We start from the raw sequence: 72089 nt of genomic DNA on the forward strand, positions 1-72089 counted from the left end.
TTGTAGCCAAGCACCAAATCGAGTAGTTAATGTATTAGGTAGAGGTCGGAAGTCACAAATGACAGCTTTGATACATTTATTTATAAAAGTGAAATCTCTAAATATTGTGTGTTCTTGATTATTGTTTATTCCTTTGAGACCTTGATTTATAGCTTGTTGATCTCTTGATTATCAAAATATTGTGCGTTCTTGAGGAAGCGCTCCCCCTACCAAAGCATCCAAAACGTCTCGAGGGCGGTGTTCCTTGCATTTTGGGTGAGAAAACACCCCATTACACATGGTCTTTTGTGTCCATTGAAGCGCCTTTTTATACTTTATTACTAGTTGTATTTTTTTTTGGATTGCAATTTTGTTAAATGCACACTGTCCTGTATTTTCCATTATAATGTATATTATAAATTAATAAAAATAGTGAGTTTCATAAGGAATACCATACCTCAACTATCACCAAAATGTTTCGGGCGCAATAACTATGGATGAGAGAAGAACTTAGCATTTGAGCTGCTTAGGCTGGGTAATTCCATAATAGGTGATATCGAGAAGTCTCCATTCAATCAACCAAAAACTTATAACTTGACAACTCTTTGGGGGTAAAACGAACAATTAAGGTTTACAAGTTACATGTATGTGCTAAAATCCCATATTATTGATTTGCAAAAAAATGGTTAGGAATAGGTTCATTAGTACAAATTTACACTTAAATATTTGTGAGACCGTGTTCAGCATAGCATGTATTGGCCGGAATGTAGAGAAGTGGATTTTCAATAGCATACAAATCACTACATGCTTGTTTATGTTCAAAGCGTGTACATTTCCGAATGAGTGCAAAATGTGTATAGCGAACTTGTGATCATACCGTTATAATACTAGTCTTTAGTCAGAAAATGATAATTGTACATTCCTTTTAGTTACTTTCATTATTTTCTCTAAGACTATGTGGTATGTATACCGCCAGAGGCGAAGTTTACTTAGGGCCCGGGGTGGCCCCGACCCCCACCTTTTTTCTTTGTGCATTAGTGTAAATTTTCCTGTTTTCAACTGAAAATTTTTATACGTAGTTTAAATTTATGCGTTTTCGACCAAAAATCTGATCACGTGCCCCCTCGTTTGTGTATACATTTTGTGTCCGGTCCCTGGTGTCTTAGCCTAAGCTTCGCCTCTATATACTACATTGCCACTTATGTAGCAGCGGTGTTGGCAAGAAATGTAGCAGCGGTGTTGGCAAGAAACACCACCCTCTCACTAATATTGTCGCTGATTTGATGCTGCTCATCGGTATTTCCACACAACGACGAGAGTATAATTTAAAAAAAAAAATTTATTTTCGAAAAATTATTAGCTTTGACTAACAGTTATTTGTAGAAAAAAATTATCTAATTAATAGACATTTTGGATCGAATTGGATAAATTTAACTCCACGAACATGCGTGGAAATTGAAAACCGAAAAAATATAATCGAGAGAAAAAGTGACCGAAGATATGGAGAAGCATGATGAAGAGACGACAAATTGAAAGGACTTTAAAATTAACAACTAGATTAGACGATCTTCAGAACGAAACAAACGAGTGACTAAGCCGTTGAAGGATCAAATCATTGAAATATATGAGTTCTGGGTTTACTCCTTTTTTTTTTTTTTCTGAGTAGTTTTGTTTTAGATTTTTTTTTGGAAAGACAGTATTTTATATAAATAAACAAAAAACAGTCATAGCAAGTAGCTGGATCAAAAAAATATAAAACATTACAAATACAATACAGGATTCTTATGTTTTAGATTTTTACTAATCTTAGTTTATAATTTGTATATAGTTATTATTTTCATTAATAGTTATAATGAAAACTATTATTTTAATTAAAGAAGTAGTGGAGTGGATAGTGTAGTGAGAGTGATATATTTCCTTGGTTAAATAAAAGAGATTGGAGTGTTAATTGTTATATGAAGTTAACGTGATACACAAGGAAATTTAGCACGCTACTTCCACCCCGAGTGGTATAAAATTTAAAGAGAAAGCGGCCGGGTTGAAGTTAGCCACCTTCGTAATCTTGTATCGGGGCCGGAAAGGCGGGGTATGTGAACGACGCTTTATTGTGCAACGTGTATATGAGTCATATAATACCTGACAAGCATAGGCCATAATGGTAGTTACCTTATCATATCACTCATGTCCTTTAAATATTTCCATAGACAAACCAACAAATACTGCACTTGAGTTTACATGATCTCATCAAATTAGTACCCACGATCAATTTTCTTGCACCTTCTAAATCACCCCTATTTTTTTTTTAATTTTCTTTTAAATCACCCCTACATCACGATGAGGTAACGAGCTTTATTCATGAAAAAGTCTTTTCTAAATACCGTACAAGTGAATGAACACACTTAATTGTACATCTGAAAGAGTGAACACGTAATAACCAAAAGATTATAAACGAGAGTTAAATCCGTAAAATTTGCAAGTCGAAATAACAAGTATACCAAAAGTGAGTTAATATATGTTATATTTTTTTAAGGTTATTTTAAAACAAAATTATATATTTTAGAACAAAAAACATATATGGAAATCTTAATGTGGCACAGTAATAAGCATTAGATTCCCTCTAGCAAGGTCTTACTTAGCTTTGAATATGATGTGCATGTTGAGATAACAAGTATACCAAAAGAGAGTTAATATATGCCATATTTTATTTTATTTAAAGGTACCTTTTTTTAAACAAAATCCTAAACGGATATCTTAAGACCGAGTGTCGTGGCGAAGAAGGGTGGCGTCCTCCTTCTCCACTTGGATCATTCGATGGGTTGGATTGGATTGGCACTGATTGCATGCTTTGGCGTCCCTCTTGGGAGGTGATGTCGCGCCTGGGTTGGTTGAGGTGGACCATGGATGACGCCCTCATTCACACCACAACACTCAAGTAAGCAAACAATTTCCTCTAGGCTAGCAAAGGTCTTTGATTTGAATGTTGCTTTTGTCTTTAATTCCGGGTGCATGCCAGTATTAACTGTGTTTTATCTGTTCTCGTTGGTTAAGTTCTCGTATAAGATTTTAGAATTTAATAAAGTAGTTTTGTCAAGTGTTTGCTTCTTTCTTTGACAAAAGTGCACTAAACATGGCCATGTGAAATAGACACAACACCAACATGGTGAACAAGTGGGAGGGCAGGTGCAAATGAAGCAGAGTAAACAAAGAGAAGAGATCAAACATATTAATCTAATCCATTTCTGACTCAAAATTTTCTCTTGTGTCACTAAATGTCAAAATCTTGTATCCTAGTTTCTGTTTACTTCCTAAAAAGAAATGTGACATAAATATATGCTAGATCACCAATAGGTCTAAATGTCTAATCAACGCGTGTGTGCTATGTTTGATACCAAAGAGAATAGTTACCTATTGGTTACATGATAATCCGATTTGTAGCCAAACAAGCACTTGTGTCGACGATGCGCGGTACTTGTTTTTGTTCTGATGATCTTATTTGGCCAAATATAATCATTACATATATGTGGACCATGCTTATTGTGACCATTAACTAAACCATTACATGCATGTAACAGCCAACACTAGTTCCCACTTGCTTTCGATAACATGAGTAGACACCCCTAAATCGCCATGAAGCAAATTTACTTAACAGGCCTATTTTTTTAAGGTTTTTACGCATAGTGAAAACACACATGTAAAAAAGTATAAAAAGTATACTTTTTAAACGAAAAGTTGATACATTTCGAATGAGAAAACCATTTTATTAAGCCTTGTTTAGTCGGTATTCCCAATATTGAAAAAATGAAAACAGACGACCCAAAAACTGATGAAATTCAAAATTAAATGTGGGTCTTTTTCTAGCTCACTTGATGACCGTAGCACACAAAGACCCTACGGTCATTTGTCACAATGCTTAAGCCCATTGCGTCGTTTTTGTCTGTATTTTACGGCTTGTAAAAGTTATTCCGTTTGACTTTTTCTAGTCCACTTGATGTATAGCGAAAGTCCGAAAATAAACAGAGAGAATTCTCAAAGAAAACTGACATATTAGTAAATATGAAATAATAACATTATATAAGTGTCCCTTTTATATGGAATTTTAAACTTGTCAAGTATTGCCAATTTTTTAAAATTACAAATTCTCAAATAAATACTGAAATTAAGGATACAAATATACGCGTAAGTTATGTTAGTTGATGAGTTACGCATTTTAATTTTAAAAAAGAAGATTATGAAATCACTAAAATTGGGGGGGCGGGGGGGGGGGATATTTATTATTATCCGAGCCTATGGTGTTTGCCAATGATCCGGCTCGTCAAGTCTTTCTGTACACTGCTTATGCGCCCTGTAATTCTCACTCGTTTTTTTTATGCCTGGGCCATTTTCTGCTTTGTTTTCTCTCTTTAGCCGGTCCAAGTAGAAGTATACTAACTCTTTATTATTAGAGATATAATAGTATATATTGTAAGTTTTATTATTATACTGTTACTATAGGAGATTGTATCTCATTATGTTTCTTTATATTTATCTCATTGTACTCATATATATAGTTGATCAATAATAATTACACCTCACTTGGGGGGGGGGTTCATTCTTTTACACTCTTAGATCGGCTTCATATCACCAATCGCTGGCATTCGTTTGATTCACATTATCACATATGCTAACTTCATTTCAATTTCTTAGTACAATAACACTACTTATCCAATTGTAAGGTTTATAAACTTAACACGTAAGCAGTTAAAATGAAGGCCAAAAGGAAATCATGTGTCACATCTCAAATCATATTTATCACCAGGTAAATAAGTATGAACATGAATAATAAACAGAAAAAATGAACTGAATGTTGTATGGTAAAGACTATGGCACATGGCAAATGTAAGCAAATATGAAACAGCTTGTTGGCCCAAAGATTACAAACCAAATACCAATGGGCCAATAATTTGATCTTTACACAAGTATACAACCAAATCTTTGTTATTTTCCTCATGTTTGTATTCACCAGCAACTAAATTGACCTTTAACTCATCTTATTAACATATGAAACCATATTTTTCTTCCTCATTCTTGTCAGAAGCTGAGTTACAACTAAAAAGATGAAGGTAAGTTCTAATGTTCTTGAATATCATCAATACAATATTACAATGTAACTGATCATGCTTGCATGTTAACATGACAGTTGCTAGATTGGATGCACCGTAAGTTTCGAAACGGAGAGCCGTTGAAAGAATTTACTACAGGTATATGTTTATATGTAGGTATATTGGTTTTTATTAGTCCCAGGTATCTCCTGTTGGTCGCTGCCGGCCCCAACTAATGTATTGGCTGCTGACGGTCCCAACTTGTAACGTATTTGTTCTCAACGGTCCTTGACTAACGAAATCCTAACACCGTTAGTTGCAGGTCGCTGGAAAAACGTTTTTTATCGGAAAAGTCTCATTTTTTTCCATAAAACACCACCCAAACACCGCCACCAACCAAGCACCACCAACCGTTTCCGACGATGGTTCCAGGGTTCCAACGACCTCAATAATTGGAGCTTTTACTAGAAAAAGATTCCTAAAGGTCTTATACAAAGTTATAAAGATGTTTGGGACAAAAAATGTTGAGTTTTCCGGAAAGAAATGCTAGTTTTCCGGTCAAAAACGTTTTTCCGGCGACCTGCAACTAACGACGTTAGGATTTTGTTAGCCGTGGACCGTTGGGAACAACTACGTTAAAAGTTGGGACCGTCAGGAACCAGTTCATTAGTTGGGACCGACAACGACCAAAAGACGATAATTGGGATTAATAAAAACCAATATACCTTATATCTAATATGTTACATCTTTCTTGATTTAGTGAAATTATTTAAAACTTTTTGTAATTGTTGATTTGCAGGGAACCCATGCACTTGTTTAATGGGACAACCATCACTTGATGACTTTGATTATTATCCAAAGTCAAACTACTACACCAAACACTCGAACAAATCACGCGAAAACCAGATTTGAAGGTCGTTTGCGTGCTTAGAAGCCGTGAGTGCAGATGATGGGGAGGAAGAATCCTCTGCAGCACTTTCTGAACTTTTTCATGGATTTCTAGCAATCGGGACACTTGGAAACGATCCGGTCACTAGTGATCCCGCAACGCCTACTTTTTCCACATCAGTTGAATACATAATGGAAAAAGAAACCGAAGCAACCGAAAATGAACTGCAGTTCATTAATGATGAGCTGGAAAAGGTGTTGATTGCTGAAGGGAAAGAAGAAGATTCATCTGGGAGAAATAGTTATGTTAGTAATGGAAGAAGCAGCCACGGAAGCACGATTACGCTTAGTGGGAAGCCTTTAGAAGCTGCTTCTGAAGGCGAGTATGTGTCGGGTGCTTGCCCGCTTCAGGGTTATCTGTTTGGGTCAACCGTTGGGCTGCCCGAAACAACTAGTGGGAAGAAAGAGCATAGGACATCACTAGGTGAGTTGTTTCAGAAAACTAAACTGGCTGAAGAGAGTAATGGGAATAATAAATGTAACCGCGTTGAAAAACTTAAGGAGAAAGACGGTGAGAAGTCTGCGGTTCAGTTGATGAAAAAGATACTTAAAGGAAGAAAAGGTTCTGGAGGAACCATTGACACTGCTTCAGCTGATAAGAAACTGAATAAGGTATGTTCGTGTAAGATTTGTTTTAACTCGTTGTAGTAGAGTTGGAAATGGTGTCGGGTTGGCGGGTGGAAATTGATGAACCCGAATATGACATGTATATTTATTTGTGTTAAAATACAGATACAGTAATCTAGACACACTTAAACCATGTAATCCCAATACGACCCATTAAACCACTTATCTAAACAGGTCAAACGGGTTGGCATTGAACTTGTAAAATATAGTTTTTTTATTTTTTTTAATTTAAATTTAAACGGGTTGACAAGTTGATCCGTTTAGTAAACGTACACTCTAAACATGACAACGCTAAACCTGATTATTTTTGTGTCAAGTTCTTGCCGTGTCATGAATTATGACCACTTATTGCACTACATCTGGTTAAGTGGTGGTGAACAATATAGTAAAATGAGTTGGAGTTGGTGTATTTGGTGGTGGTCAGTTAAGCAAGTATAACTTTTTTATCATTTCTTTCAAAAAAAACTTGTAATTACAAAAACTAGTCCCAAAAAAAAGTTACATGCACCAAAACGGACCACCACCAAGAGTAATGTTTCATGATTATGCAAGGAACTAATAGATAAATTGACAAAAAAAAGAACATTTTCAAGAAAAAAAGTTGAGGTTCTAGTTAGTGGCGAAGCTTGGACGAGTTCGTCGGGGGGGGGGGGGGGGGGGGCTCAAATTTTGGGCCAAAAATGGGTAAATTTACACTGTGTATACAAATTTTTGGGCGAAAAAGGGTCAATTTACACTCCTGCGCAAAAAACAGAGGGGCATGCCCTAAAGAAGCTTCGCCCATGGTTCTAGTGTAGTGTGCTTAAAAGGTATATCAAGTTATGTTAAATAAATGGCAAGTTCTATATAAGTATCATGCAACTAATTATTAGTTCTATAAGTAACTAAATAATAAGAAGCAGAATTTGTTAGGTGGAAAACTTTTAAACTTTCACTTGATGGTATGGGATAAGTTGCACTATATGACACGAAAGTCGAAACTGTTAAATTTTAGTGCTAATCTCGAATGTAAGACTTGCAGATCCTGCAGCTATTCCATCGAAAAGTCCATCCTGAAAGCACAACAAAATCTCAAGACCGTTCCAAGTTTATAATGAACAGCACCTCTGCGAACGACGAAGGATACAAAAAAAGAAACCAAATGCTGTATGGAGAAGACATGCCTATGTTTCCTGATAAAGATGTTTCTAAAAAGAATGCAAACAACATAAGAAGCAACATGACATGTGGTGCTAGTGATTCAAATGGGAATAGAGAATGCTGGATCAAATCTGATGCAGACTGTAAGTACTATAATATAGTCTAAATAAGGTTGTAATATATGGTGAGGCTGTTTGTTTACATCTGAATGGAACCATTCAGATGTTTACATCTGATTCATTCAAACTTCAGACTGTTTGGTTCCAAATAGAAAAACATCTGAATGGTTAAAATTAGGTCTGAATCATTCTGGGGCTGTTTGGTTCATTCAGATTTGAATGAGTCAGGTCTGATTGAGCCTCTGTCCCATTCAGCAGCAACAACAAGTCTAAATGATTCAGACCTAATTTTAACCATTCGGATGTTTTTCTGTTTGTAACCAAACAGTCTGAAGTCTGAATGAATCAGATGTTTATGGTTTCATTCAGATGTAAACAAACAACCTCATTGTTGTTGCTGAATGGGACAGAGGCTCATTCAGATCTGACTCATTCAGATATGAATGAACCAAACAGTTAAGTATATTATATCTGACCCATTGTTTGATGTTTTTTTATTAGACTTGGTGTTGGAACTTTAGAAGACAAACAAAGAATGGAATGATGCTGCAGTTGTTGAACTATGCCATATGAAATTATGAACTCTATTATCGTGTGATTAAAATGTTTTGGGTTGTGTATGATAGCAAGGTTGTGATAATAAGTTAATGTTCCCTTTTTTGTTTTCAAGTACTTTATAATGCTTGTATGCTTTCTGAGTTCTTGAACTAATTATCATATATACTTTAGTAATGCTTGATTATTGTGTAATGAAATTTGTGTTAAAGAGTTAAAACAACTTAAGGCCATTGACTTAGATGCAAGTTATGTGGTTATTTATGAGACCCCCATGGCTGTAAATTTTGAATTCATATTTACACATACACACTATATATAATATTTATACATACACACTATATATTTATCAAATGATATATAATCCAAATAAATAGATAACTAACATGCGCGCTTGAGAGATGAACTAACCTCGAGTTCAGAGTAATATGTGGCATTGTTGGCTGAAAGATTGGGAACTTTCCAAACACCTATTGATTTCATTTGCTTAAAAGATATGTAGTTGTTTATATAGATACACAAATTTGATATTTGAATGAATATGGCGGTTAGATTTTGGTTTTAAAAAGACTAGCAATTATCAAATGTGACATGGGGATCTGTCTACACCAACTCTTAATGAAAATTATTGGAGATGTTTATAGTTTATTTTAATTAAATAGAGTTATGAACAAATTTGTTGGTGATAACTTCGTTTTTAAAATAGTTTATACATAGAGAGAGTTAACTACACAAAGGGCCGATGTGGTTTAGTGTCCGTTACACTTGTAGGGGTCTAAGTTTGAAAAGTTGTTTGGTCGAGATATATGATTTTATGATACATTTAACGAGCTTACAACTTAATTATAGATACATATGAAAGTTAATTCTAGAAAAAAAATATTATTAATTTTCAAAGGATGAATTAAAAGTAACAAGCAAATATACCAAATTTAGACAATTTTGACCATTGAAGTTGATCTAGTGGTAAGAGTCATGCACTCCTTAATTGAAGACGAAGGTTCGATTCCCATTTGGGTTACTTCGAATGACATCTGGAGAAACGAATCAGGGTTTTAATCCTGGATTCGAACCCGACATGAAGCAAGGGCTTTAAATTGGACAGAATAATAAGTTTGGGCTTATGACGGGCTATGGGTATGGGCTTATGATTTATGTAATTATTTCTCAAAATAAATAAAATAAATATTATGTAGGGTTTGTTCTCCAATAAATTCGAGTCAGCATTTCTTGTTCTCCAAGCTATCATAATATATCTCCGGCGAAGATAAACACTTAATTATTTTCTTTTGCTTAATTAATCCATTTGACATTAATGGTTCTTAATCTGACGTTACTTATCGGAGCAGGTACATATATCAACTTCATGTTAACTTATAATTAATTATATAACATAATAATACTTTCATGTGACGTTAATTTTTAATGCATGATTACTTTTCTAGTTAATCTGCTGATTCATCAAAGTTCTAACTGTTAACCGGCAGTTAGTAGATTTAGACTTCGTCGGGTGATGGGGTCCCAGATTTGAATTTTATATGTAATTTTTCAAAATTGTATACATGTATAGTACATGTATCTATAATTTTGAAAAATTACATATAAATGTTCGCATAAATACTTCAAACATAAACAAATAAACGTAAACAGAACAAATCAACGTGAAAACCAAGGTCTGACTGTCTTTTAAAAAATTAAAACTAAAATAAAAAAACTTGAAAAAGGTCCATTTTTTTTACTACTTTTGACCAGTTAACAACTAATGTTAGTATGGGGATGTAAACGAACCGAGCCTGAGTTTGGATCGTTTTGACTTACGAAAGCTCGAGTTTAAGCTTGGCTAATTTCGAGGTCTTTTTTCTAAAGCCTAAACGACCCAAGCCCTAGCTTAAAAAACAACTCACCAGCCGAGCTTATGTTTTTAATAATTTTAATATATTTTCTGAAAAACATTTAACGAGCTTAAGCTCGGCTCGAGCTCGTGTGGCACCTTTCAACGAGCCAAAGGTCGGCTTGAGCTCGATTGTGCAGTGTGAAACTAATACATAGAAGTCTAGGAGAGGTAAAACTTAAAATACACAAGGCTCGAGCTCAGACTTGATAACTAAACGAGCTTTATTTGAGGTTCAGGCTCAAGCTCGTTTCAAGCTTATTGATCTGATCCTGAGTAGCTGGCGAGCGGCTTAGCTCGTTTGCACCCCCTAAATGCCACCCATTATCAAATAATTAATCAATAACCCACCATTGTGCGCCATTGGTAAGCCAAAAAGACAGTCTTGCTGAATGCATCACTCTATTTGTAGGCCTTGTGGGATCAGTTCTTGCAAAAATGGACTCATGTCAACTTTTTGTGATTTATATTCCGGTACTTCTAAGGTAAGTAGTTCTTTTTCTAGCTAATTTACTGTAAGTCCTTGGTTTAAAAAAGCGCGTTTGAGGCGAGTTGAGGCGAGACGCAACCTAAGGCGAGAGCTTCTTCGCTTTAGGCTAATAAAGGCGAGCAATGTTTAAAAGGTGAGACTGAGGCGAGATTTTTAGGCAAAAAGCGACCTAAAGCGAGGTTGAGGCGCTCGCCTTTCGCACGCAAGTGGTTTATAAGCATCTAAATGTTGTATGTGTAAGTAGTTTATTTATTAAATCATATATAATGCTTAAATATAGCTACATTATGGGTCGGGATGCTAAAAACCTATGATATATACATATATAAAAATTATATAAATATGTTCACCTTGCGCACAAAAACTTCCTCTTTTGCGCCTAGCGCTTCACGCTTTTGTTTTAAACCCCGTTGCTTTTCTTCCTCTCTCGCTTTTTAAAACTAGTCTGTATGTTCTATGTTTAAAATTATTATACTTCATAATTTATACACACAAGTGATGATAAGTCTGAGTTTTTCTTATCATTTGTTTAGGTACTTGAGCTTTTCAGACATGATGAGAAATCCACTGCAAATCCGAAACCACTCAACGAGTCACTGTTGGCACAGGTTTGACAACTCTCTGATATGGTAAATTTTTCGTGTATTATATGCTCATTTCTTTATACTTCTAACGTGCATTATGATGTGTGCCACATCATACTTCATGCCATGCAAGCATAAAGAGAACGTGGGAAAATGCATTGTTATTATTTCCTTTATTTCCTCCATGTTGCAGTAGGTTTATTGTTAGTGGTATAGTGGTAGTAGTTATTTTATTTTAGTTACATATCTTTTGTTTTGCTATTTAAACACTCGTAAGTGTTTAGTTATGGTTATGAATGAAAAAGATGAAAGTCTAATATTCTCTCTAAATTGCTACTCTGGCTTCTTTCTAATTATCTTTGAGATTGATCCGCTCAACGGGTTACCTATCCCATTCTTGACACTACCTAACCGTGGGTATTTAACACATTACCGGTCGCTTTTTTATTTTCTGTAAACAGATCAACATGCTAAGACAAGAGTTGCAACTAATAGCATCAAATAGATCTGTTACCGTCATCACTTCCACTGGAGGTTTTTTATTTTATTTCTTTATGCATGAAGTTGAAACAACCTTTCATTGCAGTTTTAATTTTCTAGCTTGATTGGCTTTTATCTATACTCTCTAACAAAAGGCTACAAGTTTTGTCATTTGTCACTCCTACATTAAACCTCACCCTTTTTAACAAATTTATAATAGTTACCATTCTTAAAATTTATGCTTCAAAATTTGTTAATTTAATATTTACTTCCTATTTTTTTTCAAACATTTGATATTTATAATTATCTTTTACTTTAAAATTGTTTTAAATACTATTGTACAACGACTGTATTAATAGTGTTTAACGAGTTTATTGTTTCTTGCATACTGATTAATTATTAAATATTGTATTTTCAAAAACTACTCGTGTAATACACGGGCTTCAAACTAGTTTATTATATATAGATTTCTGTAATGCAGGCACTACTAACAAATATGGTATCATCATCATTGTTGCTGCTGCAGGATACGGTTATGTTTGGTGGAAGGTAATAACTAGAGGCTGCTGTTATTTTTAAAATTTACTACATTTTTTTTTGCTATTTCCGCTTTTTTGTTCTCAGGGATGGAAATTTCCGGATATGATGTTTGCTACAAGACGTAGTTTATCTGATGCAACAAAAGCTGTAGCTAAAGAACTTGACACTTTCAACTCGTCACTCGCGGTATTATATTATTATTTTTAAAGATACGTTTAATGGATTGTCGGTTATTATTTAAGCAAACGTTCATACAATTTTACGTTTTTAGGCTACGAAACGACATATATCTTCAAGAATCGATCGTGTCGATTGTAGTTTAGATGAGGTTGCAGAAATTACTACTTCTACAAAAGAAGAGGTATGAAAATTGATAATATAAAGATTAAACTAACAATTGATGTATGGAAAAATTAATTAAAAATGTTATAATAGGTGTTGGCATTACGTGGAAAGACCCAACTGTTTACTGAGGATGTTCAATCTATACATAACAAGGTTTACACTCTGGTGTGTGGTTCTTATCCTATGCTTTGTGACACCTGATTATGTATCTATTTGTTACTTGTCATGTTTTAATAATTTCTTGGTTTACAGGAGAGTAAGCTGAATATGATTGCATTGAAGCAGGTACTAAGTTACAAGTGAGGTCAAAATTATTATTCGCTTTGTTCAAACCGTTATTTTTGGCACGTGTGCAGGATGAAACAAACCTAGGAGTTGGGAGGTTGATACATACTGCAATATTAATGGAAAATCAGGTAGAAAGTAATAATCTTTTAAAATATTAAATGTTCGTTTATTTATTGATCTTGATTATTATAGTTAAGACGTCTAATGAAGATCATTTTTAACATTTCTTATTATTTAATTTTGTTTCTTGTAGGGAAACCTATCTGCTTCATCAAGGGCGGCTCTTGAATCGCCACAGACGGTGAATCATTAACCCTTGTTTTATTTATCATTAATTTAAAAACTTATACTTATGTCACGTAATATATTATGTTTCTTTTTGCAGGTTATGTCTTTACCACAAATTCATATTGAGGAGGTACAATCATCATCACTTCCTGTGTCTCCCAAGGTATATTTTTCTTTATAGATTTTAATTATATATAAAAGTTCTAATAAGTTTCAATGTATGCATCTTTCAGGCTAAGCAGCCTTCGGAAACCGCAGTTTCTGCATCTGGCTTGAAGGTCAGTACTGTTACAATCTTTTCTTGTTTAAAAATTTTGCAAAATCAAAAATATAAATTTAGTTTTGTGGAAATCTTAAGCAGGTTATTCAAGATGTGTCTGATGAAGCCAGAAACACGTCCCGGGGTCTGAATATTACAGAAGGAAGTTCAAGTTCAAGCGCTGGTGTGTTTGGGTGAACATTTTCTGGTTTCTGTTCGGTTTTCTCCCTGGCCCAGCCTGCGAATAAACGGTAACAATGAAGCTTATTTTTTTATTTACGGCTTTAGACATGATAACACATTTTTTTGTAATTAATGGAAAGACGAAAAAAAAGCTGTGTCAGTTGGTTTAGGGTAGAGCGAGTTTAGTTAAGTATCGGGCATGGTAAACTGGGAGAGTGGTTACATTATACTGAATGAGGACATCTGTGTATTCTGGGTTATTGTTGAAACTCTTATCTAAGGATTGGATTTTCTAAATATGTTTTGTGAAGGATGTTTATTTCATTTTTGCTGTTTTAAGAGAGACTGAAATAATAAATTCTCTTTATGGGGTGTTAGAAGAGTTTTAATTTTATTAAAAAAATTGAAAGGTAAAAATTGATCCAAGTGAAGTAATTATACGTGACAAATTCTCTCGTGAGCCGCTCGACTGTTTTCAAGATCCTGATTCGGCAACCCACTTACTCGTTCTCCCCTGGCGAGCCTCACAAGTACATGTAACCATCGACCATTCGACCCATGTCTCTGCTGCAGGAGTTCTATCCGCTGCAGCCAAATCTTATTTTGTTGCTATGTTTTATAGCAAGTTAAATATAATGCATTTGACTTGTAACTTAACTAAGAGTTTGCATTTGGTTTTGTTAAAATATTAATTCTTTGTCTCATTATTAAGTCCACTCTTTAATCTTATGAATAAAGCAAGTTGGTTATCAATTTGGGTAGATACTCTTTGCTCACCACTAGAGTAACCGGAGATCGTTTATATGTTTGTTAAAAGTTATTTCAATTCAATGGTTTAATGAACATCGTCCGCTTGTTTTGTTAATTTTGTGTGAATAACAATAATGCCCATGTGTGAAACTATATACATTGTTTAGCAATAGTAGAAACTATAAAGCACATATTTGTAATGCCCACTTACAATACTCTTCAAATTTTTTACTTTTGTGAAACTTACTTTCATCCAAACCAGAATAACCGCTTTTAAATAAACAAACACAACCAACTCGTGGTCGCTCCATACACTCATTTTCAGGTCCATGCCTTAGTGTGTTTTCACCATTGGCGAACCTACTCACAACATAGGAGGGTCCACCGTCCCCTGTGAAAAAAAATGGTGTTAATATACTGTAAAATTTCCGACTGACCCCTGTAACATTTTGATACTGACTTTTATGAAATTTTGAGAAGACCCCAATAAAAGTTTGAGACCGACCCTAATAAAAAATAAAATGAAAATTTTTACATATATAATTATATAAATGTTATATAAACGATATTCCTATTAAATTTGAGCTTTATACCAATCTTTAAGTTCAATAATTCAATACTCAACCCAACTTTTAAGCCCCAAACCCAACTCATTCAATGCCTACCCAATTTTTAATCCAATACTAAGTGCAATTCTATTATATATATATATATATATATATATATATATATATATAAAAGTATTGATCTAAAAAAATCTTCAATGTGAAATTTTCTTGGGTCTACCACTGGTTTTCACTCTAATGTTGCCCCGAGTGTTTAACTATTACCATGGGCGTAGCTTAGTTGGGGCCAGGGTTGCCCCGGCCCTTTCGTTTTTTTCGTTCGGTAGTGTAAATTAATCTGTTTCGGCAGAAAATTTTAATACATAGTGCAAAATGTACTCGTTTCCGACCGAAATTTTGAGCTTGCCACCTCCGTTTTTTCACTCGGTAGTGTAAATTTATCATTTTTCAACCAAAAATTGAAGTAAAGTAAAAAATTGAAAACTATCTCTTTTGTAACCAAGAAATAGAAAATGCTTAGTCATTTTAGTATACATAAAAATTTTAACAGTGTAAATTTAAATGTTTCCGACCAAAATTTTGAGTCTGCCCCCTCCGTTTTTTCACTTGGTAGTGTAAATTTATAATTTTTCGACCCAAAATTTTTATACATAGTGTAAGTTTACCCGTTTCCCGACCGAAATTTTGAGCCCGCCCCCCTCCGTTTGTTCGCTCGGTAGTGTAAATTTATCATTTTTCGCCCGAATTTTTTTATACGTAGTGTAACGTTACCCGTTTCTGACAGAAAGTTTGAGCTCGCACCCCTCTAGTTCATGAATTATTTTTTACATATTGAGTCTGGCCCCTCGACGTGTATGTACAAGCTTCGCTACTACTATTACGCACGCCCAAACCGACTATATGAGTCATTGAAAAAGTTTAAAAGGACTAGACTTGTCAATATCTAATAACTTAAAGGACTAGATTATTATTCCCCATCAACTATATTAACAGAATTAACCGTTATTTAAACCAAGTTCGTTACTTCGTTACACACACTCTTAACACAACCATCACATTCAAAATGAGCTCCGATCACCAAGACACCCCTCGTCCACCCACCGAACTCCACCGCCAACCGCCATCATCCGCCATCACTTTCCCCACCTTCTTCCCCCAAACCCCATCTCCACCGCCCACCACCTCCTCCACCACCACCCCTGAGTCACGTCTCGCAGCCGCACTCGGCCACGCATTCTTAAACATCCCACCATCCTCCTTCCAAACCACCACCACCAATAACCCCAACCCGCTTATTCGAACACTATCCGATGCTGATTCATCTGCTAATCAAACACCCATCACCACCATTACACCACCCAAGATTCCAAGAACCACCAACAACAACAACACACCACTTCGCCGGACAGTTTCGGACTCCATTACCCGAACCAAGAACCCGCTTCGCCGGACACTCTCGGACACGACTGAGTACCAGCAGCCATTGAAGACCCCAAGAGTTTCTTCTTCTCCACAGTCTTCTACTGGAAAACAAAGTCCCAAATCAGAGGTTTGTTGAATTCAAACTATTTGAAACTATTCAGTTAACGCGTTGAATTGCGATAACTTGTTGTTAATAATATTAATGGTTTTTTTGTGAACAGGTTATATTGAAGAAAGTGGAGGATATGGTTAGGGAGATTGAACAAAGGTGTTTGGAAATTATGCGTGAAGAAGTTGAAGAAGAAGAAGAACATGTTGAAGAAGAGATTCATCAGCCACAACCACAGGTATGCACGGTTCGGTTTGGGTCGGTTTTGGGAAAAACCGAGTAAAAACTGAAACTTCGGGTTTTGAATTTTTATTTTTAAGATGTTTGGTTTTTCGGGTTTTTAACATTTGGGATCGAAAACTTTGGGTAAATAAACATATCGGCCCGAAATACTAAATTTGGTTTCTAATCATTTTGTTAATTGGTAACTAATTGATTATGAATTTATGATACAAAGGGTGTGTGCGGTTCGGTTTGGTCGATTTTGGGCTAAAACCGAAACTTTGGTTTTTGGAATTATGAAAACCCTTCGGTTTCGGTTTTTGATTTGGGTTTGGTTTCGGGTTTTCGGTTTTACCGTTTGAGCTTAAAATTTTTGGGCCATAGAAGAAAAAGATTAGCCCAAGATAATGCATTTGGTTCTAAATTATTTTGTTGATTAGTAACTAATTATTTACTATAATACATTTAGCCTAAAATATCTAAGTTACATATTTAATATTTATTAGATGCTTATAAATTACTCGAATACGAAAATAAAAATATAAAATCTATAAGTTCGGATTGGTTTTTTTTTATAGCATGCAAAACCAAGACCGAACCGTAAGTTCGGTTTCTAAAAACATAAACTAAACTGTTGGATTTTTTCGTTTTCGGATCGGTTTTTGGGTCTTATTTAATTGTGATTGCAGGAGAAAGAGGAGTGTGTAGGGGTGGAGCGATTGAAGAATGGGGATTTGCGGTTTGAGTTAAGTTGTTCGTGTGGAAAGCGTTTCGAAATGTTGATCAAGCACAATGGTTATTGCTTTTACAGATTGACATAGCTTCTTGTTCATCAATCAAAATAGTTGATGGCTTGGTTCATAGGTTGAAAGTTGATACATATATGAGATACATATTGTTGAGTTTTGTGTTTTGAGAATAATAATAATAACAGTAACATTCTGGTTGTTTCAGAAATAGATCTATGGTTTGGTAGATTTAATTTTTGTAGATTATGGTCAATGGAATATGTTATATGGGGTGGGGTTGGGTTGGGTTGGGTTGGTGGGAACCATCTCTTACTTGACACGAAATTCGCGGGTAATATAAACGGTTTTAGGCCAAAGCGCGAACACGTTTAATTAAACGTGGTGTTTTTGTCTTGAAACTTAAATTAACATAAGTCATATAATAGAAATGTAATTATTTTATAAACATTTGTATTTTGCTTGTAAAAATGAAATTTCAGTATAAATACTGAAATGCAGTTATTTTAAATACATTTATATATATATATATATTTTTGTAAAAATGTTTACTTTAAAGCACTAATATGTTTTAGTGTTAACCTATGAATATTTGTATCTTGTTTGGTATATATGTCCCAACTGATTTGAAGTTGGTATATATGTCCAACTGTTTAGTGTGAACATTCAAATTGGGCCTATAATAATTGGGCCGAAACTACATTAATGTAGTTGAGTTTATTCTGTGATTTGTTGTTAAATGTTGAGCTTGTTATAAGCTTTAGATAACTAGATGATCATACTGAGTTCAACTATATTGCAAATCTGATTGTTGAACTTATTTATTATAGTATATGAATCACCCTCTTCATAACCATAACCATGTAGGTTCTCTGTTAACAAAGCAACATTATTGTTTATAGATTCCAACATTATTGTTTATAGATTCCGTCCATAACGCCCTGCTTGCGGTGCGCGCATATAATGTATATATGTGTGAACCCTCGGGTGGGCAAAAGTAAAATTGCACTAATTTTGACATTATTTTACTAATCTCATGAAAATAACGTTAAAAGTGGCGGAAGGTTAATCAGGCATCATGTGGTGGCGTTGATAGCCGAAAGACAAGGGCACATGTACCAATCAGCCGGTGTCCCGATGATTGAGTGCTATGTGCCTTATGTCCAAGGCTTGATGCAAAACTACTATCGAGCCGGGGGTCTCACCGGAAGGCCTCTCTATCCCATAGAGAGGCTGTCTACATCTTACCCTCCTCAGACCCTACCATAGCATTGCTATTGGTGGGATATACTGAGTACGATGATGATGATGAGATTCCGTCCATACTAGAATGATGTTTTAGTAAAATTATATGATAAATGCTCTAATGTGTAAAAATAGTCATAATCACATATGACATTATCGAGCGAGTACCAATAAATATTATTGTAATTAAAAATGTAACATTTTAAAGAAGAAGCTAATTAGTAATGTACATTGTACAATAGTAAATCACTATAATGATGTTGATGTAACCAAATCAGACACAATAGATGGATTACCAACCCTAGACACCAAATAAATGCTCCGGTTTCAACTTCATAATTGCATTCTTTTAATAGGTTGAAAAGCCATACATCATATTGTAACTATTATAATTAAATGCAAGTAATCTTTTATAACAACCAAGAATGGTATGTCATGTTCTCTATTAACTTGTCCAAATAAAATAAAATTTAAAGTATGTTAAATCGATAAAAATAAATAGTTTGATTACTTATAATAATATTAAAAGGGATTATACTTGGTTAATATGACAAACTAATAAACCAATAAAAATACAAGTTATTAAATTCCCTGGAGAGTAGGCTGCAAACGATTCACGTATAGTCGAGCTTGTTTAAGCTTAAACTGTGTAACTTGTCTATGGTTACATAGTTTCGATGTTAGTTGTATAATGTCATCAATTGAAACATTGTTTATTAGTTTATTGTCTTGTCTATAATACGTTACACGTTTGAATGTTAGTTGTTAAATTTGTATAATTGCAGGGACTAATAGTGCCAAATTAGAAGTGGGGCCATTAGTAGCCGCTGTATGTGAATAAAAAGGAGACAATCAGAGAATTAGGGATCGACTCAATTCCTTCAATTCGTTGTAGTCGTTTGTATACCAAATTTAAAAGTATACGAGTGATTTGTGACAGCTTATTCATCTTCATTTTGATTCATCATGTTCAATTTCATAACAATTATATGTAAGCTGTTTTTTGACGAGTGACGGGCTAAAGTTAAGGAAGGTACGTGTAGCGGTACATGCGTGTTTAGGTGAGTTATTTGTGTTCGTTCCCAATTTTAAATATTTTGGGCTAAAGTACACACTAATGCTTTACAGTTGATAACATCCATGTCACAGTTATTTGGGATAAATATTACTTTCGTGAGCTTTTAAAACTTAACAAAATGTGATTAAGTTACTTATTCATGTATCTTTGTTGTTTGCATGTGTGTTCGCATACTTGTGAGTTACGCTATCCTGTAAATATTTGGACCATATTAGTGTGACTAGGGAATAAGTGAGACATTTCAAGTTGTTACTGGTTGACTGCTTGTTGCAGTGACCTTGTTTTACATTTTCTATGTTAGGAAACTTGTAAGTTGTAAATCATGAGTTTGAAAGTGTTTTTTTATGAAATGTTTAGCTTAAACATAACTAATTTAAACTGACTTTTTACTCATGTGTGAACAATAACATTGGATTGGAATGATTCAGCATTCTGAAGATCGACTTGACATCGAGTTAGTGAACATTTTAATTTTATGAATTCTTTTATACTACAATCAAGTTGGGTTGCTTGTGATAAAATGTTGGGTTTTGTATTCGAAGTAAGACTTTTGCTCAAATTTTGGTTTTAAATAATGAAAATTGGATTTAAATAATTCCACCTTTAATGGATTGGCCAATAATAATCCCACCTCCGGTATTTTCCGCTGGCAAGCCCACCTTTTCAAAGTTTTTTGTTTTATAATCGCCCGTTAAAAAAAATAACGGGGTTAAGTTTTTGCTGATGTGGCTGATGAGTTGGCAGTATCATAATCCTACATGGCGAGTGACTTGGCATTGTCCATTATTTACGTTGAATACTGACCTTTTTAACCCCCAAAATTAATTGGTTGAGCCCTAATTACCGATTGAATCCCTCACCCACGACAAACTCAGACCACAATTATCGATTGAATCCTTCATCAATCAAACACGGATTCAAGAAAACCACCATGAACGACCTGCTGACCATCAAACCCGACCCCCACCTCCAGATGCAACCCATCCAGCTTCAAACACCAAATCCTCACAACTAATATTAATCCCAGTGATCCCCCACCACTAGAAGAAAGCCCTAACCCTAATTACATTCAACTCAGCGATTCGAGTAGGTGGCGAGGTAGTTGTCCGACTGGAGGATGAGGCGGCATAGGCGGCCGAGGTGGACGGCGAAGTCGTCGGAAGTGGTGTTGAGGTCGTAGGAGAGGACGTCCGTTGGGAGGAGTCCGATTGGGAAGCCGTGGTAGGTCAGGACAGAGTGAGCCGTGGGAGTGAGTTAGGGTTAGGGTTTGTGGATAATGCAGAGATGATGAAGGTGATGAAGGTGAAGAAGATGATGATAGATCTGGACATGGTGAGTTTACAGAGATGAAGATATTATTATTGTTATTATTATTGTTGGGATAATGATGAAAGGAAAGCTACGTAGGAAATAAAAATATAGGTAAAAGCCATTTAGGAAAATAAAAATGCCAAGTCATTAGCCACATCAGCAAAAACTTAACCCCGTTAATTTTTTTAACGGTGGATCATAAAACAAAAAACATTGAAAAGGTGGGACTGGCAGCGGGAAATACCGGAGGTGGGATTATTATTGGCCAATCCATTAAAGATGGGATTATTTAAATCCAATTTTCCTTTATTTAATCACTATTTCGTGATCCCCAAAATGTCTACTCTTCATGATTCTTAAAGTCCTTAACTTTGACGCTTTCAATTATTAAAATGTCTCCTAAAAATCGCCGTCCAATTAACAAAACCAACAACATTAACAAAAACTATCGTCCCATCTCAAATAAATGTCGTCCAAACAGGGCCGGCCCTTGGGGGTGGCAGGGTGGTCGACGGCCATCGGCCCGGCACCCCGCCAGGCTCGAATTTCTTTTAAAATTTATATGTATTTTTATTAAATACAATATGTATATTTAATGTTTAAACTCAATTACATAAGCACTAGTTTTGTCTAGTGGCAAGAGGTATTACTCTCAACTAAAAGATTATTGGTTCTAGTCTCATTTGAGACATGTTTAATTTTACTTTTATACAAAAAAAATTTACTCAACCAAAATTATAATAAAGTAAACTCATATAAAAATTAAATTGTTTAAACTTAACAAAATATTCCTTTTACTTAAGGTCTAAAAAAATTTCGTCTTCGACTCAAAACGTTTCTTGTTTTCTCGGAGTCGGCCCTGCGTCCGACCTAAATTAAAAGTCGTCCGCTCAAAATTTGATGTCATGAACATTTATTTTGTTCAAGTATTGATTTAAAATTTTAAATAATATATTATTTATATCAATGTAATTGTTTTTTTCTCTTATTTATTTTTGTTTTTTTAACTTTTAGAATATGTAATTTTATAAGGCTATAATCTGTTACCTTCAAACAGATTTAAGTTAGGGAGAAAGATACTTTAGAATGCTATAGTGCATAGGTGTATAGGAGAGCATGCATGCGTGTATGTGTATAGTGAGGGCCAAAGACCAAAGTGAATGGTGTAAAGTGGGGTGGAAAATTGAAATGAACACATTTCCTAAAATAGAAAGTGGCCCACTCACTTATAGTAGGTGACGCCAATGTTTCCTCGTTTAAGGCTAAATATCTGCCGTTGGTCCACCAATATTTACTACTACTCCATGCCATGGTCCCCATCAATCAACTCCCAACTTCATTTCTTCACCACCCAACCCCACCTTTTTCACATTCAATTCACTTAACCTTTTATTTTTTTTTTAAAAAAAATATCAAGATAGTTTACTTTTATCATGAAGACATGAAGTGATGAAATATTAGTATGTTCATTATTTTGTTTTTTTGTTTACTAATGTCCGAGAAGCTATTTGATACTTGAGTTTTTTTTCGAAGAGGTTGTAAAATTACTTATTTGAGTTTAACAAGTCATGAATAGAGGTGCACAAATCAGGTTTTTCAATTACCCAGTTCCTGGTATAAAACCAAGTTCGGGTACGACCGAGTACTAGAAAATCGGATATTGGCAATACCCGGGCCAGGTTCGGGTCCCGGCATTGCCTCTAAAAACCATACCTATGTATCGGGTTCGAGTATTTGAATTCCCTATTTTCGGGTATTGAAACACCCTCTTTTTGGGTTTTTTCAGGTTTTTATTTTTCGGGTATAGATTGGATTTTTTTTAAGGGGTTGTATTTTTAGAGGTATTTTTCAGGTATTTTTCGGGTATAGATTGGCTATTTGAAAAACCCGTTACGGGTATGAAACCGGTTCCATTTTCGGGTATTACCGGGTACAAATCGGTTCGGGGTCGGGTATGGATTTTTGTACTGAAATGCATACCCTATCCGTACCCTACGGGTATGAGTTTGGGTATTGAAATCTCGGGTATGGTTTTTTTACAGGTCCGGTTCCGGGTTTTTGTGCACCTTTAGTCATGAATAGTAATATTGACCTCAAGTTTAGGAATGTAGTTTTTTAAAATATTTTATTTTACTATACAGAAAGAGCTAGAAATAAAGCTTGTTACTTGTTGTCTTCTGTTTTGATGAAAACATTAATATCATTATCAATAAAGGCTTATATTTAACATCTGTATGTAACATTACATCACAATTACAAACAAGCCTTGCACTATTTTGGTAATCGAGTAAATGAGTTAGTTACAACTAATCTAAGACCGTTACAGCTTATGAAGAATGTGTATTTTAGATGATGGTAGATTCATGAATATGTTTAATTGGTGTTATCATGTTTCAGTCTTTTTAAATTTAGTATCTTTCTTACAAGATTGGATCATCAAAATTTGAAAAATAATGTAAAGTCTAGGCTTGAGGGCTAAAATTTGAAAATAATGTACACTTTAGGAATGTTGATTACGTCAAGGACCAGGTGAGTCCATATGGGTCAAGATTCTAGACTAGATACACTACAAAAAAAAATATAAGAAATAAATTAGCAAACCACATACATTTGTTGAATGTTGATCATGTTCAATTATGATAGCTGCAACTGTTCAAATAGCTCGTGACTTAAATCTTGAAGGAAAAAAATCAAGATGAGCTCAAGCTAATTATGACATGGCTTGGTCCGACTCATTTATAACACTAATGACATCCATGTTTCTTATGATTATCACCATCCCAAAATATATGATGTCACTCAATTTTGTATTCAACGACTTGACTTTGTAATTTAATTTGTTATATGACTATAGATTACACTATTATTCAAATGCTTATCATTTAAAGTTAATTTAAACACACATCATGATACTTTTACTTGTTTTTTGGATAGGAACGACAGTGGACTTGAAGGCAACTCTTGTCACAATCGTGAGTTAGGTGCACATATTGTTTCATTTAGTTTAATAAGAGTGCTTGCAAACGTTGCAGTGTTACTTTTGTGTAATAAAAGATAACATTAGTTGATATAATTTACATAAGTTTAACTGTATAAAAACAGTAAAATACAATAAAACAACGACGAACACAAACAAGTATGTATGGATATATACATTCAAAACAGTTTTAACCAAACTATTAGTAATATCCGGTAATAGAGAGAGAGAGAGAACACTCGAAGAAAGTATTTAAACTAACAAAAATATAATTAAAATTGTTGCTTTACATAATAACATTTATGTAAATTAGATACTTTTTTTATATTATTTTAAGACGCCTGAAGTATTTACATACCATTAACCAGCCTTATTAAGGTTTGATGTTTATGGAAGGCTAGGAATGATTTGGTGATTAGAACATGCTAGTTCAGTTAGCTTTTTTTTACGGGAAAGTTAACGCACTCGTTATTTTAGGTTAGAGTAACTGATTTTGTCATAGAAAGATTAGTTGGGGTTTAACACTTTAACTTGTAGTGGATTGGGTGTTGGTTGTTATTTCTCTTGATTTTGATGGTTGTACTCCTTTTTTGTGGCTAGCATCTTGCTAGGCTTCATTTATATTAATGTATTTTATTGGTCGTTAAAAGAAATAAGGTATTTTCATGCCCAAAGTTTAAGAGAGAATAAAAACCAAATATAAATATAAATTATTGATTTCTTATTTCAACAAAGACAAGACTTGTAGTGTGCATATTCATAATGACAACCATGTCATATTCTTGAATCTTGTTGGTTTCCCGTCCCCACAAGTACATAATCAACATTAACGCATCATATGCAGCTGTTCACGAATGATCAATTCCAAATTTTCAATCATTTTAATTTCCGTGGATATAATATTGACCAAGATTAATCTTTCTTAAACTTAAATATACTTTTATTACTAAAATTTTCACAACTATTAATAATATTATTAATTATCTTTGTGATTATTACTACTTGTAGAGGTATGTTACTAAACCCGGTTTTACGACCCTAAATTTATTATGTTTAGCTTATTTTATTATATGGACTAATACAATGTTATTGGGCTGAGGGGGTTTTGTGGAGTTAACCCTAACTGGGCTAGGCCCATTAGGGTACCATGATGGTGGCCATGAGGCTCCCTATATAAGGAGGTCTCCACCTCCTTATTAGGGGTTGGTTATTCTCAATAAGAGCCACCACCATATTTTTGTGTCTGTGAACAAGAGATCCTGGAGATTTCTTAGCGGTCACCTCCATACCCCCAAAAAGTCATTGCAGATCCCAACCAGCCGGAGAAGAAGATCAAGAAGTGGTTCGTTCATCTCGAAATCCGTGGAAACATCGTCATGGATCAGGTCAGATTCATCTCGTGCTTCGACATTGGCGCCATCCGTGGGACGGCAATGAACCACGCTTCGCTTCTCGTCTCGGCCCTCCGATCTGTTCATCAATATCTCGGGTCTACGGTTTCTTCTTTCAGATATGTTCTATGGAAATCCAAAAATCCGTAGATATAAAAAATACTTCCAGATCTGGAAATACACAGGAAGAAATACCACCGAACTTTTGGGGAAAACCCTTAAATCTGTGTTTTTTCTAAGTGAAATATATCAAATCTAGTTATGATTTTTTCAGATCTGGGTTCGTTTGAGCAACAGTCACACTTCATATTCATAGATCTATAAATCCTATTAGAACTATTGGTTTTACATAAAACCTACCTGATGTGGATATTCAAAATCTCTAGATCGTGCGCGCCACCGCGGATCAAAATCGCTCCCTGTGGATCAACTTCGGATTTCGCATGCGCGCTCCCGGCGATCACTCTACGCCACAGCGGGTCGCATGCGCGCTCCCGGCGATCACTACACGACACAGCGGGCCGCATGCGCGCTCCCGGCGATCACTACACGCCACAGCGGGCCGCATGCGCGCTCCCGACGATCACTACACGCCACAGCGGGCCGCATGCGCGCTCCCGGCGATCACTACACGCCACAGCGGGCCGCATGCGCGCTCCCGGCGATCACTACACGCCACAGCGGGCCGCATGCGCGCTCCCGGCGATCACTACACGCCACAGCGGGCGGCATGCGCGCTCCCGGCGATCACTCTACGCCACAGCGGGTCGCATGCGCGCCCCCGGCGATCACTCTACGCCACAGCGGGTCGCATGCGCGCCCCCGGCGATCACTCTACGCCACAGCGGGTCGCATGCGCGCCCCCGGCGATCACTCTACGCCACAGCGGGTCGCATACGCGCCCCCGGCGATCACTCTACGCCACAGCGGGTCGCATGCGCGCCCCCGGCGATCACTCTACGCCACAGCGGGTCGCATGCGCGCCCCCGGCGATCCTCTACGCCACAGCGGGTCGCATGCGCGCTCCCGGCGATCACTCTACGTCACAGCGGGTCGCATGTGCGCTCCCGGCGATCACTCTACGCCACAGCGGGTCGCATGCGCGCTCCCGGCGATTACTCTACGCCACAGCGGGTCGCATGCGCGCTCCCGGCGATTACTCTACGCCACAGCTCACGCATATCACATGCTCATGAAGACAGCCAAAACCTATGCTCGTGGCGCATATCACATGCTCACGCATCACGCATGCTCACGCGTATCACGTATGCTCACGCATACCACATATGCTCACGCATCACGTATGCTCACGCATCACGTATGCTCACGCATCACGTATGCTCACGCATATCACATGCTCACGCATCTCATATGCTCACGCATCACATATGTTATTGGGCTTCACGTACGCTCATGCATATTAGATGCTCACGCATCATGCACGCTCACGCACCACATCTACGCGTGAGAATAAAGGAGACATTGCGCAGGCCGCGCGTAAGCGACATAACAAATGAACAGTCTAATCCAAATCAGGATAAGAACAACCATGATTGTACTCATAATATCCCATACGGCTACGCGCCATACTTAAAGGTTGGGAATCCTCATAATATCCCATACGGCTACGCGCCATACTTAAAGGTTGGGAATCCTCATAATATCCCATACGGCTACGCGCCATACTTAAAGGTTGGGAATCCTCATAATATCCCATACGGCTACGCGCCATACTTAAAGGTTGGGAATCCTCATAATATCCCATACGGCTACGCGCCATACTTAAAGGTTGGGAATCCTCATAATATCCCATACGGCTACGCGCCATACTTAAAGGTTGGGAATCCTCATAATATCCCATACGGCTACGCGCCATACTTAAAGGTTGGGAATCCTCATAATATCCCATACGGCTACGCGCCATACTTAAAGGTTGGGAATCCTCATAATATCCCATACGGCTACGCGCCATACTTAAAGGTTGGGAATCCTCATAATATCCCATATGGCTACGCGCCAAACTTAAAGGTTGGGAATCCTCATAATATCCCATATGGCTACGCGCCATACTTAAAGGTTGGGAATCCTCATAATATCCCATATGGCTACGCGCCAAACTTAAAGGTTGGGAATCCTCATAAACCCATAGGCCACGCGCCAAGCTTAAAGGTTGGGCACACCTCATAATTTGCCCGAGGATGGGAACCATGCAATACATCCACTTTTAGTTGACATGTTTTTGCAGGTTCGGCTACGAGCCGCACAAACACCTATGACATCATTATTATTATCTGGCCATTTGTGCCTCCATTATTATTTTGAAAACAGGCCGGGATATTCATCCTGCGCGGAGGAGGCCCTTGTGGGCCAGTCATTATCATCATTTTATAGCTCGTAAGTCGCCTCGCGCGCAAGCTTTTATTATTCTTATAGCTCGTAAGACGCCACGCGCGCAGGCTTCATTATTCTCATTGATCCGTAAGTCGCCTCGCGCGCAGGCTTCATTATTTTTACAGCTCGTAAGTCGCCTCACGCGCGCAAGCTTTATTATTCATATAGCTCGTAAGACGCCTCGCGCGCAAGCTTTTATTATTCTTATAGCTCGTAAGACGCCTCGCGCGCAAGCTTTTATTATTCTTATAGCTCGTAAGACGCCACGCGCAGGCTTCATTATTCTCATAGATCCGTAAGTCGCCTCGCGCGCAAGCTTCATTATTTTTACAGCTCGTAAGTCGCCTCACGCGCGCAAGCTTTATTATTCATATAGCTCGTAAGACGCCTCGCGCGCAAGCTTTTATTATTCTTATAGCTCGTAAGACGCCTCGCGTGCAAGCTTTTATTATTCTTATAGCTCGTAAGACGCCACGCGCGCAGGCTTCATTATTCTCATAGATCCGTAAGTCGCCTCGCGCGCAGGCTTCATTATTTTTACAGCTCGTAAGTCGCCTCACGCGCGCAAGCTTTATTATTCATATAGCTCGTAAGACGCCTCGCGTGCAAGCTTTTATTATTCTTATAGCTCGTAAGACGCCTCGCGTGCAAGCTTTTATTATTCTTATAGCTCGTAAGACGCCACGTGCGCAGGCTTCATTATTCTCATAGATCCATAAGTCGCCTCGCGCGCAGGCTTCTTTATTTTTACAGCTCGTAAGTCGCCTCACGCGCGCAAGATTTATTATTCTTATAGCTCGTAAGTCGCTTCGCGCGCAAGCTTTTATTATTCTCATAGCTCATAAGTCGCCTCGCGCGCAAGCTTTATTATTCTCATAGCTCGTAAGTCGCCTCGCGCGCAGGCTTTTATTATTCGGCGTGCTATATCTTATTCATGCTAGTGCACCATCATTATCATAAAAACCACAACACGTCACCATCATGAAGAAAACCTCCAAAAACTCAAAGACAATAAAGATAAGGCCGAAGAAAAGGGAAAAAAACCGCCTCACGCCCTAACACACCTCATAAAGTCCAGCGCTCCACCTAAACGCTTGCGCGCCCAGGAGCAACGCTGGACTTGGGGGGGGGGGGGCTTGTAGGGGTATGGTACTAAACCCGGTTTTACGACCCTAAATTTATTATGTTTGGCTTATTTTATTATATGGACTAATACAATGTTATTGGGCTGAGGGGGTTTTGTGGAGGTAACCCTAACTGGGCTAGGCCTATTAGGGTACCATGATGGTGGCCATGATGCTCCCTATATAAGGAGGTCTCCACCTCCTTATTAGGGGTTGGTTATTCTCAATAAGAGCCACCACCATATTTTTGTGTCTGTGAACAAGAGATCCTGGAGATTTCTTAGCGGTCACCTCCACACCCCCAAAAAGTCATTGCAGTTCCCAACCAGCCGGAGAAGAAGATCAAGACGTGGTTCGTTCATCTCGAAATCCGTGGAAACATCGTCATGGATCAGGTCAGATTCATCTCGTGCTTCGACACTACTATTACCTTTTTTTATGGTGTTTATTCGGATGATAGCTCCTTAAAGGAAGCTCCCATATTGACTCATTACCCGAGTTTAGGTCCTCTTACAATGGTGTGTTTTTTCAGTATGTGACATACATTTATAAGAATCGAAAACGGGATCTCCCCATAAGACAACCTTATGAAAAATCATTCTAACCACCGGCCATTACTACTACAGTTATTATTGTTGGTGGGATAAACATTTATTAACCTTTTGTATTCAAACTATATAAAAGTGTGTGTGTATATATATATAGAGAGAATAAGAAACCATACACGAAAACATAAAGAAAATTGACTTGAATTCGTTTTCATTTTGACAATTATCAATCCAACAATTTTTCCTCACAAATTATTCCCCTATAACAAGTGCGGAAACAAAACTCGTTGCTCAACTATCATAACAAAGTTATTTTGCTTACGGACTACAGTACTAGAGAAGGGGTCTATTCATGTTTTGCTAAAAACAACTCATATTCAATAAATATAGAAATAATAAATGAATAAATAAATAAGTCCAATGAATTTATGTGACCAAGGATCGGTGAACCCCTTGCCCCGATTTTGTTATGCTTATGAAAACACTAGGAATCACCATAAGAATTAAAAGAAATGTAAAAATAAAAACTACCTTCAATATGTGATATTTTGGATTATCATTGGTAAAAATGTATAAGTATGAATTACTACCAACCAATATAAAATAGTTTTGATTATTAAAATTCAATTTTTCTTACTTTATTTATCTAACGCTAGTATTATTATTAGATCATCTTAAAGTCGGTAAGCTAATATTTAACATGATATTTAATACAACACAATAAAGATTAAACATTATATTTTCTTTTTAAAAATGGATATAAAAGGGGAATATGTTGTTGGCGAATTATAGAACGTGTATGATAATGTGGATATTTTTGCTAAAAGTATAGTTTATTGATATCTATCACAATGCATATATTCAACTTAGATCACTTCCTCTAAAATGAGCAAGAACCTATTAAAGTGCACTACTTTACCAAGCACATAATAAATCCGTTACAAATGTAGAAAAAAACCACATACGGCTTAGGTACGTATGAATCGATCAAAATATTTTTTTTTTTCATTTTACTCAAATGTTCGTTTTGGTTATGGGTCATTTTTGTTTTACATTTAGTCCTATCCAAAATAGTAAATTTGTAGCCGAAACTTTCGGCCAAATTATTTGATAACAACTTATTAATGTGCTTGGGATAAAAAAAATTTACGAAATAAAACGTTGTGGCAATAAATCGTATAAACAAACACTATAAAAAATTCAATGTAGTTTGGTTTTGCGATCCTATACGGTTTTGATATGGTATGATTCAATTTGGTTTTGAAAAGAGTGATAACCTGAAATTGATACGTAATTTTCAGTAAAAGGAAAAAAAATGAATCATCGTTTATTAGAGCTAGCATCTTCTTCATAAACTTCTTACAAACTAAAATCAATAGAATATGACAAATCATAAACATAAACAAACGAAAGATATTCATTTTGCTCCATTAAAAGAGAATTCACGATAAGTACGATTGACCACATGTATTAAGACAGTGGAGACCAAGGACTATATGTGTTATCCGTGAAGAAGCAGTGATAATATAATGCGTAATTTCTCAAACGTGAGATCAAAAGTGTTTTATTAACATATCATATGGACTATTCCTGTAATAAATCGTTTTTTAAGCTTTTTCATATCAAGCGTAACCAATGGTTAGGCAACATGCAATCCTTTGGCGCACGCCCTATCATGTCATTTGGCGTACCTTTGCAATGACAACCCATTTTTGCATCATGCTAGACATGAAATAAAAGCACTATACTACCAAATATGCGTGATGACCAAATTTTATTTAAATAAATCTACTGAATTTCACATACGGCCAAACATTTATCATGATTCTTCAAAGAGCTATTCCAAAATATAACCATCACTATCTTTTCAAAACCCATGTCACACAAACAGTTCATTGATCGCACCATTTCATTACTATGGGTAAATATACTATTATACACTAGTATAAATTAAGAAATACCTGACATTACAATATATTTACCATTTTGTCACCATTCACACTCGTCTAGTCATATTCACTTTCTCTTAAAAAACAATAAAAATAAAAAATAAAAATAAAAAAAAAGCTATCTTTGTCAAATTTTATGGAAGCGTTTTGGACTTATAAAGGTTTTTATCGAGTAATATGTTGACACGTGCCACCACAACATCCAATTAACTGTTGGATTTAAGGTTTGGTCGTATGAAATAAGTACCGTCCGATGAAACTTATCCCAAGAAAGAAGATTGATGTTCCCTCCACAATACCATTTGGTCTAATCATTGTTATGAATTATGATCCTTCCATAATCCACGAATCTAGCACACGTACCACACCCTATGCTATTGTCTTCTCCACTACTATTATAGTTTTGTATTTAAATTTTTAAATAAGTAAATATTTTTTGAGGTCGTAAATTAATATGGGTATTTGTTGTTACCCAAAAATAAATAAATAAATAAATTGTTGTTACCAAATGTCTAAAACCCGGTCAAGAAAGTGGTACACATACTTTATTTAATGTTCTTAATTGTGAAAACTTTAGGGTTTTTGTTATAAAATTTAAGGTTTTGAGCTCACCACTACCTTAATCTAAGTTGATTTAATTATTACCTAATAAAGCAGGGAAAAAATAATCGTGTTCTATTCTGGGAAGAGTTTATTAATTTGACAATTTAATGAAGTATGGTTTTTCAGACGGTAGAGCATCTACAATGGTTTTTCCAATGTGGAGCATATGCGGATGAGTGAGAGGGTGGAAGAGGTAGCGACCACGGGGTGACATTCGGTAGTCAGGACATCATTTTGTGACGGGAAGGAGAGAGGAGAGACGAAGAGGGAAAAAGGCTGGGGTGGCGGTGACGTGATTCGTATGCCGTTTGAAACAATCTACCATTGTAAGTGCTCTGACCTTTTTAATAAAGTTTGACCTTTTACTAGCAATAGAACATCGTATATTTCAATGTTTTTCGAATATAAGTTATAACTAATAGAAGTCCCACAAAGGTAAAAAACAAGAAGAACCCCTTATAAAAGCTTCATTTGAGAATTTAGAATCATAGAAATTTGTGGCAAATAAACGACAACCACTAATTCATGCAACATATAAACATAAAATAATGTCAAAATATATTACTTGTGGTATATTGGGTAAGCTAATAAGGTGACTGTAAGTTTCGAAACTAGACATTATAGGCTTATAAAAATCATATTAAAGGTAGAATTGAATCCGATTTTCTTCAAATATAATATAACACGACTTTTAGTAAACAACCAGATTCTATTAAAATTTAATACACATTAGTAAAGAATCATGTTCTATTTAATATTTCAACAGCTAATTATGCACATTAAAACCTAATGTTATCTTAAAACAACTATATTTATCAAAACATATTAACAATTTTAAAAAACAATGTTGCTAGAAAACACTCCATTGCTACATATCATATTTATAAATTAAAACCTTATGTTATCTTAAATCAACTACACTTTCATTGTGCCAACAAATATTTGCACCCAAATTACGTAAACACTCAGTTTAATTAGCTTACACACTTAAATTAAAATACACATTGTACTTGATGATGATGTAAGATAGCAACTAGCCAATAGCTTCCACTAAAATATAAGCTGATAACTGTTTCTATATTGCGTGTAACTGTGTACAAGTAGTGAGCTAAACACTCCAAAATCTTGTGAATCTCAGTAACAACAACAGATTCAGTTACAGCTAGACATAATGGGCAGAGGTAGACTAGAATTAAAGCGAATCGAGAACAAAATCAACCGTCAAGTCACCTTCGCCAAACGCCGAAACGGACTGTTGAAAAAAGCTTACGAGCTTTCGGTTCTCTGCGACGCTGAAGTCGCCTTGATTATCTTCTCCAGCCGAGGAAAGCTGTTTGAGTTTTGCAGCAACTCTAGGTAGATCTGGTGAAATCATTATTATTATTATTATTATTATTATTATTATTATTCGTAGTAGATCTGATTGCTAGATATGTGAGTGTGGAAATTAGTGGTTACATTCGTGACTCTTTTCTTTCTATTTCTATAAAAACGTATTCGTTATCATTTTTGTTACATTTTGTGATTTCTAGCTTTTGCTAGTTCATGAAATTGTACTAACAAAGTTTCTCATTTGATGACATAATATAGTTTCTCTCTCATCCTTTCGTGATGCTTCTTTTTGTTTCGACTTGATTTGTAATAGATAATAAATTTGATTCCATTATCATGTTATGTTATAATCAGATGATGATCAAGTAGGTGAAGTCTGAGATCTGTTTACTACTATCTTGTCTCTTTCTTGAGAAATTGTTTCATATATGGTTTCAGCTTTTTATCTAGGGTTTGCTTCGGTTACTGTAAATTTTTTTTTTCTTATTTCAGCTTTTGGCTAGAAAATTAATTTCATGTTTTTGGCTTATGAAAATTGATGGATGAAGTTGCTTGATGAACTTCTTTCAGTAATACTAGAAAATTATGCTTATTTGCTATTTTACTTATTTGTTTCCATCTGTGTGTATAGCTTCTAATTTGATAATAATTATTTACTTAAGATATAATATAAAGTATTTTTTAGGTTAAGAATGGTGGTTTCACTCCATGAATTTTATGCTTTTTATATGAATTTAAATGTGTCAAAGCGGAATTATAATTAGGGATACATCAAATATCAGATAGCTAAAGGTTACACTCGGTATCCGAATGGAAAAGTTGATGTTGATCTGAGTTTAAGTGTTTAACATTCCATTACCTTTTGTGATTGAATTCAAAATTTTAGTATTGACTTTAGTTGAAAAGCTTGATATGAAATATTTGCTTTCAGATGTGTGCAGCACCTTTTGTCACAACTTTTTTTTTTATCAAACTTTATGTTCATTTACATGGTTTAAGAGTTGAAAGAAAAGATAGGTTACTGAATGAGTGAATGGCTACAATCTTTATTTGTGATAAACTATCAAGTTTTTTTGTGATTTGAACTTTATTTTCATCTTCTGCTAAGATTAATTATGTTTTTTCTTCTAGCAGCATGCTCAAAACGCTCGAGAGGTACCAAAAATGTAACTATGAAGCACCCGAGTCGAATCATACTGCAAGGGAGGCACTGGTGAGTATTCTCTTTTCTATGAGCTATTATGCTTTTCTTTCTAGCAAGTCAATTTCATATATTGGTATTTTGTAGACTACCAATGGTTTTTTTTAAAATAATGATGTCACACAGTCACACTAACTCTATGAGATAATGAGAACTATGGAAATAAACACGATCGAGTTGATTATAGTAATTGACAAGGGACAAATAACCGAGTAAACAAAATCATATACAGATTGGAGGAGTGTGCTATATACGCGTTAATAAATGTCAATCGGATCTCAAATTGATTTTAAAGATTTTCTTCAGTTTTGTTTAATAATGAAACTGTGAGTTACTATAAAGTATAAACTCATGCAATTTACTATTTGTCAATATAATATTTTTAATTATCATATTAAATTTCTTAGGTTTTAATCAGTTAACAAATACATAAGTTTTTATATAAAATGGAACTCTAAGTAGTAATGGTTTACCAATTCAAATATATCTTCCTGTCAAAAAGTAATTTTCTAACTTTATAATTTTCATGCCCGTCTCGCATGATACGTGACGGATTGCAATTTCGTCATTGGACAGAAATCACTACGTAGTTATAACAAAAGAACCAACTGTTAGCAATTTGACAATGGTTATTTCCGTCAAAGTTGTCCGTAACACTTGCTTACGTGACACTACGTATCAAAAATCCCCACATTTTATAGTCTTCTGCTACATATAGCCTAGCACAACAAAGCCCAATTCTAGACTGGAAACTAACATAACCGTCAAAAAAAGGCTCTGTCATGGATTGATACATTTAAAACACATATGGTATATTATACACTTTCTATTTAATGCAAAATGTCTTTGCAGTTTAAAAAGAAGATATATTCTCTTAAAAAATCATTCTTCTTGTCAACCAGTTGTGTGTACAGCAACAGGCTTCAATCCTTTGGTTTTTACATTGCTTCTTTGAATAACTTTATAATCCATCTTGTGATCCTTTGGTTTTTACATTACTTTTCTTTAGGCTCAAGTGATGTTTCAAAACAGCATGGACTAATTAAAAGCTACTATAAAAAATTTCTTGCAATACTAATAAAATCATCAAGAATCTCATAAACGTACTATATAGTATATTGTTTTTTAGATTTTTTGTGCTTATAAAACCTCAACTTTTTTAGCCATAGTATGCATTCTTGAGCACATTTAGGTGATATTTGGTAAATTAATTTATTCTATTATCTTTGTTATTTGGGTTATTGTGTTTGTAGGAACTAAGTAGTCAGCAGGAGTATATGAAACTTAAGGCGACGTATGAAGCACTACAACAATCCCAAAGGTAACAAAAGTTGGAAACTAAAAGACACAATTAATATAATATTAGCTACTAGCTAGTGAATAATATTTTATGTGTATACTTTCAATAACTAAAGACAAGATCAATTGAATAACATATGTGTAAAATAGTCAACCTACGTTTGATTTTTTTAATTTTGATATATTAAATTATACAAATATATATGAAAGAAAAATGCTGTTTAATAGGAGTTCCATGGTTCTTACAATTCAAGTAAGTTGTGCAGTAGATTAATGATAACCGAGATAGAAATAGAATGATAACAAACAAAAAACAAACTTAAAGATAAATGACAAGTCAAATGATAATAATTATAATAATAGTAAACTCGGGCAATAGAAACATGGGGGGAAACCGATCAAAACGGGGATATTTGTAATGGTCTTTAGGTTTGTTTTTTTAACCCAAAAAATACTTTTGTCTAGTTTTCTATACATAACGGGTAACCAAATATGATTATGAATGTTAATCTTATTTTAAAACATCATGTTAACTTTTTTATAAAAACTACTTAGCTAGTAGGAAGTTGCGTGCCACTTTTTTAACGATTACCTTGTTATATATTTTATTTATCAGTAAAAGATATAAACATAACCCAAATCAACCCACACGTATTGATAGCAAGGGCAACATCTTTTACTGAACGACTGATATCTGATTCGGGTGTAATCAATACTAGGAATCTCCTGGGTGAGGATCTTGGCCCTCTAAACTGCAAAGAGCTTGAGTCACTAGAAAGGCAGCTTGACACATCTCTCAAGCAAATCAGATCAGCCCGGGTACTTAAATTTTAACATTTTTATCTATCTATATATTCTTTATGAAGTGAAATCATTTTCTCTTAAAAAAATACTAAATAATGTTCCATACAAATGGTATATATATAGACGCAGCTCATGTTGGACACGCTTACAGATCTTCAAAAAAAGGTAACCGAACGACAAGTATCGTATTTAAAGATCTAGTCTTATATCATTTCTTTTGCTTATCCTAATAGTTGATGTGTATATAATCTATAGGAGCTTGCACTAAATGAAGCAAACACCACACTGAAACAAAGGGTATGTTAGTTAATGTGACTTGATTGCATTTTAAGGTTACAAATTATTTGTATAGATAGATATCATGTTAAGCAAATAACAATTGTATAACTGTTTTGTAGTTGATAGAAGGACATCAAATAAACTCACTCAATTGGTTTCCACACTTGGAGCAACAAGTCGGCTATGATAGACAACCAGCGCCTCCGCAACAAAGCGTAGAAACCTTCTTTCATCCGCTCGACTGTGGGCCCACGTTACACATCGGGTAAGCCCGACAAGATCCAAAAGCTATGATACTTTGATGAAAGAATTAAGAATGTTTTTTTAAGAATTGAAAGACAACTAGCTAATTTATTACAGGTATCAACTGGATCCAGTAACAGTAGCACAAGCAGGACCAAGTATGAGTAATTACATGCAAGGATGGTTGCCATGTTAAAAAGTAATAAAACACTCTTTATTGATAAGTTTGTGAGCATAAATTAAAAAGATTCAAGGTGTGCTTAAGTATCTTTATTGTAAGTGATTTGAGACAACAAATGTTGGCAGATCTATATGTATATTTCTTTTTTGCGAACGGTGAATTTCTAATAACAAGGCCGAATCCACAACCCAGAGGGAGCCAAACCACAAACATTAAGACAAATTTACACCAATTGGATCAATCTGACGGCTTACGGTTTGACCAATTTTTGAATTACCAAAGAAAACCCAAAGACATGATGTTGATAATAATATCTTCAATATTCACCTCGAAAAGCTTTTCTTGTAACTAGCTGACTAGTCTTCTAGATCCTCCAACAAGCAATAAGACTATGTGTAGTGGAGGGGCGACTTGTGTCATGTGGCGCCCAGTCAGCAAATGATGAGTTTTTGTTTTAGAGGTGTAATGGTGTTGTAGTCCATAATAATAATAATAATAATAATAATAATAATAATAATAATAATAATAAACATAAACACACAAACAGGTGACAAAGAATTCGTCGCCCCCCCCCCCCCCCACACAAACAATTCGCCCTTTTATCGTCCGGGGGTGGTTCAAACAAATATCGCCCCATTTTGGGTTGTTTTCTTGCCCACTACGGGCACCCTAATCACTAAACCGTGAAACACTTCCTACTCCTGAGCCACTAATTAGCCCACATTCAAATATAGCTTTAACAAGTCTCTAACCGAGAAACAAAATAACGTAGTGACCTTACACCACACGCTCAATGCATCCCAAACAACAGAGGCCACCACACAAACCTGTGAGAATGTGATCAGACGACTCAACATCATGGTCTCATGGCACACAAAGGCGACCACCGAACAAGAATATTTTCTTTTCTCTAACGCCATTTTTGTAGGAATTCTACACGTCTCCGGACTCCAACCTCCAAACATGAATGTTACGCTTCACCTGAATCCATTTACTCCACTTCATCACAACATATAGACTATCATACATGTATATTTCTGCAACACAATTTGAATTCATGTTCTGTTAGTTTAAGCAATTGAAACCTTATTAATTAAAACATTTAGAAATTATAATCATACGTTCACAAGTTTGAATTATTATTTTTTTTAAAAAGTTGATATAATTATTAATTGGGAACATATGGAACGTGTGAGAAGCATCTTAATAATACAAACAACGATGTATTATTCACTTTATGTGTTGGACGTGCAAGTTGCTTCTCAAATGTTTACTTTTTGACTTGTGAAACATATGAAAATGAAAAAGCAGGTTTGTTGGGACAACATCGGTTGGCGGTTACCGTAATGCGAGTATGCGACGATCGTAACCGCATGATCCGCAGACTCGAGTTGGATAAGGTTCCACGTCACCCACACAATCGCCGACACTGCTCCAGCTTGACTTTGGCGCGTTTATCCACGTTCAGTTTTTTATCCAATCCGTTATGTTTTTTAAACAATAAGTTTAGTCCTTGTACTATTCATCAAGTTGCTTTTTTTGCACATTAGAAGAAATAAAAAAAAGTTTCAAATCTTTGGATTAAGGATAAATAAAAACCAAAACCTTAAATCAAGATGATCCAAAAGTAGGGCTATCAGTTCGTGTTTTAGCGTGTTTAACAGGTTATAGACAACATGAATAATATATTATTAAACATGAAAATGACTCGTTTAACAATTGACTTTGGTAGTTTAAGCATACAGTTAAACGTTTTATGTACCAAGAAGAAGAAATGATATACTCTAACATCTTAAATTTAATTACTTTAAAGAAGTATAAAATTGCATAGCACACTTTTTAACTAAACATGTTTTATCGTGACTAAACAGGTATCCATTATGACAACCCTATCCAAAAGGGCTTAATTTCGTAAGGCCTTAATTAACATCAGTTATCTCTTGGCTTTATTGCTCTAAGGCTATATGTTAAGTCGTGGTGTCTGATGTGGCAGGTGCGGCGAACACCATGTTGCCACCCTTATGCAAAATTGGGTGGTGATAAGAACCACCACCCCTGCTCATCACACACGCAGAAAGAAGGAATTGAGGATGGAAGCTGATGTGGGGTGTGGAGTGGTAGGGAAAGACCACGATATGACCTAATTTGATCACGTGGCATCCTTAATGATCTTGTTTTGTACATCATATTATTTTATAGTTAGGCCGAAAAATGAATGATTGACAAAATATTAAATGGTAAATTATGAATATTGAATATGGGTCAAAAGAATTATTATTTTGTGATGTGTAATGATTTGAAATAATGACTTCAAACATATTGCAATCTCTTAGAATATGAGTTTCACTATGGTTGAAATGTTTGGCATATATTCGGAAATCAATTGTTTGGACATACGTGATCTTAACACTTTTGGGATGAGTTTAGTCTACCGATTCTGTCATAATTTTGTCTATATCCATTGGTGTTATTGGTTTTATACAATTCAAAAAATGAAAAAGATTCATGACGAAGAGATAGAACGAACAAACAAATGATATAAAAAACATCTTGTGATTATCAACAAAAAAAAAGGTCCACAATACTTTTAGGCATAAGACATGGAAATCCCATCTGTTCAATTAAAATAAAAATCATAATACATTAAACCATAAATAATTAAACTGATCAAACTAAAACATTTCTTTAAAAGTTAGACAAGTCAAAGCATTACTTTAAAAATATGTCAGAAAATTAACAAAATTAAACTTGCACCACTTCTCCCACTCAAAGCTCACGCTCTTGGCTTCAATGTTTCACCCAAACAAATGAGGTAGATTTGTTTCGTTTACCAAGTTATTCAACACGAAAGATTATACCATTCCTAATTCTCCATATTAACCAACAACAATCATCACCATTTATGCCGCTATCCATTCTTCTTTATAGTGCTAATGTATTTTCAGATAGTTGAACAAATCCCATACCGAATCAAGAGAATACGACCCGGGTGTGAATTATTGTCCAAACCCATCTCTCAACATAACCATGAACAATCAAATGAAGCATCACTTAAATGCACTCGACCTACCAAATCAATTATTCAATCAAACCAAAATAATATTATTATTTCACCTAAAGTTTGGTGAATAATAATACAAGGACCAAACTTGTATCACACTCCTTTATATTCTTTACGTTATCTTCTTCCAACTCATATCATATCATTCCTTATTCAAATCCCGTCATAAATTTCCCCCAATTCCATCCAAATCAAATATTATCATTATCATTATTATTATTATTATTATTATTATTATTATTATTATTATTATTATTATTATTATTATTATTATCATCATCAATTCATCCAAACAATCGTTAATTCACATCCAAACAAGATGATGACAAGACGACAATCTCACCAAGATCAACAATCTAGGGTTTTCCACGAGTTATCCGCTTTAATTCTCAACTTAATCCGGCACCCACCGGTTCAATTCTCCGACGAGGTTACCACCGTTTCACCGCGGCGGCGGCCGCCTCAGATGACGGCGGCGGGATTCGCGTCGATGATGCTGGGCATATCGTTGGCTATGATGTTATGTGGGTCGATAACGTTTATTATAGGGTTTCTGTTGATGCCGTGGGTTGTTGGGTTAGTTATATTGTTTTATGTGGCGGGTATTGTTTCAAGCTTATCGATGCTGGGTCGGGTTATTTTTTATCATACTTTGCCTCCATCTTCACCTAGAAAAAACGTTCCTGGTAATATTATTATTATTATTATTATTATTATTATTATTGTTTGTGTTATATTTATGGTTGCAAAAGTCGCTAAGTCGACTAGGGAGTTGCGAGTACTCGGTTTAGGCGGAGAGTACTCGGGGAGTACTTGACGTGGTAAATTATAAAGAAACTAATTTTTGGGAGCTTATATATATCATAAATTTACTAATATTTATACAAAAATATATGTGGATATCCATATAAATAAAAAAGATGTATCTTTAAATACTAATGTATCTAAAATTTGAGATTCGTTAATTAAAAAATTATAGTCATTTTTTAATATTATAGAAATATGAATTATGTTAAATTTTTAAAGTCAAAATTGGCTCGAGTTGACCGACTAGATCCAATTGTGGCGTTAGGTTGGCCACTTTTGATCGATTCCGAGTAACTAGACGGAGTTATAGATAGTCGCCTCGGCACCATACCTTGTAGTGATTACTCGACGAGTACTCTGCGACTAGTCGAGATTTTTACAACCATGGTTATATTATAAAACTTGTAGTAATTCAGTTGATGCTTATAAGTATTGGGATATAGCCATATAGGGCTGTGTATGAACCGAACAAGGGCTTGTTCATGTCAAATTGTCGACCTTTTAGTTAAGCTTTTATGGGACAAGCGAACGGTTTATGAACAGCTAACCGAATTGATATGAAAAAAGCAATACTAGTAAATAGGGCTGTATGGGAACCAAACGTTTGGCGGGATATTAGTTTATCGGATAAATGAATGAACATGAAAAAAGAATTTCATTTGATTAACTAAATGAACGGACATGAACACTAATTAAGGCCATGTTCGTTCGTTCAATTGTCGTGAACTAACTGAACGGACACGAACACCAACTATGCACGTTTAATTTTATTTTCCTTAATGTTTGTTAATTAAGGATTTTTCTAATCTTATCATATAGATTTTAGCAAAAGCAAAATTATTAACGATAAAACAAAATTACATGTGATTAATTTATATGTAAATTTAACATATGAATATAAATGTGGAGTAAAAAAACACCAACACAAGACAGTGATTGTTTTGGTTAGCCAACACAAATAAAACATTGTTTGTGTTCTTTCGTGAACCGTTCACGAACAAGTTCATTTCCTTAACAAATGAACACAAACACGACAAGAAATTTCGTTTGGTTAGCTGTTCATGAACCGTTCGCTTGTCTGATAAAAGCTTAATGGATGAACATGAACAAGGCCTTGTTTGGTCCTGTTCTTTACGATCCTGCCAGTAACGTTAAAAGGCTGTTTATTAGTTTCAAATTCAGAAGGACTAATGGTTTGTGTCTTGATGTTGCAGCATGGAAACTGTTGTGAAAAGGGAGAGTGATTGTTGAGCTGCTCAGGAAACGGTTGATGAGCACCGTGAATGTTATTTCCGAGCAGGGTTGCAGTGGGTGCAGAAGGTATAAAATGGTATGAAACCTAAAGTTGTTGAGCGCGGAGGATCTTCGGGCGTTAAAAGGATTATTTATAAAAACTCATACGATACGTAGTCTTATTAAGTAGTTTTTTTAAGAGAGTTGGTGGTTGAGTTGAGGGTGTGCATTCTTTACTTGAGAAGCATATGGTGGTGTCCATGGTGAATTAAGGTTGGTGCTTATGAATTATGTGTGTAAACATGCTGCTGCGGTTATGGACTTGGGTCCTATCTTATTTGTTACTTGTAGTCATTACTCTTTGTCTGCAATTGATTTGTTGTGTTTTGTACACATTCATTATGTTTGAATTTGGATATTTATGCTATAGTTATGTTATATGTCACAATCACATTACTTGATTTATTGTGTTTGGAGTCGTATGTAGTTGTCGCTCTCTTATCTGCAATGGCGGGGTCTGTTGACCGCCTTCCTGTCTCAAAATATGACCCCTCTCCGATTAAAACAGGACACTTACCCATTTAAAAAGGCCAAAAAAGAAAACAAGAAAATAAAGGTTTCCCCTTCATCCGGCCTAGCAAAACATTGTATCGGGTTTTTACCAAACGGGTTGGGTTGAACTGGGTCTTTATTTTGAAAAAGAGTATACTTTTGACCAAAACACGGGTTGGGTTGAACTAGGTCCTTACTTTAAAAAAAAAGTATACTTTTGACTAAAATGGGCTGGGTTGAACTGGGTCCTTATATTGAAAAAAAAGATATACTTTTTACCAAAACGGGTTGGGTTTAACTTGGTCCTTATTTTGGAAAAGGTAACCAAAGTATACTTTTGACCAAAACGGGTTGTGTTGAACCGGGTCCCTACTTTGAAAAAAAAAAAAAACTTTTGACCAAAAACGGGTTGGGTTGAACTGGGTCCTTATTTTGAAAAAAGTATAAATTGAACTTGCATACGTTTTGGCAGCAAGTTGCAACGTGGTGGCGGTGAATATCATTAGATGGTTTTTGATGTATAACGTATGGTGATGGACTGGTGGTTGTACGGTGAGGCCTGAGGGTGGTGACTAGTGGTTCTGGTGGTTGTGTTGGCGGTAGCAGTGAGGGTGGTTATGAGGATGGTTTGCATGGGTTCCTTATATTTGGTCCTATATTGATCCTTGCGAGTATATATATATATATATATATATATATATATATATATATATATATATATATATATATATAAGGGTTCAAATAAGAATAAGGAGTTTTCTAGGAATGGTAAGAATCAACAAATTTTTGACATCTAACTATACTATTAAAGCAATAGTCTTTAAGTCCATTTCCCCCCTTCCTATTGGTTGTTGAGTATAGTTTTCATGTATATTTTTTTTTGAAAATTGACTTTCAATAAAAACAAACACAACCAACGACTATCACCAAGACGGAGAAAGACGCTGAAATCCAAAAACCAAAAACAACAATCACGTTACATCAAATAAACACCATCTTTTCCAATCCACTACCCCTATCTTAGATCTATTTTTGTACCAAAGAAAACCCAAAGATTTTATATCCGCAACCATTTCTGCCACCTTAGTGTTCTTGCCCGAAAAAATCTTTTCATTCCTAGCTCGCCAAATCCTCCAACAAGTAATGATGACAATTCCATGAATAATCAATCTCTTGTTCCCCGTCGCACCACAAACCTTATGCACTTCCACCAAATCATTGACATGAAAAACAAAAGATCTAGGGATGTTGCACCATGAACCAATCGCATTCCAAACGGCCATAGAAATGAAACACCCGGTTAACAAGTGCTCGAGCGATTCCTCATTACTCTCACATAAAGCGCAACTATGATCATCACAATGCAAATGACGTCTAGCTAAAGCCTGCTTGGTTGGAAGACTATCCAGAACGGCCCTCCACATTAAAATATTACATTTTTTCGGGACCCAATCGCTCCATTGGAAACTGAAACTCCCAGCATCCACAACGGACCGCACCATCCATCTTTTAATCGCCGAAACCTCGAACTCTTTGCAGCTACCAACCTCCCAAGACCATGAATCTTCACGGTCAACCATCACCACCCCTTGAAGGAGATCTTCCAACTCTTGCTTCTCGATCACCTCCTGTTGGGAGCAAGGAGCTCTAAGCCAATCCCACACAATGCGACGAGAAGATCCAGTGACCACCAACCGATCTGCTAACAAGACATTTTTATGTTTTTCTATCGCATATAAGGACGGATACTTGTCCATAATCGGCGCCGAACCCAACCACAAATCCGTCCAAAACCGAACTTGGCGACCATTCCCAACTGTGGCCCGGATCACTCTATTAAAACCCACACCATCAACCTTAAATTTGTTCCAAAACATAACACAATTCTTCCAAACCCCGGGAACCCCATTATTAACCGGAGCAAGCCCCCAACAGCGCGAGGACCCGTGAATAGACAACACTACTCTTCTCCACATCGCGTGATGATCATTTAGAAATCTCCCAAGCCATTTAGTAATCAGCGCTTGATTCTTAACCTCTAAACGAGCGATACCTAAACCCCATTTTTTTATAGGTTTGGTGACTACCTCCCAAGCCACCCATGACATCTTCCTCACTTCATCCGAACCACCCCATAAGAACCTTCTCATCAAAGCTTCTAAATCATTGGTAACCTTCTTGGGTGCCTTAAAAAGCGAAAAATAATAAGTGGGAAGACTATCCAGCACCGATTTAATAAGGGTTAACCGACCGGCAATAGATAACGAATTAACTTTCCATTTAGATAGCCTCTTCTTGAACTTGGACACAACCGGTTCCCGGCTGGGAACCTACAATACGCGTGTAGATCCGGCTGGGAACCTAATTTTCATACAAAGAATCACTTCTTTGTATTTCAAACTTCATGTATTTCAAAATCATGTAGAAATGGCTATCCTAATTTTCATAAAATTTGCTGGACCGCCATGAAATATGAGGATAGCCATTAACCAGATGACTGAAAGTGACCTACATGAAGTTTGAAATACATGAAGTTTATTTCAAACTTCATGTATTTCGAAATCACTTCTTTGTATTTCAAACTTCATGTATTTCAAACTTCATGTAGGTCACTTTCAGTCATCTGGTTAATGACTATCCTCATATTCGACAAGTAGAAATGTGGACCAAACATATCCGAAGACATGTCCTTCAAACTGAGGCAACCGACATAATTCTAAGCGATAGTGACGTTTTTTTTTTTTATTAATCAAAGCATGGTTACTCGGAATTGATCATCTCATTCAGCTCAACAAGGTTTTGAAATCTAGTTTTGTCAAACGCTTTCGTGAACAAGTCAGCGAAATTATCTAACGTGTCAACCTTTTCGAGCTCAATCAGCTTCTTCTCAGCACAATCCCGTATAAAATGATGACGTATGTCAATATGTTTAGTTTTACTGTGCTTCACGGGATTGTTAGTTACTGAGATAGCAGCAGTGTTATCAATGCAAATAGGAGTAAGTGAGAAATTCAGACCATAGTCACGCAACTGTTGTTGAATCCAAAGAACCTGGGAGCAGCAGTTGGATGCTGCCATGTATTCTGCCTCACAGGTTGAAATTGCGACTGAAGTCTGCTTCTTGCATTGCCACGACACCAATCTGCCACCAAGAAACTGACATCCACCAGTTGTAGACTTCCGACTCTGATTGCACCCTCCATAATCAGAATCTGTGTAAGCGACTAGCTCCAAGTCTCCTCCTCTCGGGTACCACAACCCCAGCTTCGGTTTGCCCTTGAGATACCGCAGTATCCTCTTCGCACCCTTCAAATGAGATTCTTTTGGGTTTACCTGAAAGCGTGCACAAAGACAAACAGCAAACATTATATCAGGCCTAGAAGCAGTTAAGTACATTAAAGAACCTATAATAGCCCGATATTGGGTTGGGTCCACGTCTGCATCGTTGTCTGAATCAGCACCCAATTTGTGATTGACGCAGACTGGAGTATCATATAGAGTGCTGTCCTCCATCTTGAAGCGTTTGAGAACATCATGTACATACTTCGTCTGATGAATGAACATCCCGTCTTTCCTCTGATCAACCTGCAATCTTAAAAAGAAAGTTAGTTCACCCATAGCACTCATTTCAAATCTCTTCTTCATGACGGCCTCAAACTCCTGACACATGGCGACCTTTGATGCAGCAAAGATAATGTCGTCCACGTAGACTTGTACCAGCAGAAAGTCGCTTCCTTTTCTCTTGAAGAACAACATGCTATCAATCTTACCTCTTTCAAACTCATTCTCAAGTAAGTAATCGGATAACGTTGAGTACCAGGCACGAGGTGCCTGATGTAGTCCATACAGCGCTTTACTTATCTTGTACACGTGATCGGGAAAGTCAGGGTCAGGAAAACCCGGAGGTTGCTCAACGTACACAACCTCATCGACTTTACCATTTAGGAACGCGCTCTTCACATCCAACTGAAAAACTTTCATCTCCTTATGAGCAGCAAATGCCAAAAACAGCCGAATGGCTTCCAATCTTGCCACAGGAGCAAACACCTCATTGTAATCAATCCCCTCTTGCTGATTAAAGCCTTTAACAACCAGCCTCGCCTTATTCCTGATAACAACCCCTTTCTCATCTCTCTTACATTTGAAGACCCACTTCGTGCCAATCGCATGCACATTTCTTGGTTTTTCAACCAAATTCCATACTTCCATTTTCTTAAACTGAGCTAACTCTTCTTGCATGGCTTCGACCCACGAGCTGTCCTTAAGAGCCATTTGATAGTTCTTTGTTTCAATCTGGCTGATGAAGCAGGTGTACAAGCATTCGTTGATAATGCCCGTGTCTTTAATGCTTGTGTAAACACAGGTGTGCTCATTCAAGCTTTGTCTTGTTTGTACATCGGCGGACGGATCACCTATCACATTCTCCAACGGGTGATTTTTGTGAATTCTCGTAGTCGGAACCGAACTGACATTTAGATTATCTTCCAAGTTCAAAGATAGCTCATCCATGGTTGATTGATGTTGAGAGTGAAACGGATTGATGAATTCCTCTTCAGTAGAGGCAGCAGGGGTATTGACAGCATTTGACGAGGAAGGCTGACATTCATCATACTGTGGTCGTTGCACCAAAGTGTCTTCCTCATCGCATATCATCTTCGTAGCAATTCGTTCCTCATCTTCTGCAAAATCCAAATACGGCATGTTAAAAGATTTAAAAAGTCTATCATAGTCAAAAACCCCTACGGGTCCCGTGCTTGGTTTTGGTGATTTGTAACTTGTGATATCAGTGTTACACACCACCTCAACCTTGCTGGTCGGTGTATTAAAGACCCGTCTGTTGGGAGTCCCAACAACGTATCCGACTAAGATTCCTTCGTCGGCTACTTCACCAAATTTTGAATTGGTCTTTAATATCGAACACGGGGACCCGAATGGTTCAAGACCACTCAAGTTGGGCTTTCTCCCATGCATTAGTTCATAACAGGTTTTATTTAATCTTTTAACAGTTAACAGTCTATTAAGGATATAACAGGCTGTTGCAACAGCTTCAGCCCAAAACACCACAGGAAGTTGCGAATCAGCCAGCATGGTTCTGGCTCCTTCAATTAAAGTTCTGTTCTTCCTCTCAGCCACTCCATTTTGTTGCGGAGTATACGGTGCGCTGTATTGGTGTTCAATCCCCTTCTGTAGGTAGAAGATCTCCATCTGATAGTTCTTGAACTCAGTCCCATTGTCACTCCTGATGTATTTAACTCTTTTTCCCATAATGTTCTCAACTTTGGTAATCAAATTTATTACCATCTGAACAGTTTCATCCTTCGACTTCAGGAAATATACCCACGAGTATCGAGAAAAATCATCAGTAATCACCAAGCAGTACGATGTTCCCCCTAGACTTTTTACATTCACTGGACCAAAGAGATCCATGTGAAGTAGGTCTAGGGTACTGACTATTGAGTTGACCTTCTTGGTGTGATGGGACTTCTTGTGTTGCTTTCCTTTCTTGCATGATAAGCATTTGTCTTCGAAGTTGAAATTCTTCAAGGGAACCCCCAACACAAGCCCATTTTTGACAAGGTAGTTCATCTTACGAAGATGAATGTGCCCCATTCTCCTATGCCATAATTCGGACTCTGATTCAGTCGCTTTCGACAAAAGACACGATTCTTCAGTGGCCATTTCAGTAGACCTCATATCCATGATATACGTATTCTTCACTCTTGGCGCCTTCATAACAATCCAGTCCTCTGGTATCTTAAAACCAGGATACAACACTATCGCCTCATTCTTCGTGAAATGCACGGTATAATCCTTGTCACAGATCTGCGAAACACTCAGCAGATTGTGCTTCAGTTCTTCAACAAAGTTAACTTTCTCTAGCGTCATCTTCCCGTTAGTCACAGTCCCAATTCCTGTGATCTTTCCACCGCTCTCTCCTGCGAAACTCACCCTACCACCTTGAACAGGTTTCCAGTCTTGTAACAATTTCTTATTACCCGTCATGTGCCGGGAACAGCCGCTATCCACAACCCATTGATTGTTGGCAGCCCTGTTCAACTGTTCCTGCACGATTAAAGCAGATTATTAGAATCTTGGGACCCAAGACCTCTTGGTCTTGGGTCGATACATCCCGTACCTTGGCTGTCCAAAGTTAGTATCATAATCATTTCTGTGAGTCCTAACAGGATACCTTCTTGTGGATTGTCTATGAGGCCATCCAAACCGTCTTGAATTAAATGAATTATTAGTTATGGTTTGGGTGTTACCAGTGAAAAACTGAGATTTATTTCTTTGAAAACCTGGATTAGTCCATTTTCTGAAATTCGATGGGTTTTCAGTTTTATCATTAAATTGATTACTGTTAGCTCTTTTCTCAGATTTTAAAGGCCTCACACCTCTGAATTTTTGCTTCAGAGGGCAATCAGCAACAAGATGTCCTTGTTGATTACATCTAAAACAACACCTGTTTTCAACTTTCTTATCAAAAGTTGTTTTAGATGTTGAGGCTGTATTACTGCCCGTTTGTCTCACACATGGTGGGACATACGGGTTTAGTGGAGACTTCTTTTCAGGTGTTTTATTTTTTTCTCCACTTTTTGGTAACACTTCCTCTTGTTTTGTCTCACTCGACTCAGAAGACTTGTTCGAGTTAGATGAGACAGGACTCGGAGCAGAAATCTTAACACTTGCAACAGGCTTACTAACTTCTGGTTCTTTAGTAGTAACTTGAACTGGAACTGTCTGACCATAGTCAACATCGACAGATTTCTGATTACTAGGGTTAAAAGTGTAATTATGATTGAAAGGTGGTGGAACTTCATGATAACCAATTCCTCCCCTTTTTGGAGAACCTTGATCACTAACGAGGTGATCAAGTATAGCGGAGGAATTTCTGAATTGCTCCAGTTTCCTGTTAAGTTCCACCACTTTTACCTGGTGATCAGCTATCTGTTTTTCCCTCTCAGCTATTAGTTTGGTTTTCTCTTCTAGAACTTAATAGCTAAGATCAATCACTCTAATTTTTTCAGCAAGCTTTGCTTTAAGACTTTTAATATCTGTTTCACTAGCTTTAATTTTTACTTTGTAACTATTTTCTCTAGCTTTAGTGAAGTGATGATCTTCTTTTAAAGTTTTATATTGCGCATCCAGACTAACAAACTGATCAGTTAGAGTTGTCAGTTGTTCAGACAGATGTTCACACTTAGTATAAGGAAGTTCGGTACTTACCTCGGAGAGCTGGTCTGCTACATCTGCCATGTACGCTTCATTTTCGCCAGTTCCCTTCTCACTATCTGCATTTTCGATGTTTGCCAAGTTGGCCTGTTCAAATACTTCTTCAACATGCAGATTCCAGTTGTACTCTTCGTTCTGTCTGGAAATCATGGCTCTATAGTCATTACCACTACCACTTTGCTGTGTAGATCTGTTCTGACTGCGTTCTACACGTTCATTCTTGCATTCCTTTGCGAAGTGGCCATTCTGCTGACAGTTGTAGCAGCGAACCTTCGTCTTATCAAACCCTGGCCTCTCTCCGACAAACTTCCTGCCAGTCTTCTTCATGAACCTCTTCACCCTTCTGACAATCATAGCCATCTGCCACTGCAGATCCATCTCCTCCAGATTATCAGCATCGATCTGGTCATAGTTTTCATCCAAAACTGCAGGATCAACGATCTTACCCTGAATGTAGTTCTCATACGAAGCAATAAAAGATGCATAGAGAGCAAACTGCTGTTCAGCAGATTTGACACTCATGGGCATCTTCGAGTAGTTGTTGTTTGAAACACTTGGGGAATAACTACTCTTGGTCGCTTGAGGTTGAGAAGCATTTGACCCTCCAGCTACATAGCACACATCACCGTTCATGTTGAGAGATACATGTCCCTCATGTGTTGAGCTCCCGCCTGACTCTCCCTTAGAGTAATAAGCAGATGATTCCGTTTTCGAACTTGATCCTGAGTTAACCTTTGCCCCATACATACCCGGATCTTGAACCTGATCGGTAGGTGTCTCCTTTCGTACCATGTTCAGTTCAAACGTTCTTAGCTTGTTAACTGCTGTCTCCAGGTCATAGTCAGCAAAGTCTTTATCTTCTCTCATCAACACTGTATACATCTCCCATTTTGGTGGGAGAGCATCAAGAAGCTTCTCAACAATCTCATCTTCTTTGTATGCGATATCGCGTATTGTAGGTTCCCAGCCGGAGGACAGCACTTTCTCATGGCGCGTATTGTAGGTTCTTTGTATGAAAATTATCAAGTTTGAAATACATGATTTTATTTCGAAATCTTGTATTTCATGGCGGTCCAGCAAATAAACTTCATGTATTTCGAAATCATCATCTACACGTCGTTCAAAATCCTAACTGTTGCCGATTTTGAACGACGAATTAACAATTTGCAATTAAGTTTGAAATACGCTTGTAGTTCCGGCTGGGAACCTAATTTTCATTCCTGATAGTAATTTGCTATGAACGTCTAAAACTTCATAAAACTTCATAAAATCATCTTCTTTGATAAACGTGTAGATATCGCGTATTGTAGTTTTCATGTATATGAATCACTTCTCTAATTTTCATCTTAATAAAATAAATCAATAATAAATTTAAATAAGATACAATTAATTCTATTTAATTATTCTCTTTCATTTTTGATTTAATCTTTAATCTTCAATCTTTTATAATTATCTTTCAACTTACTAATTATAATTCATAATTAATTATGTTGGTACATGATGTCAGTAGTTCAGTATATAGTGTCTGTAATCGAGTTAGTTGGATTTGTATTTGGATGTAAGCGAAGTTCTCACAAGTTCGCTGATATAGGCGAACTTGTGGAACAAGCGAAGTTAGGAACAACTTCGCCTAAACATGTTAGGCGAAGTTGTCGACTGTTAAATAGTCTAGGTTACGGCAGAAGTTGATAATCGAGTGGTAACGAGTTATTCAATGTGTGTAATCGGTGATCAGTGAATCACGTGTTTCCAGTTGCAATACAACGTGTCTTTGTTTATTGTAACGTGTGTTTGATCGTGTTAACGTGTATCGTCTTCTATGCTCGTAACGTCTTACGTAGGGATTCCGCACCTACGTAGAACGAGATATTCCGTGTAGATCCGGCTGGGAACCTACAATTGGTATCAGAGCTTTTGCTCGTGATTGTGTGGTTCGGGATTATCACGCGGGTGTAGAAATCGTTCCGTTCGACTATTCGCGGGACGAGTTTACCGAATTTTTGTGTCCTACTCACCTCCTACCATCAAAAACAACCTATTACACCTTCGCATACCTCGCAAAATCCAGAAATCAAATCTGCAAAATCATCGTGTTCATCAGGCGAAGTTGCCGCTACTGTTTGTAGGGTTTAGGCGAAGATATAAGGTTAAGCGAAGTTATCCACAACTTCGCCTACCTCACAAGTTCGCTTAACTTAAGCGAAGTTATCCACAACTTCGCCAAATCAGGCGAATTTAAAAAGGAGAGCGAAGTTAAGAATTCAAGCGAAGTTAAGACTTAAGCGAAGTTATCCACAACTTCGCCTACAGTACTGTGAAGAATAAAATTTTTATTTTTCGGGTTTCTTTGTGTTTCGTGAAAGATGACTTCTATAAATATTACGGAACTGGTGAAGATGGAAGTAGAAGCGGGTTCAGCTACTAAGGCACCGAAGATGCTTAAGGGAACCGATTTCGTGGCGTGGAAAGATCGGTTTGAGCAGTATGTTAAATATCAAGATGCTATGTGGGTGTGCATTCAAGATGGATACATTCCACCAACTGCTTTGTATGAGGGTCGTGAATAGATTAAGAAATACAACAAGATGGAAGAGGAAGAAAAGAAGATGTATGAGGCTGAAAGCAAAGCTCATGCAGCGATAACAATGGCTCTTCCACAAGAGATTCTTCACACCTTCAGGAAGTATAAAACTGCTAGAGAGCTTTGGGAAGCACTTGAAAACCGATTTGAAGGCAATGTGGGGATACGTGCATCAAAGATTAAACTACTCAAAACCCAATTCTCGGTATTCAAGTATCTGAAGAATGAATCACTTGATGATATCATCACGAGATATTATCACCTGATGACCGAACTCAGCAATTACTCCATTGCTTACAAAGAAGAGGAGATCGTAGAAAAACTTCTCGATGCTCTCCCACCAAAATGAGAGATGTACACTGTCTTGATGAGAGAAGATAAAGAGTTTGCCGACTATGACTTGGAAACAGCAGTCAACAAACTACGAACTTTTGAACTTAACATGGTTCGAAAAAAGACACCAACTGATCAGGTTCAGGATCCGGGAATGTATAGTGCAAAAGTTAACTCAAGTTCAAGTTCGAAGTATGAATCATCTGCTTACTACTCAAAGGAAGACTCGGGCGCTAACTCAACACATGAAGGTCATGTATCTCTCAACATGAATGGTGATGTGTGTTTTGTAGCTGGTGGAACAAATGCTTCTAAACCTCAAGCAACCAAGGGTAGTTTTTCCTCAAGTGTTCCGAACAACAACTACTCTAAGATGCCCATGAGTGTTAAATCTGTTGAACAGCAGTTTGCTCTCTATGCATCTTTCATTGCTTCATATGAAAATTACATTAAAGGTAAGATTGTTGACCCTGCAACTTTAGACAAAGACTATGATCAGATCGATGTTGATGATCTGGAAGAGATGGATCTGCAGTGGCAGATGGCGATGATTGTGAGAAGAGTTAAAAGGTTTATGAAGAAGACTGGTAGAAAGTTTGTTGGTGAAAGACCAGGTTTTGATAAGTCAAAGGTTCGGTGTTACAACTGTCAACAGAATGGCCACTTTGCTAAAGAATGCACAAATGACAGAGTTGAACGTAGTCAGACCAGGTCTACACAACAGAGTGGTGGAAGTAGTGAGAATAGGGCGATGATATCCAGACAGAACGAGGAATACAATTGGAATCTGCATGTTGAAGAAGTGTTCGAACAGGCCAATTTGGTGACCATCGAAACTGCTGGAAGTGAGAAAGTGACTGGAGAAAATCAAGCTTACATGGCAGAAGTGACAGATCAGCTCTCCGAGGTAAGTTCCAAACTCCCTTGTACGAAATGTGAAAATCTGTCTGAACAATTGAAAACAATAACTGATCAGTTTGTTAGTTTGGATGCTCAATTTAAAACATTAAAAGAAGATCATCATTACACTAAAGCTAGAGAAAATAGTTATAAGGTAAAAATAAAAGCTAGTGAGAAAGATATCAGAAGTCTTAAAGCCAGTCTAGCTGAAAAAATACAAGTAATTGATCTTAGCTATGAAGTGTTAGAAGAGAAAACCAAACTAATTGCTGAAAGAGATAAACAGATAGCTGATCACCAGGTGAAAGTGGTGGAACTAAACAGAAAGCTTGAGCAATTTAGAAATTCCTCTGCTATACTTGATCACCTCGTTAGTGATCAAAGTTCCCCAGTTAAATGGGGAGGAATTGGATATCATGAAGTTCCACCACCTTATAATCATAACTATACTTATGATCCTAGTAATCAGAAATCTGTTGATGTTGAAATTGGCCAGACAGTTCCGGTTAAGGTTACGATTAAAGATCCAGAAGTTAGTAAAGGCGAAACAAGTAAGCCTGTTTCTAATGTCAAGATTTCTGTTCCTAGTCCTGTCTCATCAAATTCGGACAAGGCATCTGAGTCGAGTGAGACAAAAGTAGAGGAAGTGTTACTAAAACGTGGAGAGGAAAATAAACCAACTGAAAAGAATTCTCCACTAAACCCGTATGTCCCACCATATGTTAGACAAACGGACAGTAATGCAGCCTCAACATCTAAAACAACTATTGATACGAAAGTTGAACACAGGAGTTGTTTCAGATGCAATCAATTAGGACACCTGATTGCTGATTGCCCTCTGAAGCAGAGATTCAGAGGTATGAGGCCTTCAAAAACTGAGAATAGAACTAACGGTAATTACTATAATTGTAAAAATGAAAATTCATCAAAGTTCAGATATTGGACTAATCCAGGTTTTCAAAGAAATCGATCTCAGTTTTTCCCTGTTAACAACCAAATCATGAGTAATAATTCATTTAATTGACGAAGGTTTGGATGGCCTCATAGTCAATCTACAAGAAGGTATCCTTGTAGGACTTACAGAAATCATTCTAATACTAACTTTGGACAGCCAAAGTACGGGATGTATCGACCCAAGACCAATAGGTCTTGGGTCCCCAGATTTTAATCCTTTGCTTTAATCGTGCAGGAACAGTTGAACAGGGCAGCAAACAATCTATGGGTTGTGGATAGCGGCTGTTCCCGGCACATGACGGGTAACAAGAATTTGTTACACGAATGGAAACCTGTTCAGAAAGGAAGAGTGAGTTTTGCTGGAGAGAGTGGTGGAAGGATTACTAGAATTGGGACGGTGACTAATGGTAAAATGACGTTAGAGAAAGTGAATTTCGTTGAAGAACTGAAGCATAATCTGCTGAGTGTATCGCAGATCTGTGACAAAGATTACACTGTGCACTTTACCAAGAATGAAGCGATCGTACTGTATCCTGGTTTCAAGATACCAGAGGATTGGATAGTAATGAAGGCTCCAAGGGAAAAGAATACGTATGTTATGGACATGAGGTCGACTGAGATGGCAACAGAAGAATCGTGTCTTCTGTCAAAAGCAACTGAATCGGAGTCCGAGTTATGGCATCGAAGAATGGGGCATATTCATCTTCGGAAAATGAACTACATTGTCAAGAATGGGCTGGTGCTGGGTGTTCCCTTGAAAAATTTCAACTTTGAAGACCAATGCTTATCGTGCAAAAAGGGAAAGCAACACAAGAAATCCCATCACACCAAGAAGGTTAATTCAATAGTCAGTACCCTAGACCTACTTCACATGGATCTCTTCGGTCCAGTGAATGTAAAAAGCCTAGGTGGAACATCATACTGTTTGGTGATCACTGATGATTTCTCTCGATATTCTTGGGTATATTTCCTGAAGACAAAGGATGAAACGGTGCAGATGGTAATAAATTTGATTACCAAGGTTGAGAATATTATGGGGAAAAAGGTTAAATACATCAGGAGTGACAATGGGACAGAGTTCAAAAACTATCAGATGGAGATCTTCTGCTTACAGAAAGGGATAGACCACCAGTACAGCGCTCCGTATACTCCGCAACAAAATGGAGTGGCTGAGAGGAAGAACAGAACGTTAATTGAAGGAGCCAGAACCATGCTGGCTGATTCGAAACTTCCTGTGGTGTTCTGGGCTGAAGCTGTTGCTACAGCCTGTTATATCCTTAATAGAGTTTTAACTGTTAAAAGATTGAATAAAACATGTTATGAACTTATGCATGGGAGAAAGCCTAACTTGAGTGGTCTTGAACCATTCGGGTCCCCGTGTTCGATATTAAAGACAAATTCTAAATTTGGTGAAATAGCCGACGAAGGTATTTTAGTCGGATATGTTGTTGGGACTCCTAACAGACGAGTCTTTAATACATCGACCAACAAGGTTGAGGTGGTGTGTAACACTGATATCACAAGTTACAAATCACCAAAACCAAGCACGGGACCCGCTGGGGCTTTCGACTATGATAGGCTTTTTAAATCTTTTAACATGCCTTACTTGGATTGTGCAGAAGTTGATGAGAAAATTGCTACGAAGATGCTTTATGATGAGGAAGACAATTATGTGCAACGACCGCAGTACGATGAATGTCAACCTTCCTCGTCAAATGCTGTCGATACCCCTGCTGCCTCTACAGAAGAGGAATTCTTCAATCCGTTTCACTCTCAACAACAATCACCCATTGATGAGCTACCTTCGAACCTGGAAGACAATCTGCAAGTCAGTTCGGTTCCGACTACGAGAGTTCACAAAAATCACCCTTTGGAGAACGTGATAGGTGATCTGTCCGACGGTGTACAAACAAGACAAAGCTTGAATGAGCACACCTGTGTTTACACAAGCATTAAAGATACAAGCATCATTAACGAATGCTTGTACACCTGCTTCATCAGCCAGATTGAACCAAAGAACTATCAAATGGCTCTCAAGGACAGCTCGTGGGTCGAAGCCATGCGAGAAGAGTTAGCCCAGTTCAAGAAGATGGAGGTATGGAATTTGGTTGCAAAACCGAAAAATGTGCATGCGATTGGCACAAAATGGGTTTTCAAATGCAAGAGAGATGAAAATGGGATAATTATCAGGAACAAGGCGAGGCTGGTTGTAAAAGGTTTTAATCAGCAAGAGGGGATCGACTACAATGAAGTGTTTGCTGCACACAAGGAGATGAAGGTTTTCCAGTTAGACGTGAAGAGTGCGTTTCTTAACGGTAAAGTCGATGAGGTTGTGTACGTTGAGCAACCTCCGGGTTTTCCTGACCCAGACTTTCCTGATCACGGGTACAAGCTAAGTAAAGCACTGTATGGGCTACATCAGACCCCTCGTGCCTGGTACTCAACTCTATCCGATTACTTGCTTGAGAATGAATTTGAAAGGGGAAAGATCGATAGCACACTGTTCTTTAAGAGAAAAGGAAGCGACTTTCTTCTGGTGCAAGTCTACGTGGACGACCTCATCTTTGCTGCATCAAAAGTCGCCATGTGTCAGGAATTTGAGGCCGTCATGAAAAAGAGGTTTGAAATGAGTGCCATGGGAGAACTAACTTTCTTTTTAGGACTGCAGGTTGATCAGAAGAAAGATGGGATGTTCATTCATCAGACTAAATATGTCCATGATGTTCTCAAACGCTTCAAGATGGAGGACAGCACTCCATTTGATACTCCAGTTTGCGTCAACCATAAATTAGGTGCTGATTCAGACGGTGATGCAGACGTGGACCCCACCCAATATCGGGCAATCATAAGTTCTTTAATGTACTTAACTGCTTCTAGACCTGATATTATGTTTGCAGTTTGTCTTTGTGCACGCTTTCAGACAAACCCAAAGGAATCTCACTTGAAGAGTGTGAAGAGGATATTGCGATATCTCAAAGGCAAGCCTAAGCTGGGGTTGTGGTACACGAGAGGAGGAGACTTGGAGTTGGTCGCCTACACGAATTCTGATTATGGAGGGTGCAATCAGAATCGGAAGTCAACAACAGGTGGATGTCAGTTTCTTGGAGGCAGATTAGTGTCATGGCAATGCAAGAAGCAGACCTCAGTCGCCATTTCTACCTGTGAAGCAGAATACATGGCAGCATCAAACTGTTGCTCCCAGGTTCTTTGGATACAACAGCAATTGCGCGATTATGGTCTGAATTTCACTCCACCCGCACTGTCCGGTATGACTATAGTCCCTTCATCGTTGCCTGTTACAAGGCCAAGCGCCACGGATGTTCCAGTGGTGGCTACCTCATCCTCATTCGGCCTCCCACCCACTACATTCCAGCTATCGACTCCGGAGATTGTATCCTTGCCACCTCCAACTCTTACTCCAACGGAGGTCGTGGCAAGATTTATTGAGTCGACAGTTGTAGCTATTGCAGGGTTGTCAGTTACGATACCACATGCGGTTACGTTTACGCCTACTTTTGAGGTCCCGGTTACATTGGAAATCCCTCCTCAGTACACTCAAGATATATCACATCTGAGGTTTGATTTCGATGCAACCTTATCCGACTCGGAACGAATAGCAGCTCTTGAAAGGGTCGTGGCAGAACAATCAAGGGTAAATCTTATCCAGACCCATGCTATTCAGCCCCTCGTTGCAGAGAATCAGATATAGTCGTCCCTGCTGATCGAACATGGTAAAATAATTGAAGCTTTGAAACTGTTCTTGGCATCTCAGGGGGAGACGAGCTGTAAGGGTGATGAGCTGAGGACTAAGAAGCGAAATGATCGAGACGATGATCCCAATGCATCGAAAGGTGCACGTGGAGAGTTGCCAAGAACTGAACAAGCTCTTGGGACTTCCACATCTCAGGGGGAGTCAACAAGTGCAGCTGGCGGCTCAGGTGATGATGTGGTGGTCGTAGATGCTGAGATGATGGATGATGATATTGTAGGTGATGATGATGTGTTACCGGTTGAAGAGATAGAGAAGATTGGGGCAGAGATTGTCATAGATACTGAGATTGAAGAGGGGGAGATTGTAGAGGAGAATGTTGAGCACGAGATTCCGGAAGTAGATATGGCTCAAGATATGGGAAGTGATGAGACGGAATGGGAAGAGCAGCCAAGATGGAAAGAAGGCTACTACGCTCAGTGGTTTGTAAAGACGAAGAAACCGACGGTCCCTACTATGTTTAAGAAAAGTTACAACATTAGAGGTTATGCTGAATCGAAAAAGGGGATTATATGCTGGTTATATGATGAGCAGTTGAGGCTCTTTGTGATTAAAAGGTATGATGGTGTTCAGTACTTCAAGAGGCTATTGAGATCGTTGAATACGTTGCCTGAATGTGAAGTGAAAGACTTAGCCATATTGGGATTAATAAACAGGAGTGATGATAACATGGCTAGGGTCATTGGGAAGATAGTATGGAAGGAAAGTATAAAGGAGAAGAAGTTCGAGCTGTTGAAACCACAGAAAGGAAAGCTTGTTGAAGACACAGATAGAGGAATGAGAGCAGATGGCAAGCCTTGGATGATCATGAAGTATAAGCCGATCCGGTGTCTGAAAGAAGTGCCGATGAAACAAATGCCCAAGGATGTGCTCAAAGATCTGAAGTGGTGGTACGTTGATTGTGAAACAGCTGAAGCAGTAATGGAGAATGAAGATGAACAAGAGCTGCTGAGAGTGTATGATCCAATGCACTTGGTGAATTTGTCTCAAGCTGATCTGTAGGTGCTGAACGAGAAGAATATATTTTATATTCCTGCTTGGAAAGAAGAAGCAAAGAAATATCAAAGAATAGTTTCGGTTTGTGTACGAGAAGGAGTTCATGCTTGAAGATGAAAGATACAAGATTGTTGAAGATTACAAGACACGTGATTGAAGATAGAGATATGAAGCTACTGCCAAGGGGGAGTCTGTTGGTACATGATGTCAGTAGTTCAGTATATAGTGTCTGTAATCGAGTTAGTTGGATTTGTATTTGGATGTAAGCGAAGTTCTCACAAGTTCGCTGATATAGGCGAACTTGTGGAACAAGCGAAGTTAGGAACAACTTCGCCTAAACATGTTAGGCGAAGTTGTCGACTGTTAAATAGTCTAGGTTACGGCAGAAGTTGATAATCGAGTGGTAACGAGTTATTCAGTGTGTGTAATCGGTGATCAGTGAATCACGTGTTTCCAGTTGCAATACAACGTGTCTTTGTTTATTGTAACGTGTGTTTGATCGTGTTAACGTGTATCGTCTTCTATGCTCGTAACGTCTTACGTAGGGATTCCGCACCTACGTAGAACGAGATATTCCGTGTAGATCCGGCTGGGAACCTACAAATTACGAATTATAGTTATCTTTTAAAATTTATGTTAATTTTTTAATTTTGATTGATTTCATTCACAAATTTGAATGTCTTTGGTTGATATAATATCTTTTTGTCATTCACAAATTTCATAATGAATTAATTTTTATATTTTTTTTAGATAATAAATAATTTAGATAGTTAATTGATATTTCATCAATAGAATTAAATATATATAGATTACGGATTTAAATATAATTTGTTCTAATATTATATTTTTGAAAATTTATGAATTTTTTTAATTTTGATTGATTTCATTCACATAATTATGCTTCCCACCATCTTTAATGTAATTTAGATAATACATAATTTAGATAATTAATTGATATTCATCCATAGGATTCAATATACAGAGGTTACAAGATTCAATATACAAAGATTATCAATTCCACTTTAGTATAATTGGTTCTAATATTATATTTATGAAAATTTATGAATTTCACCATTTGAGTTATACAAATATAAAATTTTAGGAATTTAGGTATGAATTACCCATTTGATTCAAGAATTCTTTAATTATGGAATTTCTATATTTTATTTAATTATTGTTTATTATTTGATTAACTATTAACTATTTGATTAACCATACTTAAGGTTTAGAGTTAAGTGCCATTTTAGTACCTGTGGTTTGGCTAACTACGCAACCTTGGTACCTATTCTTTATTTTGTGCAAATGGCTACCCCAGTTTTAAAAAAACTTGCATTTTTAGTACCTTTTTTAACCCCGTCAATTTTCATTCGTTAAGTCAAGGGTATTTGTGTAATTTCATTATTTAAATGAGGGGTATTTGAGTAATTTCACTATTATATTTTTCTTTTCCTTTTTCTTTCCTCCTTTTCTCTCTCCCCGTCTTTAAACCTCTTTCCCCCAATTCATTATCTTATGAACCCTAAAATCTCACGCAAATCCTCTCAAATTCACATAGTAACTTTTGTATAAGAATCAGAGATCTGGTTTGTTTAATTTCACCAACAAAAAACTCAATTATACAGGGGTTTGAAAATGGATATTCGAAAAGAAACCGATGATTTTATTCGTGAATCGATAGATTATTCGCTCGGGCTTCCGACATCGACACATACCCTGGAGTTAAAGCTTTTATCTTCTGAAGAAACACAGAGGCAACTTCGGGAACCGTACTTGTATTTGAAATCCAAATTGCAAGAGAAAGATGAAGTCGTCGATTGCGTTAGGGTTTGAATTTTCTGTTTGCTAACACCATACAGTCTTTGTATTGTAATTGTTGATTTTACTTTTCATACACAACTTGTATGGAGATGAGGAGAATCTGGAGATGGTGATTATAATTATTATTATTATATGGAGATGAGGAGAATCTGGATGAGGATGATGATCATCTGTTTATTATTATTATTATTATTATTATTATTATTATTATTATTATCTCAATATAAAAAGGGGAGAGAACAAATAAAAGAAAAAAACAAATAATAATGAAATTACGCAAATACCCCCGACTTAACGAATGAAAATTGACGGGGTTAAAAAAGTTACTAAAAATGCAAGTTTTTTAAAACTGAGGTAGCCATTTGCACAAAATAAAGAATAGGTACTAAAGTTGCATAGTTAGCCAAACCACATGTACTAAAATGACACTTAACTCTAAGGTTTATTATAAATACGGATCTTTAATTACGAATGTTGACCCATTTACTATTAACTATTTAATTATTGTTGACCCATTTACTATAAATACAGGATTCCTCTATTTAGCATATTTTAATTAATTTTTGTAATTAATTTGATTAAGGATTTGATGATTAAGGAATTGATTAAGCCCTTTTAAGGTTTACTATAAATAAGCATGTTGACCCGTTGACTGATGCTAAATAGAGGAATTCTGAGTTGTAAACAATTTACTTTTAAATATTCTAATTGATAATTGATGTTCAATTATATTAAAATTGTGTATTAGTAATAAATAAAAACCAATTTGTTTTAAATTGATAAAATTGTGTTAATATTAATAATATAATTTTATATATTAGATATACGGTATTATAATTGATGATTAATTATATTATTGTAAATTAAACCTAATTGACTAACATTTTCAAATAACAATATAGATATACCCTAAAATTTTCAAAATTCATTAATCCTAATTGCCTAATTTTCAACCTTAATTTAGGTTTAATTTAAATTCCCTAATTTTTTTGTTTCTAATTAATTCTCTATATACATTCCTTCTATAATCCATTCAACCAAAGTTCAATCCGTATAAATACTTGTCTTTCATAGGGTAATTCGTACACTTTCAAACCCGCTTTAGAAAAAATGATTATCTTTGTTTCTAAGGTTTATAATTTTTCTTATGTTTATATCCTCCATGTTTTTTTTTGGCTTAAAATTGTTATTGTTCAGATATTAATGTTTTGTTTATTTTTTATTTCTCACCATAGCAAGATGGAGCCAACAAATATCATCATGTTGAACCAACTTGATGTTCTTAATAGTGAGTGTATCCTCAAAATGTATTGGCGTCTGAAGGACAATTCAAAGCCCGAGGAGGATTGGTCGATTGAAATGATTGTGCAAGACGAAATGGTATTCTTACACATTCTTAATTTTTCTATATCATTCATACAATTTTTTACTAATGTTAATATTAATGTTTCAGGTAATAGAATTCAAGCCTATGTACGGAAGTCTTGCATTCCCAAGCATGATGTTGTATATCAATTACAATTATTTTTGTTTTATGTTTTTGTTTGTTTTTATATTTATAATATATGATTTTTTCTTATAATCTCTTTAGGTCATATATCAAAATCGAAGATTCAATGGAGATCTTCACTATTTCGTTTTTCCGGTAACGCGAATCAAATTTTCCGGTTGTAAATTCTAGCATCAATTTTACATTTTTTCACATGATTCAAATCTTACATAATTTGTAATTTATTAATTATGTGATATTAATATTTAATTTTATCATTTCAGGTTATTGTCCCCAACTTGATATAGCTAATTAATTTCATGGATTGAGGATTGTTTGATAAGATGCCTTTGATTTTTGTTTAATATTAATGTATATTTCTGTTAGGATTCATGTATTTATTTATTTTTCACAATTTATGTAATTCGGTTGATTATTATATAATCCGGAAATGAAATTTAGTTGATTATTTTATAAGACGTTAAATTATCTATAGTAAGATAATCAATCTTATATTGTTGTTGGTCAAAGTCCAATTAATTTACCAATGTCAACGCAATTTAAAACGTTATTATACTTTTCAATATTATCTTACGTTACATTTTATGATTTATACACATTTAATATAGCAATTAAGAAACCGATTTTCCCCATTCAAATGTCATATATATATATATATATATACATATATATATATATATATCAAAATTCAATTCTCATCATTTATATGAAATTTACATAAATATATTATAGAGTTTGAATTTCACCATTTTATCTTCGCCAAATCCAATTTAACATATTTTCACGATTTTCATTATTTGTCAAATTTTATTTAATATATTTTCATGATTTTAATTACGTAAATACAATAATAAACTTTCCATGATTTTCATTTATTTTCACATTTCCATGATTTTTATTATAAGTCAAATTCTACTTAAAAGTTTCTTGTATTAAGTGAAGTTCCTATGGTGTTTTAAAATTTTATATTATCTATATACTATTTCCTATTAATATTAAATGTATTTTATTAATATAACCGTCTATTAAGCATAACAAATTTATACCATATTAAATACACAATTTGAAAAATTTAAAAGATGTTTATAGTTTCCAATCTCATCAAACTTTACATTTACCTTTTCTTTATTTTAACTATATATTATTTAGTTAGTTAACTTAAAAAAATGAAAAGTTTTTTGAATTTTGAATTCTAAAAAAATATTTAATATAGTTGATTATGGAAATTAATTCAGATTCCTTAATAAGTTACGAAATTTGATCATCAATTTAGTCTCAAGTATAACAAATTTAGATCCTATTAAATACGGAAATTGATCAATTTAAAATATTTTTTATAGTTTCTAATCGCAACTATCAATATTAATGTCTTCAATCTCAACAAACTTTTAATCTTATACCATTTGACCAAAATGATATAATCATAATTAATTATACTATATTTTGCCAACTTCAAAACCATTTATACTTTCTATATATGTAAATCGTTTGATTTTAAGCTTTTACAATATATGTTGACCACTAATTAATTTATTAGTTATGAGTTATGACGTTTCTTTAAAATCAATTTTGGAAAACATTTATGACACTATTAGACATTTTACTTTTTCAAAAATTCTTAAAACAGACTTTTTTTTTCCAGATTTTTCAAACGTTTACGTACTACATATAATAATTTTTAACTTTTATTATATTTTTCATTCGTAGAGAAAGTTTATGTCTCAATTTTCTATGGCTCAGCTCTCAGTCGTGTTTTTATCAATGATTGTTTGTTTGAAATTGAAGATTACAAAAACCGGTATCATAAAAAACTATGATACTCATTAATTACACACACACACACACACACACACACATTGTTTATATTTGTTGTCAAATTAGTTATGCAAAATGTGTATAAGACAATACATTTTTATGTTGATTTCATTAGAGTATTATGTTTTAATTAACATGTGGTATTTATACTCATGGTATAATTTAGAAACATGTTTTAAATTTTTATTTATCTCTGATTGTCTTTGTATGTTTTCGTATTTGAATTAAAATATAAATGTTACGTCTTGTAATCAATGTAAAATGATCTTTTTTTAATTTGACATCTACATTTCTTTAAAATTATAATAGATACATATATATGATTTTATAGTTTTCAATATCATCAAACTTTACATTTTATTTATGTTTAAATGTAAATAATGTCTAAATTCAAGATTTATGCCTTAAATAAAACCCACATATATCCGACAACCAATTCTAAATATTCTATATATATATATATATATATATATATATATATATATGTTTGAATTCACATTGCAAATTATTATCATTCTTATTTTTTGTTTGAATTAGCAAATAACTAATGTAACCACAAAACATCTTTGTTTCTATTCGTTTGCTTTCTATGGTAATAATGAAGTTTTGCCCTTCGGTAACTATTTTCTGTTTAATATTACAGTATGACCGGGTAATATTAGCCCGGTAGTTAGCCCAAACAATAATTAATGCATGTGTATAAATTCCTAAAAAAATAGCCCGGAGATATTTATGTGTATAATTAGCCCAAACAATTAAATAATTATGTGTATTGTTATAAGTATATTAATATTATGGTTATCTACTCCTAATATAGATTAGCTTATTCTCCAAGTTTTCCTATCCTATATATACATCTCTTTATACCTCTTTGTAAGACACACCATATTAATGAAATCTCCATCTTTCTCCCTACATCTCTTTCTTACATGTTTGGCTATTAGGCTTGTTTCACAACACGTTATCAGCACGAGTTGCTTTTAGAGTTAGATCGATCGGGTCATCATAAGGTAAGTGAATTGTATAATCAATTTATTATTGTTTTTATTCTCTAAAAAAACATAAACCATATTGAGTTGAATCAAGACCTATATTTATTGTTTTTTAGACTATTATAAATCATGTATTGTTCAAGAAATTAAACCTTGATTGATTAATGTTTAACTTTTAAAATAGATATTTACGTCATAAGATTTAAAAAAAAATCTTTGAAAATAAATCCTTCTAGCTAGGAATGAAAACACAACATATTATATGTGCCTCTGGTGCTTTTCAAATACTGTTGCGTTATTTTACACATCCATGAAATCGATTTTGAATAAATAATCATATAAATTATTAGAGTCGAAGTTGATTAGAAGCTACTATATATACTTCATCGGATCTTTTTGATAATTATATTATATTGTAAATATAATATACTCTATTATGATATATATTTTATATGGATCAAAACTAATGGTTAACTAATAATTTGTTCTATCACTTTATGAACTAAGATTTTAGTTAAAAATATATAACCAATATATATTAGCTGATAAAAAATTTGATATAAATTAGCTCTTTTATTGTCTACGGTTCCTGAATCTTATTAGTTGAGTATGTGATCATATATATTAGTTTTTTTATATATATTTGTTGTGGATTGTCGTTTTCTACCATTGTTTACAATTTACAAGTCAGTCATATAGTTATGTGTTCTTTGTATATAAATCTGACTTTAGTAAATCATATATATATGTTCATCGTAGATTTATTTGCAGAAGATTTTCGTAAATTGATAAAAGATCTACAAAATTAGAGATTTATTGACTTGATTTTTTTAAGATTATTTAATGATTTGATAAATTTGAATCTTATATTTATATAATTTTATTTAGATAATAACTATGAAGATATGGTGTCTAAATAATTATTTTTGGAATGTTGTAGTTTTAAGAAGCTAAACCTCAAATTTGATCAACTTTTTCTAATCCAATTTATGGGTCTGATTAAATATTTATGATTAAAACTCTTTCAAGAAACCAATAAAGATGTTTTGTTTAGTTTCTAACACGTATGGATGGGTATGCTCTATTTTAAAGGCGCTTGTGCATATGTTTTTTGTTAAATTAATTTGTAAGTTTCTTGATTTGTTTATTTTGTTTGCCCCTTGCATCTATCAATAAAATATGCGGAACAATATTTTCATAAACTTTATTATAACCCGTTTTATCGTTTTATATAGTGATATATCACTGCATCATGTATTCATGTATAATTTGCTATAGTGTTTATTATATGCACGGTCAAATTAAAGTTATGGCATATTATCACTGTCATGAACGAGTATAAACATGCTTAGATATGACACTCGAAGTTTCACACTCACTAAATCTCATTATTGAAGGTTATAAATAATCAGCATGACAAAACTTACATGACTCATCCATGTAATTAACTCTCAATACTTGTTATATTAAGAGAAGATTAATCATGAGGAAAATTCGAAAAATGACAAATTTTCATTTGCGAAACCTCATATTTACTCCTAAAGTAGCATATCATTAAAACACATGAAAGGTTTGAACACATTAAAATGGTTTGGTTTTATATCATTCATTGAAGTGAATGTGACTATACAATGATCGTTGTGATCATTGGCATAATTGAAAAGATTGTAAGGATAATCATATTAATAATGACATCGAGCATGATAATATTAATGATATTCATGCTAATAATGAGATCAACCATTGAAATTATAATGATGGTCTTGCGAATAATGAGATCAACCGCAAGAAGTGTCAAAACGAATTGCTCATATATGAGAAGAAAATATGGAAATATAAAGTGATAGAACGTAATCGCTCAAAATAATAGCAAATTGGTCTATCGTATTTTCTATCATGTGTTTAATAAACATAACACATATACGATCATAAACCAGAAGTTTATGAGTAATGATTATTCAGTTAGATTGCATGATCGGTTAGACCACACCGAGTCAATGATGTGAAATTTATTAAGAAATCAAAAGATTCTTCATAATAATTATACATGTAATATTGCTCTCAAGGGAAATTATTTATTTACCAACTAAAGTAGGGTGTGAATCCTTAAATGTTATGGAATGAGAAAGGATACGCATATCCTAAATATGATACCATTTAGTGTTTAAAATCGATGCATCGTCTAAATGGTTATCTTGTTCGCATTTACATGTTTGCGTGATTTATAGCTTAGCTAATGAGATAGCAAACACATTATTCCATATTATGATATTTGTTTTTGGTAATAAGAATAAACTTAATTATCATTGGAAAAGTGTTGAACTTCATATAGATATGTTGTTACACGAATTGTTTTTGTTGAAGACGATTATTCTACGCCTATAATTGGTTGCGAAGCCAACGATCACGAGAGCAAATGTTATGTTTGTATATGAATACATATGATTTTACATGTCTTATAATTAATTCACATCAAGCCAACATGTTATAACATTTACTCCCCACTAAAGTTGGTTTTGGTCAGAACCATATACCTCTGGTCAAATATATTGGTTGTGTGATATGTAATGAAATTAATCCACCACAACACACAATGATGAAACCTTAAAGGAGGTTGAGAATTTATGTTGGGAATGAAACACTGATATACTATTAAATACAAAGAGCCATTAATTAAAATGTTTATGACTCATTGGTTTTCACTATAAGTGAATTAACATTCCCAACAATAGGGGAAGATATAAAGCAGTTGAAAAAAGAAATGAGCTAGAATGAATTATCACTAATCCTCAAATAAATGATGTGAACTAAAAGTTCAAAGGATAATTCATTTGAAAAGATTGTCGAATCAATTACCAAACAAGTTTACTGACCTAAATAGAGTGACTAATTAAGTCAAATAAATCAACCGCTTATGCTTCAATTAATATTATTGTCCAAGATGGACAATCACGTATTAATAAGAGTCTAACGTACGCATGAAGCGTGGTAGACTAATCGGTTCCAAAGATAAAATTTCCTCTAAAATTGGATCAAGTGATGAAGATGGTCAAGTTGAGGTGCAGTAAAAGGTCTCTTGAAAGAGATTAGACATGATGGTTCTTGAAGACCCTTAGGTACCTGAAAACAAAGAGCTCTCAATAAATTATATTGTATCATGTCTACAAAGATACATGGAATCGAAATAAAGTCGACGTTGTTATAATTTTATTTATATATTTGAGATGATGATGATGATGAGGATCAAGATTCTAAATCTGCCTATAGAAATGATTGGCCAAAGTGGAAAAACGCAAACAGGGCAGAGTTGAATTCTCTAAATAATGGAAAGTTTGTTGGACCAACAGTCCGTACAACTAAAGTTGTAAAATGTGTTAGATACAAACGGGTCTTGTATATGAGTTATGAAAATTCATCAAGTGATATAAAGCAAAATTAATGGCACAAAAATTTTTGCAAAGACCCATGATTAATTATGAGGATTGAGGATACACATTCTCCAATGGTGGAAGCAATGACTTTCCGATAACTAAAAAGTCTGGTAATATAAAGAGAGAATTGATATGCGTCCAATAAATATTGTTATTCAGTTGATACTGAGAGTTACAAGAAAATCTATGAAGGATTTGAATTATCAAATCATGTAAAGTAAGTTCTCGAGAACATAATGATAGTTTTGTATAGAGTCATATTTGATACTTTACGATTATTGAATATGTTGAACATAAATGGAACTCCTAAAAAGTTTCCTAAGGTAATTGAATACTTGAAATATTAGTTGATTATGTGCATCAATAAGCATACACATATAAGAGAATACCCGTTATGAGTACAATATCTCAATAAACAAAGAAATTGTATAATATGGATTTTGATATGTGATACAAAGTGATGTGTTAATGAGCAAGTTTATGCACCAAATATCCTGATAAAGTGAATGCGTATGCATAATTTTTCAAGTAGAAAAGAAGTCCATGATGGATTGGTAAATGCATGGATTTATGCTTATTACGTATGAACTAAACTATTCGAATTGAGCTTGGCCCAAATCAAGAGATATTTTGATAAAGAGGGAGATAAGTTGGATATAATTAGCCATACTTTTATCAAAATTTCACTCTTAAAATTTCTTTATAATCACAGTTTACAGTGATGATGTACACATCATCGAAAGAAACTTATGAGTTTTTAAAGAGATAATTTTTTTCGAAAGATCTTGACACGTTGTGATTATTGCTCGACTTATAGTTTGAGTATATGTGTAATTATATGTTTATAAATCCATCAAAGTGCATCTAGAAAATGATGAGACATTTTACCATGGACAAATTTAATCCTTTTAGCACATTAAGGGATGTCTAACAATGTCTCTATATCATTTCCTATATGAATATGAAATATTATTGGTTCAAAAATACCATAATTAAATGCATATGTGCATTACGTCGTACTGTTAGCTATATATGATTATTATTTTCTTTATTTATGTTTATCAGCATGTGTCCTGCTAGGATATATCAGAATGGGTTAAAACATATATTTCAGGTATGAAAGATATGTGTTTATATTTTACTAACCCATCAAAACAAGTTTGGCTAGTCTTGTTGATGCAGAGAAACGCAACAGGATCATAGTGTTTACCATATGAAGTAATAGAAGTTTTCACGTGAAGATAATACAACATTATTCAACTTGAGGATTCAAATGTCAAGAGACGAAGACGCAAATGATTGACTACAAAAGTTTTGGGCAACTTTCACAGAATATCGATATTTACCATTTTAATGGATATATAAATCAGGGGGAGACAATACACGTTGCACTCTTTTTCCCTTAGCTATGGTTTTGTCCCATTGGGTTTTCCTAGCAAGGTTTTTAATGAGGCAACATCTCCAAGCGTATTAAGTTGATAACCAAGGGGGAGTGTTATAAGCATATTAATATTATGGTTATCAACTCCTAAAATAGATTAGCTTCTTCTCCAAGTTTTCCTATCCTATATATACATCTCTTTTCCACTAGAACAAGCTAGTGTTTCACAACATGTATAATTTTTAAGGATTTATACCATCGAAATGACTGCATATTGCCTGGAGAAGTTGACTTTTTTTTAATAGAGGTACTCAAATTTCGTCAACATTTCAACCAAAACAATCAAACTTTTGTAACCATTTAATTAAATGTATACAAGTATTTTTTGTGATGTTAAATTTCCCTTAGCTATTGTTATGAACTTAATGATTTATATCGTCACCAAATCTAAATCTAACTGTAATTGCATTTTGACATGCCTTGGAATATTGTAAGGTTAACTTATCCAACGATGTATATTGAAATAAAGTTTGTATTGTCTTCATTAGTGCTATTTTCTATGACAATTCGATTTTGGAACATAACAATTTTTTTCTATTGTCTTCATCGGTGCTATTTTTATCATTCAAAAGTGTGTATATATATATATATATGTTTTTTTACATAATTACATTTAGTTATGTTTATTTTGTGTCACCATATTATAACCATAGTCCTCAAAGTTTTATACCATTTTAATAATTTTATAAACTTTAAAATTTAAATTGTAACTCAAAGGTAAATTTGGTAAATCAATGGTCAAACATTTCATAATGTGTAACATTACTACGATTGAAATTTATTATTTTTAAAAGGATTTTCAGTTTTAAATTTTTAACTTTTAAATTTAACTGGTCAAAAATTCCATAATGTCTAAATGTACCATGATTAAAAATTCATTATTACTAAAAATATATCCAATTTTAAATTTTAAAATTTACAATAACTTAATAAACCTATTAATGTAATTATGATATTAATTATTCTAATTATTATTAGATTTCAAAAACATACTAAATCATTTCATTTACATTATATAAATCTTAAGGATGAAAACCATAACCATTATAATCTCTCTCTCTCTCTCTCTGTTTCGGATTACTATCTCCATCATCGCCA

General features: G+C 35.3%; 3 protein-coding genes and 1 long non-coding RNA gene across 5 annotated transcripts; all 4 read left to right on the forward strand.

The window, feature by feature from the left end:
- The first annotated feature begins 4591 nt into the window (after window positions 1–4591).
- Window positions 4592–8716, forward strand: LOC143600593 (protein LAZY 1-like). Its single transcript, XM_077078235.1, has 5 exons — window positions 4592–5078; window positions 5156–5216; window positions 5857–6617; window positions 7654–7915; window positions 8393–8716. Exons 3-5 carry the CDS (start codon window positions 6138–6140, stop codon window positions 8410–8412), a joined length of 762 nt encoding a protein of 253 aa, XP_076934350.1. The 5' UTR covers window positions 4592–5078; window positions 5156–5216; window positions 5857–6137; the 3' UTR covers window positions 8413–8716.
- Window positions 8717–16082: 7366 nt separating this feature from the next.
- Window positions 16083–17764, forward strand: LOC143600594 (uncharacterized). Its single transcript, XM_077078236.1, has 3 exons — window positions 16083–16659; window positions 16754–16879; window positions 17553–17764. Exons 1-3 carry the CDS (start codon window positions 16174–16176, stop codon window positions 17682–17684), a joined length of 744 nt encoding a protein of 247 aa, XP_076934351.1. The 5' UTR covers window positions 16083–16173; the 3' UTR covers window positions 17685–17764.
- Window positions 17765–33188: 15424 nt separating this feature from the next.
- On the forward strand, window positions 33189–37909 carry LOC143600595 (agamous-like MADS-box protein MADS4). Of its 2 annotated transcripts, none has more exons than XM_077078237.1 (8): window positions 33189–33582; window positions 34690–34771; window positions 36013–36080; window positions 36778–36877; window positions 36986–37027; window positions 37118–37159; window positions 37261–37406; window positions 37502–37909. In XM_077078237.1, exons 1-8 carry the CDS (start codon window positions 33398–33400, stop codon window positions 37578–37580), a joined length of 744 nt encoding a protein of 247 aa, XP_076934352.1. In that variant the 5' UTR covers window positions 33189–33397; the 3' UTR covers window positions 37581–37909. The 2 variants fall into 2 exon arrangements, with proteins under 2 accessions (XP_076934352.1, XP_076934354.1); XM_077078239.1 differs by having other exon boundaries at window positions 33190–33582; window positions 34693–34771.
- Window positions 37910–40908: 2999 nt separating this feature from the next.
- On the forward strand, window positions 40909–43114 carry LOC143600596 (uncharacterized). The gene is made up of 2 exons (XR_013147501.1): window positions 40909–41312; window positions 42648–43114. It is a non-coding gene; the product is annotated as an uncharacterized LOC143600596 (long non-coding RNA).
- The last annotated feature ends 28975 nt before the right edge of the window (window positions 43115–72089 follow it).

This window comes from Bidens hawaiensis, unplaced genomic scaffold (genome assembly GCF_021521415.1).
Source record: "Bidens hawaiensis isolate Kalapana, Puna unplaced genomic scaffold, B.hawaiensis_p1.1 tig00054390_1, whole genome shotgun sequence".
NCBI lineage: Eukaryota > Viridiplantae > Streptophyta > Magnoliopsida > Asterales > Asteraceae > Bidens > Bidens hawaiensis.

What these genes read in the sequence shown, in the direction of transcription:
- LOC143600593 (XM_077078235.1), top strand. Translation starts at nt 6,138, where the DNA reads ATGGAAAAAGAAACCGAAGCAACCGAAAATGAACTGCAGTTCATTAAT. An exon ending in CTGATAAGAAACTGAATAAG is followed by an intron (nt 6,618 to 7,653) that starts GTATGTTCGTGT and finishes TAAGACTTGCAG; the next exon opens with ATCCTGCAGCTATTCCATCG. An exon ending in GATCAAATCTGATGCAGACT is followed by an intron (nt 7,916 to 8,392) that starts GTAAGTACTATA and finishes TTTTTTTATTAG; the next exon opens with ACTTGGTGTTGGAACTTTAG.
- LOC143600594 (XM_077078236.1), top strand. Translation starts at nt 16,174, where the DNA reads ATGAGCTCCGATCACCAAGACACCCCTCGTCCACCCACCGAACTCCAC. An exon ending in AACAAAGTCCCAAATCAGAG is followed by an intron (nt 16,660 to 16,753) that starts GTTTGTTGAATT and finishes TTTTGTGAACAG; the next exon opens with GTTATATTGAAGAAAGTGGA. An exon ending in TTCATCAGCCACAACCACAG is followed by an intron (nt 16,880 to 17,552) that starts GTATGCACGGTT and finishes TTGTGATTGCAG; the next exon opens with GAGAAAGAGGAGTGTGTAGG.
- LOC143600595 (XM_077078237.1), top strand. Translation starts at nt 33,398, where the DNA reads ATGGGCAGAGGTAGACTAGAATTAAAGCGAATCGAGAACAAAATCAAC. An exon ending in GCACTACAACAATCCCAAAG is followed by an intron (nt 36,081 to 36,777) that starts GTAACAAAAGTT and finishes AATCAATACTAG; the next exon opens with GAATCTCCTGGGTGAGGATC. An exon ending in ACACCACACTGAAACAAAGG is followed by an intron (nt 37,160 to 37,260) that starts GTATGTTAGTTA and finishes ACTGTTTTGTAG; the next exon opens with TTGATAGAAGGACATCAAAT.